This window comes from Cenococcum geophilum (genome assembly GCF_001692895.1).
Source record: "Cenococcum geophilum 1.58 unplaced genomic scaffold K441scaffold_39, whole genome shotgun sequence".
Classification (NCBI taxonomy): Eukaryota; Fungi; Ascomycota; class Dothideomycetes; order Gloniales; family Gloniaceae; genus Cenococcum; species Cenococcum geophilum.
In genome coordinates, this window is record NW_027137597.1 from 182,755 (window position 1) to 254,843 (window position 72,089).

At 35.4% G+C, this 72,089-nt stretch overlaps 4 protein-coding genes across 4 annotated transcripts; 2 read left to right on the forward strand and 2 right to left on the reverse strand.

Moving 5' to 3' along the window:
- Positions 1-10,206: 10,206 nt before the first annotated feature.
- On the forward strand, positions 10,207-10,431 carry K441DRAFT_574747 (uncharacterized protein; the record flags this gene model as incomplete). Its single annotated transcript, XM_067644113.1, has 1 exon — positions 10,207-10,431. A coding segment is annotated over one exon (225 nt), but the record flags the coding sequence as incomplete, so codon positions are not given.
- A 9,364-nt stretch (positions 10,432-19,795) lies between these two features.
- K441DRAFT_574846 (uncharacterized protein) lies at positions 19,796-20,976 on the forward strand (the record flags this gene model as incomplete). Its single annotated transcript, XM_067644122.1, has 2 exons — positions 19,796-19,892; positions 20,879-20,976. Coding segments are annotated over 2 exons (195 nt in total), but the record flags the coding sequence as incomplete, so codon positions are not given.
- A 23,806-nt stretch (positions 20,977-44,782) lies between these two features.
- On the reverse strand, positions 44,783-45,089 carry K441DRAFT_575083 (uncharacterized protein; the record flags this gene model as incomplete). Its single annotated transcript, XM_067644140.1, has 2 exons — positions 44,783-44,965; positions 45,015-45,089. Coding segments are annotated over 2 exons (258 nt in total), but the record flags the coding sequence as incomplete, so codon positions are not given.
- A 5,998-nt stretch (positions 45,090-51,087) lies between these two features.
- Positions 51,088-51,345, reverse strand: K441DRAFT_467524 (uncharacterized protein; the record flags this gene model as incomplete). The annotated part of the gene is made up of 1 exon (XM_067641830.1): positions 51,088-51,345. A coding segment is annotated over one exon (258 nt), but the record flags the coding sequence as incomplete, so codon positions are not given.
- Between the last annotated feature and the right edge of the window lie 20,744 nt (positions 51,346-72,089).

Sequence of the window (72,089 nt, forward strand, 5' to 3'; positions counted from 1 at the left end):
TAAGAGCGCGAGCTATATAGCGTCTGCGCGCTTCCTTAAAGTTGTCTTTAGTAGCGAATTCCGTCTACTAGAAGTGGTATTTAAGCTTGTCGAGCAGTATCTTTATATTATACTGGTTTAAGTAATACGGTTACCGCGTAGCTATATCGCCATTAACTATTAGCTGCGCTAATAGAGACTTAGAGTAGCCTATAATATAAAGGCCCTTGTTTTTAGGAAAGAAGTTAAACCGTATATAGGGGTTCTGGAGGTTAATATTGTGCGACTTTATAAAAGACCTAGTATAGAGGAGTAGGTTAATAGGCATGTTTTCTAAGGGGCCCTTTCCCGCCGCCTATCCCCTCTTTAGTATGGCTAGTAGAGACTATAGCCCTAGTAGATAACAGCCGACCTAGACTATACCGAGCTTTTAAAGCTGCTCCTTAGTGTTGGTATCTGGCTCCGTAAGGGTTTTGCTTACTTCGCTATTAGTGTTATATTTAGTGCGTTCTATTTCGCGTTAAAGGCAAACTATCTTACTATTATATATCTGCTTGGGCTTAATAAGTATATAGTAAAGGGCGGCTTAAGTGCTATCTGCCTAGTTATTCTAGCGCTGAGACGTAAGGGCGTTATAGATGTTGCTAAATACTAGCCTAGTGAGGGCATTCGCGGGTATAAGGGACGTAAAGGTGTGGTCTGACATTTAATAATAAATAGGGTGCTTATGGCAGACTCTGATGAGGGATATAAGCTTTAAAATGCCGTAGGAAATATATACCTTTTTAAATGCGACTGCTAATTATAGAACCCCTTTCTGGCAGTTCCGTAACGTAGAGATAGCTAGACTATAACTACTTAATCTTGCTTCCTTTAGTAGGTATAAGATATAGAACGTCCATATACAGTATCTTTGGCGTATTACGGTTGTCTTACTACTAAAGTAAGGTGAGCTAATGCTAGGGATATACCCTGCCCTAGGTACTATAAAAGGTAAGGTTTAAGCTTAATGATTTAGGATCTACCTAGCAGAGAAGGATTCTTAAATCCTTAAGGCCTTCGCTAGCTGGCTTTTCAGCCTATTGTTATAGCTAGAATGTATAAGGCTAAAGCCGGACGTTACTAATTCGTTAATAATGTAGGTCCCTACCTTACTTTACTTTACTTTATATACTCGCACTTTACTTTACTTCTTCTATCCCCTATAGTACGGCATATGCCCCCCTCCCCCCTATACTACTACTTTCCTTCTCCTACACTTTACTCTACTTTACTTTACTTTACTTTACCTAACCGACCTAATTATACCTTTAGTATCGCGCCTGTCTAGTATATATATCGCCCTACTTAGTAGAGTAAAAGTTTACTACAGGTAGCTATATAAGTAGTTGCCTTTCCGTTAGGACTTTTTAAAAGGTGCTTGTTTTACTAGTAAAACTATATCTAAAACTTTTAATCTTTACGGGGTTGTAGTCGCTTTAGGGTTTACCTCTATATATAAAATATTACTAACTAACTAGGCCATAGACCTGCAGCGGCGGCTATTAAAACTCTGTTAATAAGATTCGCTTTTACGTCCTAGTATAGATAGAAAGACGCCAGTTGTAAATAATATTGTATAGAATAATATGGCGCTTTAGCAGCTAATCTAAGATAAGGTAAGTCTTATCTTAAACCCCTATTCCTTATATACCCCTTCCCCTTATAAGAGCACTAATAATTAGTACGCTAGTTCCCGTTTACCGACCCTATAATGCTTAGAGACTAGGAGGTTAGGATAGGTCAGTTTTCCTCTCTTTAAAAGGGCCTGCTGTAGGGGTGGAAGCTCTGCGGCGTAGTGGTTAGGGTATATAGCGAGAATGGCGTGGTGTGGGTAGGCGGCGAGATGTATAGCAATGTTAAAATGGAAAACGTAGAGATGGGGCGGTATTTTAAGGATGAGCATTTCCTCCTTGTTGTAGATGCTGGCAATTAGTGTATAATACTAGGCAGGCCGACGTATTGTTTTATATTAATATAATAAAATACACTACTAGCTTTATTCCGCTGGCTGAATATAGGTAGCCTCCCTCTATATACCGTGCTCTATAACCGCCTTTATAATACCTAGGCCGAACTCTATCTTTATACCCTATTCCGCCGGTCCAAACTTAATAGAGGGTAAAGAGCACTCGTTAAATAGGTAGTTAATCTGCACTAGTGCGTCCGTGTATTTATCCTTTAAAAAATCCAGTAGGTTGTATAGGGGTATTATTAGAAACACTTCTCCCTACGGTATCGCCCTATAGGGTAGATCGTCGTGGCGTTCTGTTTCCTAGTCTAGGCTTTTTAGCCAGTTTAGCGGTGCAGGAAGCCGAGCGGCGTAGTACTTAATCGCCTGAGCTAGGCCCTCTAACTTGGCTATAGTGCGCCACCAATTAGAGATAGTATTGGCGTAGGTATTGGTAGTTATAGTACGTACCCGTTTGCCGCGTAGGTTCTAGCGTAGTTTGCTAAGCGTATCTAGGGTGGTGCCGATAGCATATAGGAAGAAGACTTTAAGGGAAATGGATAAGAGCTTAATAAGGATCGTCCTGGCTTTTTTACGGTAATTATTGCTAATAATTGTATCTAGGTCCTCCCTAACGATAGCTACTACCTTTAATAGCCTATTTTCCTTAAGATCTTCTAGGGGGAAGAATCCGCTTAAAACCCTTTAAATCCTATTATTAAGCACGGCGATAAGGCTGGTGTGGTTTATAAGCGTAGGGGTAGGAGCTATAGAGCTATCTATAGAAAGGCTTAAATGGCAGGGTGAAGAAAAGTAAGTAAAGTGAAGTAAGGTAGATAAAGTAAGGTGAAGTAGGTAGGTATGTAAAGTGAAGTAAAGTAGAGCGAAGTGGAGTAATAATATAACGCTATATAGCTATATATTGGTCCATACCCCCTATTAGGAGGGCTAGTATAGCTAAACTAGCTATAAATTCCAAAGGAACCACTCCGTCTAAAAGAGATTAGAATTTTAAGTTTTTTATTATACAATTACTTGCGAATCGGACTCCAATTTTTGTGCATACTATAGTAGATTTTCGCACTTTGGGCTGATAACTGATATAGGGTCTTAGAAGAGATTATATAGAAGTATAGTATGAAGTTTTATAAGGCTTGCTAAGAACTACGAGGACTGTGCGGCGCTAACTATTTATAATAGGGCGGGTAGTGTAAGTATTAGAAACGCCGACAAGCTATTGTCTTTAGTCGTAATAAAGGGTAAGTTTATTTAAGACTTGGGGGCTAGAACCTAGAGCCTAGTAGCCTTAAGGGGCCTAGAACTAGGTAGAACCCTATAGAAATAGGACTGAAAACTAGGTCCTAATTAGCTTAGGCTTACTTAATTTTACACTACTATAGCTTATGTTCGCTTAGTTATAGCTCACTTTAAAATCCTATATACTTAGGTTTAAAAGTGGAAATGTACTTTAGAGGCAAATCTAAAGAACCCTGCATTTACACGTGCCTAAGGGCGTAGAGGTAAGTATTAGAGATAAGTACCTAGTCACTTATTATATTCCCCTATAAGCAATAGTATTATATTAAAATAGCGAGGATATTAAATAGGGTGCTGCTTTCTTTTTTAAATGTGAGATATAAGTACCTGACGAACATCGCTATTAAGGACGACCTCGTTCTATAAATATCCTAATGGCTTTTTATTTAGAGGACATTGCGAGCTAAGAATTAATTAATGCTCTGGATATACTTGGTATATAAATGTTTATACTAATCCTAACAGCCCGTATAGAAAGGGCTAAGTAGTTTAGGTTATATAATAGGGGTATAGTGTAGGGGATTATGCGTTCCGTGGCTTAAATTAAGGCTCTATTTTTAGTCTTATAGAAGCCTTAGGCTTTTAGGATTAATTCTCCAAGGAGCCTCTAAGTCTAAGTAGCTAAGCCCTAGTAATGGTCTTCTAGTAGTTCTAGATTTAGGATTAAGCTCTTAGGAACCTAAGGCTCCTAGGAGAATTAGTTTTTTAGGAGCCTTAGGTTTCTAGGAAATATATTCTTAAAAGTTCTATAGCACCCTATAACGGAATAATTATTTTTCCTAGGATTATATCCCTCCTAGGATCGGCCCTCCTAAATTAAGAGCTCTCCTAAGATTAAATCTCTTAGATATTAAGCCCTCTTAGAAGCTCTACCTAGATAACTAGGAGCTAAGTGCTAGTAATGGCAGCCTATAAAAATTATGCGGCTAAAGAAATATGCTACCTATAGAAAGTATACGGCCGCAGCGCCTAGGAGCAACTTATGGCCTAAGAGTATTACCCTAAGAGTAATTTATTTCTAGTGGCCTTTCCTATTATATAGCCCTGTTATTTTTAGCGAAATATTTAATAGTATTTAAGCTCTTGGCCGGGGCATTTAGAGGGGAAATATCCTCTTAGGATGCTTACTAATTAAACCTATAGTGGAATAGCCTGCTTGGCGCTATGCCCTATTATTTATAGCGGATAAGATAGTATCCTAGTATACGTTTGGATTTAAGGTCGCTTATATATATCTATATACCCCCTAATAATGTAAGTATTCTATGTGTTTATGTTATACTAAAGCTACGTAACGCAAATTTATTGAAATATACACCCTTCTGTTAATTTTGGTTATTAGCGTAGCTACGTCTATACGGCCTTTTTATAGGGGAAGTTTTGGTATTTTTGCTGTTTAAGGGAAAGTAAGGCCGTATAGATATGGCTGCGCTAATAACCGGAATTAACAAGAGGGTGTATATATATTACTAGCCAATGGACAGTATAGTTAAGCAATATACCGCCACTAACTATTAATAAGAATAAATGTAAAGAAAGAGAAAGGGTAGCTAGATTTTAAACGTCTATTTACCTATATGCCAAAAGGGCGTGCGTTCTGTAGAGCTAAGTATAGGACTATAAATTATTAAACTAACCTCCTCCCATAAAATTATAATGAAATTCTATATTTGCAGTACTATAATAACTGGCAAATACTATGTATAGGATATTTTTAATCCATAATTCTGCAATTAAGTCGAGTGGAGTTTAATTATTTAAATGGGGTTAACTGGTAAATAGGGCTGTTAATTGGGCTTAGTTAATTGGGTTGACTAGTTAATGGGTTTAACTAATAGGCTAACTAGTTATTGGGTTTGACTGGCAAATAGATAAACTAGTTATTAGGTTTAACTAGTTAATGGGTTTAACTGGTAAATAGGCTAACTAGTTATTGGGGTTACTGGTAAATAGGCTTACTTACCACTAGTTAATAAGTTTAACTGGTAAATAGGCTAACTAGTTATTAGGGTTAACTGGTAAACGGGCTAACTACTAGTTATTAGGTTTAACCGGTAAATGGGCTAACTAGTTAGTGGGTTTAACTGGTAAATAGGCTAACTATACAGTAGGCCGTAAAATTCCGATTAACTTCCTTAGTAAACTTATTATCCTCGTTTATCTTACCCTTTTTAATTTCTGCAAGTTTTTGTGTTAGCTTATAATTCCAAGATTTATATTTTATTTTGCTCTTATATAGGTTAGGCCTATTCTAGTAGACGCAAATCTAGAACAGTTATACGCTTAGCAGTTAATATTAGCTATATAGTAACAATAGTCTATATAAACACTTTACTGAGTATATTCTTACCTAAGAGCTATATTTCCTGGCTGCTGCTAGTCTTTTTACTAGTATAGTAGTAACCTCCGTTAACGTCTACGATAACTTAAATATTAAAGGTAGGACGGTTTCTAGAAAGGGTTTATAAAGTGCTATTAGGGGTAAAGCACTGCTGGTAGGAACTTGGCGATACTAGTATTGATAGCGCTAATAGTATTCGGCGTAGTTATACTGTTTAGTAATATAGCAGATCCTAGGCTTAGTGGCTTTTGTGGTTGTATAGAAGATAAGTAAAGACAGTTTATAGCGCCGGGCGAGTAGATATACGTAGTATAGTATTATAAGGTCCGTTATAGATAGTTTATAGGGAATAAAATTAATAAGATAACGCTTGCCAAGAAAATATAGTGGGAAAGGTGTAATAGGCCGAGGTATCTCTAAAGTGAGATTAAAGACATTATTAAGGTAGAGCTAGAGGAGGACGAGATTGCGTTAGAAGGCGACTGTGACGAATGCGTAATAGAATCTGGAGAGGTTTTTATCTTAGCTATATAGTAGATACTAGTGTATCTAGTTAATTTCTATATACGTGTCTTATCTTTAGATATTAAACGAACTTAGATCTCCGGGAAGTAGGATAATTATTATTATAGTTATATCCCTGCTTATCCTCCGGGTTATATATACGCTAGTTAGTGCGCTAGTTTTACGCGCTTAAAGGTATAGGCGCTCCTATAGGCGGGTCTTCCGCAGGGATTAGTACTAGCCCTATAGATTTAGCGTAGCGTCTTGTCTTAGCTAAGAGATGTATTACGTAGATGCTTGGCGTTTTCTTAATGACTTTACTAGTGGGATAAGAAAGCTGTACGGAAATTTTATTACTTAATTGGGATTTTTTATGCTATTTGCTTAAAAGGAAAAGTAAAGGTTAAAGATAGGAGCGAGGAGGTTTAGGGGATTGAGAAGACCCTAAAAATGGAGGACCTAATTTTAGGCTCTCGAAATATCTAAAATTAGGACCCTCTTAGAAGCTAAAAATAGCCCTTTATTTACACCTAGAACTAAATACTCGATTTTTAAAGCCCTTGCGTTACCACTCCCTTATGGTTTTATTCCCCTAGGGCTTTATTCCCCTAGGGGATTATTCCCCTAAGGCTTTATCTCCCTTTAGCTTGCTTAGATCTGCCCTTATATATAGGGTAAACTAAAAGCAATATGTAAATTGTCGGGGGTCTGCTAATGAAAATTTTGACCCGAGTTTATACTTAATAGGCCCTTATTTAGAGGCTTTTAATATAGAGGCTTTTGGGTTAAAGACTTTTAATATAGCTTTTATAGTTCGTAATTAAGATTATATTGGTTATAAATATAGTATATACTTAGACTGCAGAGCTTTAATATAGAGCCCTCTGCTTGAAATATAATAGAGTGGTTAATTATAATTAGAGTTTGAAAATTTAGGACTTAAAAGTAATAGACTACTTATAAACTTGGGTTAATAAGCTTTATAGTTCCCATACTATAGAATTAACTTTTTAACTAAAAAGGTTAGCAATATCCGCTAATTGATTCTACGGTCTAAGCTTACTAAGGTAAGCTATTAAATCCACGTGATGGTTACCCAGAGCTAGATTTTCTGGCCGATTTCCCGTTTAGAACGGAAGACAATAAGTCTTAGCAGCTATAGAAGTCCTTCCTCCAGAAGTCTAGCGCTAAACTATAGATTATATCTTGTAAGTAATGCCCTTATATCTTATACGTAAAGTATCCTTATACTTACTTCTTAATAGAGCTTAACTATAAAAGAAAGTGCTAAAGCAGCTCTAAATGCTATAAAGGTTTTATTTACAAGCGTTTTAAATTGCTAATTATGTTCTATATAAAACCTCTGCTATCTTAATTATATTAGATTATAGATTTTATATTATGCTTGCCTTTAGAGGCGCTTTATAAACTTCTTCTTAAGGCTGTGTTAACAAAAGTACCGCGTTTAAATCTATGGTAATGAGATATATTAGGCGTAGTGGAAAGAAGGCAAACTAGGTAAAATTTGGACTAGTTATAACTTTCTGCAGACTATTATTCTCTATATATAACCGTTTGTTAAACTAGTTATTTTCTAAATATAATTGCTCTAGACGTAGCTATTCCAGATATGGCTGTTAGACGTAGCGTTCTTACTTTCTAGATGTGACTGTTCTCTAGACGTAGCTGTTAGCTATTCTCTAGACATAGCTACCCTCTACGTGGCTGTTCTCTAGACGTGGCTGTTCTCTAGACGTGGCTGTTCTTTAGACGTGGCTGTTCTCTAAATATGGTTGTTCTTTAAACGTAGCTGTTCTCTAGATGTGGTTCTCCTATTTGGCGCTGCTAAGAGGACTGGTTATTTTAGGCTAATTAGGCATCCGATAATTCTTTAAACGTGGCTATTTTCCAGACATAACTAGGATCCCCTAATTACGGTTAGCTAAAAATAGAGGGTCCTAGAATTAGGTTTTAAGGATAATATTTAAAGCCTAGTGAAAACTTATATAAGTTATAATAAATAACCTATTCTCCCGTAGCGAATATTATTAAATAGGCCATATAGATATGTAAAAGGTATAATTCCTTTAGTAGGACTTCGAGACCGCGGGGATATAGTGGAGCTGCGAGTAGAAGAGGTTAAGTGCTGCGAAGTATTATCTTGTAAGGATAATAGAACTATCGGATTAAAAGGCCGTGGAGCATTCTTAGTATTATTACCGTGAATATTAGTGTCTTATCTTTTACGTCTCTTTAAAGGCGAGGGCGTGCGCGCTAGAAGGTAATTTATCGCGTTTAGATAGCGTTTGGCAAGAGGATATCTCTTATACTTCTTTCCTCTCTGTTCCTAATTAGTAGAATTTAGTAATTTTATAAGCTATAGGAGAACTAACTGGCGGGGTATTACAGCATATGGTATATGCGAGTGATAGTTATAGGTTGTTATTGATCTTGTTGCGAGTAAGTTACGCAGTTAGCAGCGCGTGGCCGCGATTATATAATCTTATACTATATTACGTACTATAACAGTAGTAATTGCGATATTTATTATTACTGTGATTATATAAACGGTCGGAAGACTTCTAGTATAGTGTAATATTGGCTTCTTATTAGAGGCTGTTCTTGCTTAAAGCCAATATAAGTTAGGGGCAAAGTTCTGGTTCTTTGCCCTAAAGTTGTTTGGTGGGGTGCATAAACGCTAAATTCGCTATATATAGCTGGGGCTTAATCCGCTACACCGCTCGGCGCTATAAGGGGGCTACCTAAGCGGGCCACTAGCGCTCCCTACTAGTGTTGGCATGGTTTTAGCTATATCGCGTATAGCTTATAAGTAGTAATCCTTAAATTATAAAGGTAAAGAAGCTACTAGAATATATAGGCAATATACTATAGATAGAGGCCCTATAAAATACTAAATAAGCACCTGTTTTAATGTGGCTATATGGCGATATAAGCACTAGTAGAAGACGCTTATAGGGAGCGCTAGTGGCCCGCTTATATTACCCCCTTATATCTAATATATTAGTTACGCTCTCCATATATATATATTCCGCTATCTCGATAAGGGTATAGCCGGAGCGGGTCGGCTACCCTCCCTACTAGCGCCGGCAAGGTATAAGCGCCTTAGTAACTAAATTTATATCATTCTTTATATTAATTTCGTTACAAGCACGTAATACAATACCTGCGTAGAAGGCGCAGTCGTACGCGGATGCTTAGCGTTAATCTGTAGCGCAAGTAATGAGGCGAGGTGAGCGTAGCGATACGCTGTTTAGCCTTGCTATGCTCAATATATCTACGCGATGTCGCCCTCTTCTTTTAGTAGAGTGGCTTATCAACCAAGTCTTCTATCGTGCCTTTATTTATTGCCGCCGCGCCTCTATACCTCCCCACCATATCTTTATACCTTTCTTCTATATGGACCCGCTTAGTATTACGGCCGGTATCGTTACTATTCTCTAGCTCTCTAATAAGGTTCTTAGATACCTTAACGATATAAAGGGTGCCCCAAAAGACCGGGCAAAATGCGCCGTTAAGGCTTCAAGCCTTAATAGCCTTCTTATTAGCTTAAGGTTCTGACTTAAGAAGGGAAGCTCCAATAAGTTATAGTATACCGCGGTTCGAGCTCTCGGAGTCGAGAATAGGCCGCTTAATTAGTTTAAGCAAGCGCTTAAGGAGCTGTAGGCTAAGATAACTGGCGGAGGCAGACTAAAAAGGGCAGGCGACGCGCTTATGTAGAATTTTAGTAAAGAGGAAGTTACTAGTATATTGGCCAGGATAGAACGCCTAAAGACGCTAGTAGAGATTGCGTTATAGATAAACCACTTATAAGTCTCTATAATGGCGTTATAAGATAATATTGCTTATATGTCTAAGCAAACTATCTTAAGCAATTAAAGACAATACGGGCTTTATTTGGAACCGCGTTCCTAATATAGAATCTGGACTTAATATAATACGGTAAGACTAAGACCATATACGGCATAATAAGGTTATAGGATAGATATTACTAACGGATTTTCCGGCTCAGTAATCTAATTTTATAGGCCGCAGACAGAAAGGAATAGGTTAGTAGTTTCTCGATACCCCTAAGTTTACGAGGTGGCTTTATAGACCAAATAAGACGCTATTCTGTCCCGGGATCCCTAGAGCCAATAAGATAATAATAGCAGTAATCACAATCGATTACCTTTTAAAAGTAATGCTAACCGGTGCCGTTGGAGTTGCTTATATATATTATAACTATAAGGCACAGGCAGACCAGAATGCCGCTAGTCTATTAGCGGCTATCCTTAAGTAGCTAGTATAGGCCCGACCGTCTATCGCGAAGCCCGTGGAACTTTTGTATAAGTAGTATACCAACTAGGGGATTAAGCCATTACTTAAAGAGATCTTTTGTAACGGAACCTTGTAGCAAGAACTACAATGGGCTTGTTATTAGGCTAGGTGTGTAGGAAATGCAAGTATAAAAGTCAACAACGTAATAATAACTAGTGGAGTGGTTGCCTAACAGATTAACTCTAATTGTATTCTAAGAATCACTATAAGGAAGGAACTATCTAGGTAGGGACTAAGGGTCCTTAAATACATAACCATACTCCTAAGAAAGTTATTGCTCTGTCTACTCTGTCTACTCTATTCGCTTTGCAATAGATCTTATAGATTATACAGATTATATAGATCACATTACATAACTCTGCTTACCATTTCTCGTTATATGGTTTTATGGGTTTTATCCTGGACCGTGCTTATATTAACTAACTAGCTTCTTCCATCTCTTCTCTAAGTAGTTATAACGTTATACTTAAAGCGTCCGTAACACTATCTCCCTCCTCTTTATCTTTGTTCTTAAAGATACCTAATATCTCCAGGTTGTTTACTAGAGGTATAATATCCGTCTAATTAATTTGGTTAATATCGTTGCTTATAATACCTAAAGCACCTTTTTCTTCTTCTATAGCCCGTCGGTCTTATACTATTGCTATAATATTGTCTCTTGGTAAGATAATACCATCTCCGTGTTCTTGTTGTGTAAAAGAGGGGCTAGTTTGCGTTGCGTTAGTAAGTCCTTTATCCCGGCAATCTTCCTTTTATTTGGAGTGTACTAAAGCGAATATTTAGTTATCCTATAACGTTTGCTCTATCTCTAATGTTAAATATACGCGACCTATTACTCTTAACAGTCATCTAGTTCCCTAATTGATTTGTCTTAGGGTCTCATATTTAATCCGAGGCAGAAAAACTTAAGGGTAATCTTGCCGCAGCGCTGGCGGAAGCCTATCGTTAATTCGAAGAATCTGCTCGTGCCCTTAAGGCTTAGCAGTCTGCCTTTGCAAAAGTTTAGCGTCTTTAACGCGTCCGTAAGAAGGTTTATTTTAAGGAGTAGAAACTTATAGAATAAGGTCTATAGGAACTAGGTAATAAAAGAACGGATTCTCTTCTAATAGAGAAGGAAACAGATCCGAGTAGTTCAGCAACTGCTCTTCTTGGGTCCCCCTTAGGTGACTCGTTCTTTAGCGATTCTTCTTTATTAATGCTACTTGACCTAATCTCTCCCGATACTCCTATACCTTTTTTATAGCGTTTCTTAAATTCTCTAGTAGCTTCTAGGTAGTCTTAGTATAGCCTATCCACTTAACTTTATATTATATCTCGTTATCGATGTCCTTATAATTAATAATCTTTAAAACTTACTATTTGTCTTTTTCTTGTCCTTTATATATGTCTGCTTTATAAACTAGTGGCTTAACATTCCCACGTACTAGCTCTAGCATTGCGATATACTATATAGGGTAGATCTTTATTTTGGCTAGTAGATTTAACTTAAATATAACCGGTGAAATCCTCTATATAATTTTAAAAGGTCTTAGTCTAACGTGGTCCAATTTCTTGCTTAGTCGTTAACTCTTAAAATTTTTGTGTAGTAGCCATACTTTATCCCCCTCCTTAAGATCTAGTCCCTTAGATCTCTTAGCATTATAGTACTTTTTTATTTTCTGCTGTACTACCTTAGCTGTCTCTATAAGGTCTGCATAAAGATTTATTAAATCCTTTATTCTTTCTTTAGCTATACTACTCATTTTCTTTACTTATTGTAGTAATAACGATATTCTTAGCTTATATCTATAATTTGCCTTAAATAGTAATATACCTATTCCTTTTTGGGGTGTTATATTGTATATAAACTACGTAACTGGTAATAGCGATACCCAATTATTTTGTGCATAATTAATATAATGCCTTAGATACTGTTCTAATGTCTAATTTAATCTCTCTGTTTAACCGTCTGTCTATAAATAATATACGGTAAAAGTTACTACTCGAACTCCTTATTCCGCTAAAAACACTTCCTAGAATACTGCTACAAATCTTAAATCTCTATCCGATATAATCTTACTTAGTACTCCATATTTTATAAACACTTCCTTAACGTAGATTCTAGCAACATCTTCCGCTGAGATTTCTTCTGTGCATGCTATAAAGTATTCCTACTTTATAAGCTTATCTATTATTACTAAAATCGCGTTATAATCTTATCCGGTAATAGAATCTCTTAATTTTAGTAACTTAATAATAAAGTCCTATAATATAACCTCCCATAGTCTCTCTAGTATTTTAATAGGTTATAGCCCTCTATATAGCTTATACCTCGTTAGTTTATTCCTTTAGTAATTTAGATACTCTTTAGTAACCTTTCTAGCTATCCTTTAGATTCCGTTAATAATATACTCCTCCTAGAGTCTTAATACTAAGCCCGTAGCTCTATTGTGTCCTTAGGTTAGTCCCTTATAAAAGTCCTTTATAAACTACTCTACTATACTTCTTAGAATATACTTCGCTTTTCGATTTTTGTATATATCCGTCTATAAATCTTTTAGCTATGCTTTTAGAATTCTTTACGCCTAAAAGCTTTCTAGTATCTCGTAGACTTTCTCTAGTTTATTATCTTTTTAAGTTGCTATAATTTTCGGATAATTATACCTAATTAATCTGTCTATATCCTTTCGCAATAAAGCCCCTAATAGCTTTTCCTCATTTTATAGTTTAGCTTTACGGCTTAGAGTATCTACCTGCGTATTATCTGTACCCTTAGTATGCTAAATCTTAAAATAGTATTCCGTAAGCATCTCTGCCTATCTAACCTGTCTTTAGTTAAGTTCCTTTATTATTAGAAATCCTATTAGGTTCTTATAATCCATTTTAATTATAAATAGTTTTTCTATGCCTTATAAGAATACTCTCTATTTCTTTAATGCTGTAACTATACCTAACAACTCCTTATTATAGATATTATAGTTTAACTCCGGTAGTATTATCTTCCGACTATAGTATACCACTAGGTGCTATTTATCTTAATATCTTTACATAAAGCACGCCCCTAGTGTATAGTTTAATGCATCTGTCTCTATAACCGTCTCTAGTCCTAGTTAATAGATCTTAAGAACTGGCTCCTAGGTAAATAACTCTTTAACTTTCTTAAAGAGTTCTCTTTACTCCTCTCCCTATGCCCATGGTTCTTCTTTCTTTATTAACCGCATAAATGGCTTAATATTCTTTAACTACTACGCTATAAACCTTCTATAGTAATTGCAAAACCCTAGGAACAATCTTAACTATATAACGTTCTCTAGTTCCTACCAATTTACTATAGCCTTAATCTTCTTTAGATCTATACTAAGTTAGCCTAGTTTAATAATAAATCTAACAAAATCGGTTTTCCTGGTAAAGAACTCGCATTTCTTAATTACTACTAGTATCTGTTCTTCTTGTAGTCTCTTTAAGACCTATTTAACGTGTTCCTTATATTCTTCCTTAGTTATTAAGTAGATAATAATATTGTTAAGATATACCATAACAAATTTATCTAAGTATTCTCCTAATATACTATTAATACGCTTCTAGAATGTTACTAGTGCGTTTATAAGCCCGAATTACATAACTAATGGCTTATATAGTCCTTCTTTTAACCTAAAGGCTGCCTTCTATTTGTTGCCTTCCTTAATCCTAATCTAATGGTACGCCCATCTTAGATCTATCTTCGTAAAGATTTACGCATTACCTATCCTGTCTTAGATTTCACTAATTAAGGGTAAAGAATACCTATCCTTTTTAGTAATACTATTTAGCTATCTATAGTTAATACATAGCCTTAGTTTACCGTTTTTCTTTAGTATAAATAGTACTGGATAACCTGCTAATAACTGCGATGGTCTAATATATTCCTTTTATAAATTTTCCTAGACAAACTCTTTTAACGCTCTACCTTCTTCTTTGGTAAGCTTGTAGATTGGAAAGAACTTTAGACTTATTTCTGGTTCTAACTCTATCTTATAGTCCTATACTATATATTCTAACAGCTTTTTACTTTCCGGTGACTATAGTTTTTTGCTATACTTATGGTATCTCTTTGGTATATAACTTAGTCCTTTTTCTATTTCTTCGTAGGTTGCTCCTACTTAGTACTATACCAACTTAGCTTATTATTACATCTTACGGCGTTAAGTATCTCTAATATTAACCTAACCTATAATCTAATCGATCTTTGGATTATATTCCTATAACTAAGGCATACCTAATACTGCCTTGTCCCGTCCCAACGGTAGGATATTAAAAGATATCTTAATTTGTCTTTCTTTAATAGTTATCTAAATAGGTCCTGTTTTAAGATTAATAATCCCTCCTCTATAGGTTATTAGATCTCCTAAAATCGTAACTAATAGGTAAGATTACTTCCTTTATCTATAAGGTAGTCCCATTCTCTTAACTACTGCTAGTAAAATATAGTTTTGTGTTACTCTACTATCTATTAGCGCTTTAAATTGCTAATCTTACTAATTAACTTTTAAATTTAGGTGTTGTCCTTAAATTCCTTTAAGGGTCTAAGGCTCTACTACTGGCTCCCCCTAGTCCCGTGGGCCTCTACTTTTTCTAACTATTAGCTGCTTAATCCTAGTATACTTAGCTTACTTTTTAGCCAATGCCTAGTTTGCTTTTTATCTTTAATATACTATAGACATATGTTTTCTAGGCATTTTTACTACTGTCGTCCATCTAAGCATTCTTCTATAAGGAATCTTCCTGGTTAAAGTACTAAACTTCCTTCCTCTTAGACCTCTACTAGATGCCATCTGTGCATATATTTAGCATTCCTATACTATTACTCGTCTATTATCCAGTATATCCTTATAGGGTATTTCCAATTCTTTTCTTTTAGATTCTTATATATTTTATATATATCGTCCACGCACGCAATCTATGATAACGTATAGTGTGCTAGGTGCTTTAGGTCAACTCTTAGCTTATCTTTATCCCTAAGTTTAAACCTTTATCGTACTAATCTAAACGTTATAACTTTATTCACAGGTACTAAGATGCGCCTCTTACTTCTCTAGTCCTCTAAACATTCCTCTAAATCCTTTAATATTATAATTAAGGCTCCTTTAATATGCGTTATGGCCTTCTCTATAATCGGGTAGTCCTAGATAGCTTTTTCATCCAACTATATATAGAAATCTTCCCACTTATTATTGTGCCTTTGCCTATACCACTTTTGGTATAGCTGCTGGAGTATATACGGTCTGTCCGTAAGGAAGTATCTTCTTATTACTACATTATAACAGCCTTTTATGTATCGTTCTTCGAACCTAGTTAAAATCCCTAAATCCTCTTTATTTTCTAGTTCGGTAAGCTACTTAGCTCTTAGTATACCTACTCTCAGCCTATTAGTAATTCTTTATACTAGTGCTCTATCCTTTATACGTCCTAATATGCTAAATCTCTTATCTAGTTTCTATTCTTGCTATATAATGATTCTTTATCTAAACTTTTCTATAGTTTTTTTTAGTCTACGCTTTGCGCTCTAATCCTTAAAGTCGTCCTGCTTCTTAATCTTAGTATTAACTTTTTAATCTTTAAGCTGAACACTGTGTTCCCCTAGTAAGTCTTCTAGGTCTATATATCTATCTCCTAGTCTAGCTACTGTTTATATTACAAATTCTCTAATCTATAAAGAAGCTCCTTACCTCTTATCTATAGGTGCCCTCATTTATACTCTAAAATCTTAGTCCCTTAGATTCTTTAATCCTAAGCTTGCTTCTAACTTAAGCTTAGCTCCCGCCTTAGTCTAACTAGGCGTCCATAGTGTCCTCATCTCATCTTAAGAGTCTTAGGTCTCACTTATCTCGTCTTAAAAGTCTTATGTCTGTGGAAAACTCTATCCTAAGCTCATTCGTATATTTCTAAACTAAGCTACTGCCCTACTTCATCGGTTTTCGTCTGTTATAGGTCCTTAGGTGTGCCTTATCTCGTCTTAAGAATCTTAGTCGTCTCTTATCTCGTTTTAAGAATCTTAAGCCTTTAGCCTTTTACCTTTATCGAGTGCTAAAGTAGTTCGCTATCCTACTTCTCTTGCGTCTCATAAAGCAATAGATATCATATCTAGTAGGGTTTCAATCCCTACTAATATTCCCTATTCTATAGTAGAATCATCCTCTACCTCCGGTATAATATCTTTAAGGTTTACTTGCTCCTAGTAAGCGGTCCTTGTTACCTTATTATTATAAAATATTTCGCCTGGGTTAAATTTATCGTCCTTAATATCCGATCTGCGAACTAGTTCGTTAATTCCTCTACATCCTATAGGTGTTGGCTCTTATAGCTAATAGCTTACGCCATACTTGGCGTCTTTATAAATTTAGCATATATTATTATAACAAAACGCAAAACTTCTAATTAAACATTCTTTTGTTCCTCGTAGCATATTGTTATCCCTCTATACGTGTATATTATCTACTAGTCTTATACCTTTTACTATGTAGTAACTCTGCCCACTTCTATAGTTTCTAACGTAATAACCCTATTTTCCGCAATTTATGCAAGCTCCTTCTTTAAACTATTTCTCTTGCTATGGAGTCCGCCTAAATGTCTTCTGCTATAGAGATCCCTAATTCGGCCTTTGCTCCTTAGACCTTTAATTACTTAATCCTTATCCTCTAGGTTTCTATAGTTTGCTCCCTCTCTTATAGGCTTCTTTAGTACCGCTTAGGTCCATTAGCTCTGCGCCATACCATAGTTTCTAACTTAGCTTTTATTGTTACGTACTCTACGCCTTATACGACTATAGAACTCTATCCTAGCCTTTCTTAGCCTATTCCCTTTAGTAGATCCAATTATTAATCTTAATCGCCTAATCTATTAGTTCCCTTAGGGTGTCCGCATCTTCTATCAGAATAATTACGTCCTAGACTTTAGCCTTAAGTCCCTGTTTGTACTATGCCATAAGCGCCCTATTATTCTACTCTACTTATATTGCTAGTGTCTAGAACTATATTATATACTTAATTGCTAAGGTTCGTTACATAAGGTTCTAGAGTTTTCTTTTTACTATAGTTGTTCCTTCCGGGTCTCTAAATATCTGTATAAGTCGTTCCGCGAATCCTTCCTAACTTGAGAACATAAATCGCACGTCTAGGTTAGTAGTCGTCATTCCGTTTGCCTGTATCTCTATAAGGTAAGGTTTAAACTACTCAAGTGCTTTTCCTAATAAGAATAGTCCTATATAGGCTATTCTATCCACGGGTGTAGGTAACTTTGCTCCTTCTTATAAGACCTTAAAGTGCATCTATATAAGGAATCCTTTAAGCTTTAACCTTTCTCCTATAAATCTCTTAATTAATAGTAGCTTGATCTTTGCTGCTTCTATCCCATTAAGTCTTTCTTCTAATACTATATTATTAGCTGTTAGCTAGTTAACTATTTCCTATAGCTGTCCGACCGTCATAGGTTGTTATAAGTTAGTATCTACTATACTGGTGTTACCTCCTGTCCTTAAAGTAGTTGCTGCCGTCGATGGCGTTATAGTAGCTGCTTTTGGTGGCATGTTATTTAACTTCTTATATTGATACCGTAACTAGGTAGTGATTATGTAACGGAACCTTATAGCAAGAACTACGATGGGCTCGTTATTGGGCTAGGTGTGTAGGAAATATAAGTATAAAAGTCAATAACGTAATAATAACTAGTGGAGTGGTTGCCTAATAGATTAACTCTAATTGTATTCTAAGAATTACTATAAGGAAGGAACTATCTAGGTAGGGACTAAGGGTCCTTAAATACATAACCGTACTCCTAAGAAAGTTGTTGCTCTATTTACTCTGTCTGCTCTATTCGCTCTATAATAGATCTTATAGATTATATAGATTATACAGATTACATTACGTGACTCTACTTACTATTCCTCGTCACATGGTTCTACGGGTTCCATCCTAGACCGTGCTTGTATTAACCAACTAGCTTCTTCCGTCTTTTCTCCAAGTAGTCGTAACGTCATACTTAAAGCGTCCGTAACATCTTTGGGGCTCTTTAATCTGTTCTTACTACTTATTTAAGTATATATCTTATAGTCAATGCTCTAGACAAGTGTCTAGATAAAGATGGCAGCCGTTACTAGTTTTTTGCCAAGCTCTGAGATTTATAAGGTAGAACAGACCTATGTCTAATAGCCACTTTAAGATATATTCTGGGGGTTAAAACTAAGTTTAAGGGGATGCTAACATTAGAAGTACGCGCAAATAATAAGGACGTAAAATGATTTATAGTAGGTCAGACTTACTAACTTCCGAAATGTATTTAACAGGACGTTAAGCTAAAGGGCTTAGTGTAGAATAAGATTGTTAAAGTAGTGGATGGTATATTAGTATATCGCGCGGCTTATAGAAGCACTTATAGCTTACAATACTACTAGGTTCCTTCTCGCTCGTCTCTATATAGACTTATTACTAGATAAGGATACTATTAAGGTAGTAAAGTTAACTTTGAAGTGGTTTTTTAGAGGCTCTAAAGATTCTAAAGTACTTAAGCAAGTCTATAATAAAGCATATAACAAAGTAATTAAGAGAATAGAAAGCTAACTTCCTAGAAAGCGGGAACAAGTAAGGAATATCTTGTCCTAGATTATATACACATAGAGATAACTCATTACTATAGAGCTATACTATGCTTTAGCGGTGGAGCTAAGCGAAGAAGAGCTGGATCTGGACAATATTCCCAATGTCGAAGATATAGTCTCCGTGTGCGCTAGCCTTATCACTATAGATAAGGAGAGCAATATTATCCGTCTGGTATACTATACTACCTAAGAGTATTTTAAGCGGATTAGAGAAGAGTGGAATCCTTACGTGTAGCTAGATATAGCCTTAACGTGTCTTACTTATCTCTCCTTTAGTACCTTTAAATATAGTAGCTGTCCTACTAATAAAGACTTTAAGGGCAGGCTAGAGCAAAATATATTCTTAGACTATGCTGCTTAGTACTAGGGACAGCATACACTAATAGTTTAAGATTAGGTGTCTGAACTAGCTTATTCTTTTCTTTAGCGCAGCAGCTTAATTTGCTATACTATATAGGTTATATCAATTTCAACTTATAAATACGGCAAGTATTATTAAAAATATCCTAGAGAAACAATAGGATTGCACTTAACGGCGCAATTTAAATTGCTTTTTTTATTAGAGAAGCTGCTCTCTAAGCCAGGGAGAAATATTATAATCTTAGCAGATTTAAGAGACAGCTACAGCTAAACGCCGCTATTGCTCGCGGCAGAGTCTGGATACGATGCGGTAGTAAAGCTACTTCTTAATAAGGGCGCCGATGTTAACGCGTAAGGTAGAGAGTACGGTAATGTACTTTACGTGGCTTTAGATAGAGGCTATAAGCAAGTTGTAAAGCTGCTACTTAATAAGGGCGCCGATGTTAACGCGCAAGGTAGAAAGTACGGTAACGCACTCTACGTGGCTTTAGATAGAGGCTATAAGTAGGTTATAAAGCTACTGCTTAATAAGGGCGCCGATGTTAACGCGTAAGGTAGAGAGGGCAATGTACTTTAGGCGGCTTTAGCTAGAGGCTATATATAGGTCGTAAAGCTACTGCTTAATAAGGGCGCCAATGTTAACGCGTAAGGTAGATACTACGGCAACGTACTTTAGGCGGCTTTAGCTAGAGGTAATAAGTAGGTCGTAAAGCTGCTACTTAATAAGGGCGCCAATATTAACGCGTAAGGTAAAGAGTACGGTAACGCACTCTAGGCGGCTTTAGATGGAGGCTATAAGTAGGTCGTAAAGCTGCTGCTTAATAAGGGCGCCGATATTAACGCGTAAGGTGGATACTATAGTAATATACTCTAGGCGGCTTTAGCTAAAGGCTATAAGTAGGTTGTAAAGCTACTACTTAATAAGGGCGCCGATATCAATACGCAAGGTAAATACTACGGCAACGTACTCTAGGCGGCTTTAGCTAAAGGCTATAAGTAAGTTATAAAGCTGCTGCTTAATAAGGGCGCTGATATTAACGCGTAAGGTAAGGGGTACGGTAACGCACTCTACGTGGCTTTAGATGGAGGCTATAAGTAGGTTATAAAGCTACTGCTTAATAAGGGCGCCAATGTTAACGTATAAGGTAAAGAGCACGGTAATGTACTTTAGGTGGCTTTATATAGAGGCTATAAGTAGGTTATAAAGCTGTTACTTAATAAGGGCGCCGATGTTAACGCGTAAGGTAGATACTATAGTAATGTACTTTAGGCTTCTTTAGCTAGAGGCTATATATAGGTTATAAAGCTGCTGCTTAATAAGGGCGCCGTATTAACGCGTAAGGTAGATACTACGGTAATGTACTCTACGTAGCTTTAGCTAGAGGCCATAAGTAAGTTATAAAGCTACTACTTAATAAGGGCGCCGATGTTAACGCATAAGGTGGATACTATAATAATGTACTCCACGCGGCTTTAGCTAGAGGCTATATGCAGGTCGTAAAGCTACTACTTAATAAGGGCGCCGATGTTAACGCGTAAGGTAAAAAGTATAGCAACGCACTCCTAGTGGCTTTAGCTGGAGGCCACAAGTAGGTCGTAAAGCTGCTCGTCAATAAGGGCGCCGATGTTAACGCGTAAGGTAGAAAGTACGGCAACGTACTCTAGGCGGCTTTAGCTAGAGGCGATAAGTAGGTTATAAAGCTGCTTATTAATAAGGGTGCCGATATTAACGCGTAAGGTAAAGAGTATAGTAACGTACTTTAGGCGGCTTTATATAGAGACTACGTATAGGTTATAAAGCTACTACTTAGTAAGGGCGCTAACGTTAACTATCTTAGTGGTTAGTATAGGTCCTTTTTAAACCTCCTTACCTTTAAGGGGTATATATATCTACTGTATTTAGCCTATAAGCAATACTATATAATCCGAAACCTTGCGGATTCCCATAGTAGAACTGCTCTTTAGTTTGCCGTAAGAAGTGGACATATTAATACCTTTAAATATCTCCTTAGCTTAGGCCTTAATCCTAAACTTAAGGACGTAAAGGGAGATAGTCTACTCTATTATGCTTCTTTAGGAAGCTTATTACAGATTCTAAACATAGTGCTTAGTAAGGGTCTTATGTCCCTACTATAAAGTAGATACTAGACCCCCCTTTACTAGGCTTATAGGATAGGAAACCCCAATATTGTTAAGCGACTAATTAAGGAAGGTTTACGCAGTAAATGTATTACTCTCCCTTAACTAGAAGGGCGATAGAGCCCTATTTCCATTGCTATCTTCTATAGAAACGGGAAGATGCTAGAAGAATTGTCCGTATTTTATAGATCTCTACTAGGTATAGGGGCTGATTTAAGCGCTATAGATGTCGTATAACTTAACGGTAGACGTTATAATGGTTATTGGTATAATAGATACTTTTATATAAGTAGGTAGCTTAAAGTGGTCAAATAATTCTTATATTAAATAGGACATCTACGGGCTACGCTTCCACTATCGCGACTGTTTAGACTAGGATTATTATTTTATATATAAGCCTTTTCTCGACCACTTATATAAGAACTACTTGTGGGAATATATCTAGTCTATATAGGAGCGTATTAATATATTTGGGACACTAAATGGCTAAAAACTAGGAAGATGGAATCTGTGGAGAAGCAGCCTTCTATATTAACTAGTTTATATTAATATATAGCTACCAAAGTTAATAGGAGGAGCCTGCGCTTCTAGTAATTAGCATTCCCTGGCATTTATATAGTGTTTTAAAAACCGCATTTATTGAGCTATCTCGCTGTTATAAGATCGTTGCCAGCTACCGCAATATATAGTATACTCTTAGCATGTTAATATAGGTTTCATATTTAAGGCCTTCCATAATAAGGAATCTAGAGGTTAAAATGAAGCTGCAGTTCACATTAACAAAAAGCGTATTAATAGGCTTTAGAGAATAGGAATTAAATTTAGTATTATTATTAATGTAAGTAGCAGCACTAGAAATAAACCATATTACGTAATAGCATTAATGTTAAGTTCTTTATTAAGGTGCTTATACCTTACTAGCGCTAGTAGGGAGGGTGGCCGACCCGCTCCGGCTACACCTTTATAAGGTGGTAAATCTATAAGAGTAAGTTAGTTAATGGGAGGCTTATAGTAGCTAAGGTTGAGTTAGATCGCAAGGCTGTGGGGCTAAAACGGCCCTCTTACTAAGTCTTTGTATAGCTATATACCCGATAGCTATAAGCCCGGCTTACTAGATAACATAAGTAAATTATATAGGCGATGATTGTGTTAAACGTGCGGGGTTATTTCGTACTAGCTAGGATTAGAAACCGCTTTAATTAGAAGTACTAACCGGGGTAGCAATTATATATAAATTTGCGCGCTATAGTAGATATAAGGCTAATAATAACTTTCTAGTATTGTAGTAAGTCTTTAAGACTTAGATAAGACTATTTATAAGTATTATAGAGTACTAAGGGCTTAATAGTAGTGCTCTAGAGAAGGAATATTGTTATACTCTAAATTAAAGCTCTCTGTATATTAGGCGCGAAGGCGATAATATAAACGTAATTTTTTAGTAGGAGAGGTTCTAAATGTATAAAAGTAGCTGTAGCACACAACTTATATAGAATTATAGTGAATATTAGCGTGTGCGTAGGATTATAGTCGCTTAAAGTTAAAGTACCCCTTATATTTTGCGGTATAGTGGGTTTTATATAACTTAGGGACGGACGTAGTTTGGAGAGTCTACTAGTATAGGTAGGCAAGGATAAGGGGCTGGTATAGTAAATATACTAGTAAACGAGGTGTACTAGTATATAAGGCCTATTACTATATACTAGTCCGCTAATTAGACCATTCTACTTTTTCCTACCTATGTATTAATATATCTTATATACTAGTCTATCTTCCTTATACACCCCCGTACTAGTCTAACGATACTATAAGTACCCGCTTTAACGTTACGATAATAATGAAGTTTATTCCGCCCGGAGGCACTAAGCCTAAAGGGCACTAGTACTATATTATATAATTACACTTCCTTTAGTCTTGCTATATTCTCGTATAAGCCCGTATATATACCTTATTTAGTATTCCCTAGTATTACTTATACCTTATTCTACGAGATCTTATAGGTGGTTAATAGCAGGTAGTCTTAGGGGGGGGTGTTCCTCTAAGTATTTAGTGTCCTATCTTTGGCGATTAAAGCGAGATCTGCTAGTAGTACGAGGGTGCGTAGTATAGGTTGGTTAAAGCGTAAAGGGAGGGAAGGGGGGGAGTTTCTAACTATGGTGGACGGGTTATTAATCCAATTCTGCCTTAAGTCGTCTAGTAGCTATTATATATTTTACTGTCGCTTAGACCGCGTCTACGTTTAGTGTCTACTATCTAGGGTTAGTTAGCGCCTTTCCCCTAAGATAGAAGGATAAGCTGCCTCTTCTTATGTCTGTTTACTATAGCATTTACTCTTAGTATACTGTCCATTTTATACACCTAAAGAGGAAGTATTTAACTGTTTCTCTTACCTAACCGTAATTATATTAATCTAATTTTACCGCCCTAATACGGTGCAGATACCTATTAAGTTATATTATTTCTATCCGTAACTAGGCCAATACGTTTACCTCTCCTTGCTTAAGGAAGTTATATAGCCTACAGGTATGTTTACCTGGTAGTGCTATATCTATTTTTCTTAAGTACCTTCCTACTCCTTCCGGCAGTGTTTTCCTACCCTACTATTTTATTCTTATGGTGTTTATTATTATAGCCTTAACCTAGTGTTATTGTCCTTACAGTAGGCGTCCTTATATAGTGGCTTATTATGCTACTATTTTTGCCTTCTTGCCTAGTTTAAATTTCCCTTATAGGACCTATATAATAAGAAAGCGGTTACTTCTTTACCTTAGCATGCGGGCTATATTATAGATCTGTGTAATACTTATTTAGCCAGACTGTTGCTTAGGTTAGCTAAGCGCTAGTAGTGCTGCCTAATTACTAGTGAATATAGTAATCTATCTCCCCTATAGATCTAGTAGTAAGTATTTTATCACCATTAATATTGCTGCTAGTTTAGCCGTATATAGGTTCTATTCTACTCTTAGTTTTAATATAATTAAGTATATAACTACTTCCCTATTACTAAGGGTGTTATAGATAATACCTCCTATTCCTACTATGCCTTTTCTTCTAGACGAGCTCGTTGCGATCTATATCCCTTAGGTAGAGTTAGCTATTTTAGTTACCTTATCTTTATCTGGGTTAATGCTTATAGGCAGTCGGTCCTCCTATAGTGGTACTACATAGGGTTATATAACCTCTATCTTATTTATTAGTATATGTTAGTATATATAGGCTATCTTCTATAATGGGGACGTAAACCTCTAAAGCACCTTAGTGCGGAGCCTTAATAGTAGGTTTATCTTATGTAGTGTATAAAGGTTAACCTATAGCTTCGTGGCCCTCTCTAAGTGCCGCTTGCGTACTAACCGTATACTTGCTTCGGCCTCCCTATAGGCGTGTATCCAGATGTTTAAGGCATAGTCTACTACTGGCGCTACCGTTGCCCTAAACAGTTGTCTTATAGTTAAAGGGGATACCATCCAGAGTCTCTTTAGTGCTATTACTGCGATAAGGCCCTTAGTGGCTGCTTTTATAATATATTACTTATACTAAAGCTCCGTATCTATAACTACCCCTAGAATCTTAGCTATATGCCCTAGTATAACTATTTTTCCCTTAATTATAAACGGGGTAGTATTGGTCCGCTCCGCGTTTCTTATAAAGTGCACTAATATAGTCTTTTTACCTTTAAACGTTGCGCCGCTTTGTTTCTCCCAGTTTATTACTCTATTAATAATAGCCTAAATACCTTCGCGGTTTACTGCTGCTAATAGTTTTATAACCTATATATTATAGTTATCTATAAACGCTATTAAGCCTTTATTTATATTAAGCCGGTGCTAAACTAGGTTAGCGTTAAAAAAGAGGAACAGTATTAGTAAGAGCGGCGATCCTTATAGTAGTTCTGCTTGTAGTAACTGTTACTAGTTAAAGGTATAGCCGTTAACTAAGATAGTCGCCGTCTAATTAGAGTAGAATGTATTAATCTACTATACTAGTACTGGCGGTATACCTCTTACTATAAGCCTCTGTAATAGCCTCTCTTTATATACTCTATTATATATACCCTTTACGTTAAAGCTAATAAGGCTAAGTACCTTTTTAGACCTCTATGCGTTGTAGATATATTCTTATAGTAATAGCAGCGCCTATTTAGTGGAGCGCTTCTTCCTCGCCCTAAAGTAATTTATAGGTAGTAGACCGAAGGTCTCTACCGTATATGATATTCTCTTAGCGATTATGGACTCTAGTACCTTGCCTAGCGTAGACAGCAGGGAGATAGGCCTCTATACCCTTGCCTTTGTATAGTCTCCTTTATTCGGCTTCTTAAGCGGTATAATCTTAGCATTTCTCTATTAGTTAGGAAGGTTGCCTTTGTTTAGTAAGGTCTAAAAGAAGAGCAGGACCCTATTTTTTATTACCAGCCATATCTGCCTCTATACTATCGCTAGTAGTCTATTGTCCCCCAGCACTTTCTATAGCTTTATTATAAATATCTTCTATTCCACCTCTTCCATTATAAGACGCGGTATTAGTATTAGCGTTCGTTAAGGCCGTGGGCCCTCGTCCTCTATTCCTATTAGCAGTAGGGGAAAGAACGTGGTTAATAGCTCTACTGCTTACTTATCTTTACCTTCTATAGTAAATCTATCTACTCTTACTAATAGTGGTATCTTATTAAACGCTAAGTTGCCGCTTAGGTTAAGGTATTTTGCTGCTTACTAAATGTTTATATTATTAGCTAGGAAGTTGTTTTAATATATCCTTTTCTATTTCCGTATTGCATTGTAGTATTTCTTTAAGGCCTCCTTTGCTTATTACTCTAGTTCTAGTAATATCTAGCCCATTTAGCGTTAGTTCTTTGCCCAGTTCCTTTAGTAAGTATATACCTGGCGGAGCTTTATAAGGTCTATTATCCACTACCTTTTTATATATAGTGATGGTCTAGCTTTTGGAGTTAATATATAAACTACCTCTAGTACTACATCTATAAGCCGGTCTGTTTGCTGCTGTACTCTACCGCCTACTAGGATAACACGGAGGGCGGTAGCAACCCTATTCCTAATTTTGTTCTATAATATATTTTTAAAGAGCATTCTCTGTTCTATAGCGCGTTTAGGGACTATAATATTAAATGCCGTCTTAATTACCCTATGATTAGATCCGTGTTCTGTCCCATATACTATATACTTTACTATTATAGATGCTAGTTCGTCTAATGCTAGGATTAGGTTAATTATTATCTCGCAATTACTATTTTACTATATTTTTGTACCCCTAGGCAGTAGGCTATATAGGGAGTAATCTACTATAAGATTAATAATTGGGTTGGCTTCTCCCTGTCTCGCCTATAATACGTCATTTCCTCCCTATAGCTAATTGTGCCAATTAAAGTCTTCTGCGAGTATTATATCGGTTTATATACCTATTTTATTCTATATTTTCCTAGATTAGTTAGTATAGTTTGCCGGTTATATCCTATAGTGCCTCTATATTCTTTCCCTTAATGTATACTAATACTACCAGTACTAATCGGTTGGGAAGGTATAGTACTGCCGCGGTAAGGTCTACTGATTATACTAGCACCTATACGGCCTTAATATCTTTTTAAACCTATAGCATACTTCATACTACCTACCTCTCTTTACGCTAGACTATGGGTATTACCTTAGTCTAATTTAAGTGTCCTATAGGGACTGTTATAACTATATTATCCGTTTTCCATATATATAGCTCTAATATCGCTAACACTCTAAAGTCTTTTAGTTGTTTATTGTTTATTAGGCTCTGCTATACTATACTCTACTTTTAGATATTTAGTTAAAGTATCTAAAGTGTCTTATGTATAGCGGGTAGGATAAAGCACTTAATAGTTTTTACTAAATAATTTATATGGTCCTCCGCATAGTATACACTTTAGAATTTGTCCTTAGTAGTTATTATAATAATGTCCTTCTTAAGCGCATCTAGTATATACTTGTGGTTTTATATATACGAATGCTTTATATCCTAGTGTCTAATACTAATAGTATTGCGTTAGACCGCTTTTAGGTTTATAGGTTCTAATATAGGCTGATTCCCCTATAATATAAAAGTATTAGTCCTGCAGCAACTATACTGCTTTACTACTTTTAGTAACGTATATAACCATTAATCTATATACCTTTCCTATATCTTTTTTACTGAGCTATCCTATTTGGGCTATATATATATTATTCTCTTTTCCTAGCACCTCTACTATTTTATCTTAAATCTTTCCTTTCTGGTTAAGAACTGCTGTTTAATTAGCGTTGTTAATTTTTACTAGGTAGAGCTGGTCTTATAGTACCTAAACACTAGGTACTAAGGTTTTTTAGGCCGCTTCTTTTATATATTAGAGCTTAGCTTTATTCCTATAAGTTATCCTAATATATATGGGGTTCCTAGGGTCTTTAATCACTACTACATAGCGCTAGCTTTTGTGGCCTTCCGTTAAGTATATATTACTTTTAATTACTTACCTAATTACCCCTAGTTATACTTCATTCTTATTTTTTTCTTTAACTCTAGATATATTAACTATGTAGTATAGCGTGTCGGTAATAGTTGATGGCATAGTATTCCTTAAAGGGAAGGATATTAGGTTGCTTAGTTAACTATTTAGCGGCGTATAGGTAACCTCCGCGTATAACGGATCCGCGCTTAGTAGTGCTTAAATATTAGATAATTAGGTCTGGATTACCTCTATCTTTTCCATAACCTTTACTCTAAGCGCGTTAATCTACTCTGTGAATATTTCGGTAAGAGCTTTAATTTAGTTCGCTTATGTCTCTTTCTGCTCCTTTATTGCCCCTAGTAGTAATATAACCAGGTTAGTTAGCACCTTAATATGCTTATTTAATATTACATTTATCTTCTTAGTTATTAATTAATTTGCTATGGTAGCTATTATTACTAATTACTCTGTTCTCTTTTTAGCTATTATAAGGTTTCTTATTAATAGTATTTGATCCTTAGAGCGTAAGTTTTTCCCTATACGCTTTAATCGTGGTGCACTAGGGGCTACTGCTGCTACGTGAACCGTATCTTCTGTATCGCTTTTGTAGCTGTTAACTTTAAGGGCCTTGGTTGTCTTGGCGCGTCCCTGACGCAGTTGACGCGTTAAGCCTCCTTCCACCTCTGCCGTCTCCATCTTCCCGTTCTTAACTTGGCTAACGTGACAGTGTCCGTATAGGGTAGGCGTAAGAATAGTATAATAATATAGAAAAGAATCACCCCAGCTTCCCAAATGCGAGGTAGTGTTTTCGGTATGCGTGCGACGGTCATGCGACGGTCATCTCTTCTGTGCTGGTATGGGGCAGAACTGTCTTTAACGTTACGCGTAGCTCGCACCGTCTAGTCACTTATTTAATCATTTTCCGGAACTTAGATAACCCGCCTAAACCACCCCGGTCACACGATTACCTTAGTCGCACGATTACCTTGGTCGCACGATCGCCTAGCTCGCACGATCGCCTAGCTCGCACGATCGCCTAGCTCGCACGATCGTCTAGCTCGTAGGATCGCCCAGCTCTCACGATCGCCTAGCTCGTAGGATCGCGAGCATACAGCTCGGCCAGTGTTGCCGAAAGCTCCGGGAGTGTGGAAATACGCCACGTTACAAAATCTTACACTGGATGAACTTTAACACCGTGCGCGCACACTTAATGAGGTTTTAATACAAAAATTATTTAAATTATCGCCATTTATATACTTAATTATATATATTATAACTATATCCTATCTTAGGATATTTAAGATTGTATCATCTCTAGATTAGAAATAACTAACAATATATAACTACTTTAAATTGTGTAAAGATATATCTAGGATATAACCTAGGATATATAGTAATATATCTAGAATATAATCTAGGCACCCCCACCGCACTTACCTATCTTAGATAGTTTTTTTATACTACTACTAATAAAAGCAACTTAGTTCTTAATTAAAGATTTTAAATATTATATTAGAGATACTTCCTCTTTTATAAAGGGGTAATAAGTATAAGAAGAATATATATTATATATATTATTAAAGATAGTAACTAGGATATATCTGGCTATATTAAGAGTATTATAAAAATATATAATCCTAAATACCATCTATATATAATCTAACTAATGCCTTTTCTTTAACGCTAGTAATAAGTAGAATTCTTTAATATAACTAGGCTTTAATATTAATTATTTAAACTAGATCTCTAGTAAGTAAATAGGGACTTATATTTAGTTAAAAGATACTAGAATATTCTATATCCTCTAAGTATGAATTAAATATATTATAGATTTATCTAATCTAGAGATATATAATAAGAATATTACTAAGTATATAAAAATATAAAAGACTATATCCTAGAATATCCTAGATATATCTTATATATAACTTAGTTCTAATATTAATAGATATAATTATTTAATATATTAAAGGATAAAATAAGTATAATATATACTCTTTTTAGCCTCTAAAGTGCTTTAGAAAATAGATACTCCTATATAGGCGTATTTTATTATATAATATTTATACTCTTAGCTATAAAATTTACTATAGGAAATTATAGAGGAAGACGAGAAAAAGGTTATATAAATATTATATTTTATTATTATATTATTATACTATTATATTAGATATATTGGGTATATTATCTTCTAAACTAGTATATACCTATAGTTTTAATTATAAAGTTTATAAGGCGTATAATTAAAATCTCTCACTTATAATCTATAGCCTCTATTTTACCTCTAGTAATTATATTCTAATCTTACTAAATTCCTATAAAGGCTAATTATATTTTAGTCTCCTCTATTATAATATTAAATTATAGTTAGGTTTACTATATTCTAGTTCTATTTTACCTATTTAGGTAAGATATCTAGATATATCCTTAATATATCTAGCTTATAAGCCAATTATATTTAGTATATAAGAGTAGCTTATAGTCTTTACTTTATATAACTATTACTTAATAAGCTTAATTCTTATAATAGTTAATATTATAATAATTCCTTAATTAAATATTTATAAATAAGAAGCCTAGGTTCTATATATAAAAAGCTAAAGTAAAAGTAAATTAAACTATAAAATTAAAAGATAGAGTTAGGAGCTTAGAAAATTATAATAAAAACTTAGTTTAATATAAGTTTTTAATACTTATAAGTATAAGGAGTACAGGTTATATTAAGGTAATTACCTAAATATAAAGATATTATAATATCTAAGAGAAAAGCCGATTTTAAATACTCCTATTTTACTCTTATATTTCTTATACTCTTATACTTAATACTTTAGTAGTAAAGGATAAAACTAAGGATAGAACTAGGGATAAAACCTAGGATAGAAACTAGGATAAAACTAGGATAGAACTAGGATAGAACTAAGATAGAACTATACTATATTTAAAATCTAACCTATCCTAGATACTTAGTATAGCTCTTTAATATATTAAAAGGCTTATTACCCTTAAGGTTTCCTATAATATCTAATTAGCGGTTCTATTTAGTAAAATAAGTTCTATTCTAATTAGATTATTAATATATTATTAATATATTCTAAATAGGAAGAGTAATAGTTTATATTAATTATAAATTCTAGCCTTTTTAACGCTTTACTAATAGGGTATATAATATTTAAAGTTCTACCTCTATCTTAGATAGCTTTATAAAGGGTCTACTAAGCTACTATAGTAGTTAGATCTATGGATAATAATAAGATAATATACTAGCTAAATTACTAAATTATAGTTCTTTTTAACCTCTAGGCTTTATACTATAAATTATATAGCCTATATTTCTCTTTATTTTTTGGTTAAAAGCTAGTTAATATAGAATTATTTAGGTTTTTTACTGAAAATAATTTTAATATACTTAATTAATCCTCTATAACTATTAGTAAATTTTATTCCCTAAGTATAAATATTATATTTAGTATTTAGATCTTATTATAGTTAGATCTAGGATAAAATAGAGATATATAGCACTTATCAACTAGAATCTTGCCTAATAGGTATAATCCTATTTAGAGAAAATATCTTCTCTAGCAGAATATAGATAAAAGTGGATGTTTACTATAGTACTATATTAAAGTTAGATCTAGATTATAAGCCAGATATATACTAGATATTACCTTAATATAAGAAGAATAGTACCTATATTAAGGCGCTTACTAGCCTAATATACTATACCTTAGTATATAGAGCTAGGGCGCTAGAAATGCGCCTTATTATAGTATTTAGCTATAAAGTAGTATTAGGAGTACTAGAACCCTTACTCCTACTATTATCTAAGTTTAAAGAGCTTAGATTATCCTAGGAAATAAGTTCTTTAAGATATAACCTAAAAGTTACTCTAAAGTACTACGTATAGCTATTATACTAATATTTAGACCTTAAATAGGGCTATAAAGAACCTTATTAATAATATATTAAGGTTATATTATAGATATAATATAGTTTTATCTAAAATATAATTTATATCTTATACTTATATACCTATTTTAGAGAAAGTTCTTATTCTATATCCTAATTAGATCCTTATTATATAATTATATATTTAGGCTATTAGGCGGTATCTATTATATATTAGGGGGGCTAATTTGGCGCGGTTACGACCCGGGTTAATACGAGGTTAGGGCTACCCCTGCTAATAACATACGCGAACCCCACATGAGGTCGCGCAGTAACTGCCCCCGAGTACTTTCGCACACGATTTTGGGCGAAAAGGTATATAATTTAAGTTTAATCGGTACTTCTGGGCGGTCGCGTAATGTTGCTCTGAATTTAAAAGTGCAGTTGTATATTAAGGCGTCTTGGTTACTGCAGTGCAGTCATATATTAAGACGTCTCGGTTACTAGTACAGTCCTATATCGAGACATTATAGTTACTGTAGTACAGTTATATATAGAGGCGTCTTGGTTAGTTACCGTAGTGCAGTTATATATTAAGGCGTCTTGGTTACTGCAGTAAAATAACTATTTAGATATTCTTATAAAGCCAATCTAAAGAATGTTAACCTCGTAGCTATTCTAGCTGGTTAATAGCCTGTCTCTTATCTCTTGCCGTACCGTCTTCTACGCGCCGTCTTATATCCTTAATTATCCTACGGCGACGGCTGTAGAATATAGCCTTGCCGTTAACCCGCTAACGCGCCCCCTAGCAGCGATTAAGAGCTTTAATTAACGGCCTACCTACTAGCCCTAAAGTCTACTTAGCCCAGAGCTGGAATACCAAATTACCGCCCCAAAGTATCTTATATTTCCTTAGCGGCGCCTATAGGTTAAGAATAAATAGAAGAGGTTAAGCGTTAGCTTGCAGTAGCTGTGGCGGGGGTATAGTAGACGTTATGGTAGACGTTATAGTAGACGGCTGAGTAGGCTCTGCGGCGGTAGATAGTTAAGGACCCCTTAGTATCTCTCTAGGGGTTAGATATACAGGAGAGGGTTTATCTAAAGACGGAATCTAGCCGTTAACGCGTTTAGGAACGGACGCAGATATAGGTATAGGTACGGGCACGGGTACGGGGCCGTCTAAAGACGGATATACTAACTCTATAGGCCCTATCTAGATGCCCGTCTTTCCTTACTAAATCTATATAGGTGCGAATAATGCTAATAACCTTTTTATCTTGCTAAGGCGTTCTAAGATTGTCTGCATATGTAATTAAACCCCCTTTATCTCTAAGATTGCGGCCTTATATCTTAGCTTAGCTACGGCCTTATAGGCGGGCTAGTATTTCCGTATTATTATCTCGTCTGGTATAACTACGCTGGCTAGCGAGCTTTCTACCCACGTGGCGAACCTCTGGTACTCCTTATAGCTAAAGAGGGAGTCCTTTTATAGGGGGTAGAGCGGGAACTGCTTACGTAGGATTACTAAGTCCTATAATAGGATTACCCTAAACGCGCGGAGGAGGCGTAGAAATCCTAAGCCCGTAAGGTTAAGCCGTATAACCTTATTATCTGCCCTCTCTAGGTAGAAGGTCTCTATACGTTTTAGCTAGACGTTAGTCTTAGGCCATATCTTTAAGCAGAGGGCTTCCTTTAGCACCTCTTGCGCGCGGGGGAGAAAGTAGCCCTTTTCTTTCTTTAGGAAGCTGGCGATTAACCGCATAAACGTATAAGGTAGATAGCTAAGGTAGGCTCCTATTATCGCGTCTATATTCTAGCGTCCGGCCCGTCTAATTTAGGTCTCCTTAACGCCGCTAAGCTTAGCGTGTTAGACGCTCTACTTATAGGCGCTATAGGTCTTCTCCTTTAAGTAAATCTTTACCCCCTAGAACATCTTCTTATTTTATTTAAACTATATATAATAGCTTAATGGCTATTACGGTACTTTAATGCTACTAGGAAAAACGTATAAGTTATAGTAGTCCTCTAGCTACCGAAAGGATGGGAAGCTCTTGGCGCCATTTTTACCCTAGCGGTTAAAGAAGTAAAAGGCTATTGTAGAGAGAGGGTAGAGGATAGGGTTAGTATTGCGCATATAGCCTATATACTTAACCTTACCGTATTAATTCTGCTTCCCCTATATTATTAATATAATTATATACAGCGCTAACTTATTTAGTTTAGGCCCTTTATTCTCTAGTTTAATAAGGATAAGATTAGTAAGCTAAATATCCCGTCTACTTTTACCCTAAGTAACGGTAGTATGGCCTAAGTGGGTTAGAAAACGGCAGCTATATAGACTAAATAGGGTATATATAAACCTAATAAATACTCGGCTGTAGTTTGAAGGTAAGACTTAACTAAGCCCAGCATCTTAAAGCCCATCTCTTAGTACTAAGTAATTGCCTTTTTAAGCCCTTTAATGTTATAGCCGCTAGTAATTATAAATAGGCCTTAATTAATAAAGTTAATGCGTTGAATCCGGTCCTTGTTGCGATGGATACTGTCTAGTACTACTAAGAGCTTTACCCCCTGTAGCAGCTGCGAGGTCTTGCCTTCTAACTACTACGCGTAGAGTTTAGTAATAGTGGAGACGTAGCTATTTATAACTGAGTATTGGACTGTCTCGTTAAATAGGGCGTTTAGGGCCTCCTCGTCCCATATCTCTTCCTCCTTTATAGCTTCCCCTACGGCTGCCTTTCCCCCTAGCGGCCCTCCTGCGGTTATCTTCTGCCTCTTCTTCGCTTGCTTGCCATCTTTCTATATCTCTTTCCGTTTTAACTTCCGTTTTTAATAGCTAGCGGCCCGCGATTCTTAATTAATAACTTACTGCTCTAAAAATAAGTAAAGCTTATCTTCCGTTACCTAGGCGCCGTCTGTATTACCTTTTAGTCTTACGCACCAGTCTTTCTACTTTTTCTACTTTAGCTCGTACGCCCTTATAGTATTCTTTAAGCGCTAGGCCTTATAAATATCCTATAGCCGTGCTGTCTGGGCCTTAAATTTATTCTAGAGGCTATAGGGGGAGAGGGCTAGGGGGGCTTCCGTTGACCGTAAAGTGGACCGTAGGGTAAGATAATTCTTAAGAAACTCTATATCCGTAAGAGGGAAGGGGGTAGACGTGTAAGCATGGGTAAATAAGGCTACTAAACGCGTAAATATTAATAGAGAAGGAGAAGAAGAGGGCTCTATATTATAGAATTAGAATTACAGTAGGCCTTTTTATATAAAATTAAAAGCCCCGCGCGAGCTAGGAGCTAGCGCAGGCACGAGAACAGTAGAGGTTAGAAAATGGGATTGTTAAGGCAACGGTGAGGTTGATGGCGCGTAATGAGGACCTCTATACTAACTTAGTACTAACCTAGGCCTTAAAGACGCGTCCGAAAAGTAGGGGCCACCACCTAAGGGGGGGGGTGATATTTAAACGATATGTTGCGGACCTTAGGGGGTCGTACGTAACCTAAGGTTACGCTAAGCTTAACCCCGACCTCCGATACCTATTTCTATATTAAATTATAGATATAACCTAAATATATACTTACGCTGCTTATAATAGAGCTATCCGTTAGGTAACGAAGTCGCCTTACCTATATATATTGTTCTGTATAGCTATACTTAGCATTAAGCTAGTTACTTACTTACCTTTTATAGTAGTCTAGGTAATATAGAGCCTATTACCTTATACTATTGTTATTATTTTATAGGGGCTAAGAGGGATTTAGTAGGAACTAATATAGTCTAATTAAATTTAAATAATAATATAGATAGAATATTAATAAATACCTTTTCTACTCTAATTTGCCTCTACTTCTCTAGAATTTATACCTATATTAGATCCTTAATATAACCTTAATATAACCTTAATATAACCTAAATATAACCTAAATATAACCTACTATAACTTACTTTATCTATAAGCTATTCTTCTATTATAGAAACATAATAAATTATTAAAACCACCTTTAAAAACGTTAAAATTAAAAAACAATTAAATTATAGCGTCTTAATATAGCGTAGTAAAAGTTAGATTGTGTACCTAGTGAAGTTGGGCCGGAGCCAAAATATCTACACTAGCCGAGGTTTTAGGGCCTTGGCCAGTACTCCCGGAGCTTTCGGCAACACAGGCCGAGCTCCAGACTCTAGGATCGCCCAGCTCGCACAATTGCCCAGCTCTCACAATCACCCAGCTCGCACGATCGCCCAGCTCGCACGATCGCCTAGCTCGCACGATAGCCTAACTTGTACAATCCCCTAGCTTATAGGATCGCCTAGCTCTTACAATCACCCAGCTCACACAATTGCCTAGCTCGCAGGATTAAAGCCGCGAAGTTGTTAAACCTATTAATATCCTATTTATACACTAAGTATTAATTAGGGGGCGCTAGGTTAGACCGCCCTACTTATATAATTACCTAGCTCGTAAGATCCCCTAGCTTCTACGAGCGCCTAGCTCCTATAACCTCCTAGCTTATAGAACCAAAGCTATAGCCGTTAAATCCGTTAAGATCCTAGCTATATATTTAGAGGGCGCTATGCCTAATTTTCTAGCTTATATAATTATCTAGTTTATAGGATTTCTAAGCTTATATAATTACCTAGCCCGTAGTATTAAAGTCGTATAATCCGTGTAGAATGCTTATTTATACTAATACGCAATTAATATTATAGCTCTAGTCGTGTAAGCTAGGTGACTATAGTTTAGCCTAGTACCTATTTACGCCTAGTACGCAATTAGTAAGAAGTAAATATTAGGAAAATACTAGAACTATAAAAAAAGGAAATATATAAGTCCTAGATCTAGAAATATTAAAGAAGTTCCTATATAAAGACTCCTATAAACTTTATAATAACTTAAAGCCCCCTTATATATACTTAGAGAAGTTCCTATATAAACAGCCCTATAAGCGAAGCTATAAGTTTAAGCCCCCTTATATAACCTAACTACCCTTCCCTACTACACTAGAATAGATAAATAACCGCTGTATATAATAAGTAGAGAAATAATTTAAATAAAAAGAAAGTACTATAAAATAGTATATTTATATCCTTAAGGTATAAATCTATAAGTACCTTAGTCTTAAACACGACTAATACTTACTAAGGTGGCATGTGTCCTAGGTCTATAAGAAAATTAAAAAATCCTAGGTCGTCAGCATAGATTTACCTTTTATTATCGCTTTTAAGGTAGTAAATAAGTTTATCTAAGGGAAGGCATAGATCGTTATAAATACTTTATAGCTTGCTATAAGTAAAGCGGTAAGAGACTCTGGTGGGAATAGTAAAATATTATTTTATTTCGCGATAGGCTAAACAAAAAGAGGCGAAAGTTTTAACCCTTTTACCAGCTTTTATTAGAACTTTTCTTTATATTTTTATCCTTTATTTATAGATTTAAGACTATAAAGTTAAGGCCACTATATTTAACCGTCGCCTATATAGCCTCGTCGCTTAACACCTCTTTATTGCTGTTTGCCCCTATTTTTTAATCTTTAGTGCTAAAACCATTTTCTCTACCGTATAATATCTCTACGTCCTATTCTTAATTCTTATTACTAAAGTTACTTTCGCAACTAGTCCACGCCTCTGCGTCGCTGTTATTATCTCTAAAGTCGGGTTCTCTATCTATAAATACCCACTTAGTAGCTAGCAATTTAGGGACAATATACTTATAGGTACTTAAGGGTTGCGGGATGCTACTTAAGGGGTTATGGTTAATATTGTTGGGATATAAAATATATCTATAGACCTCTAAGTACTAGCTGCTTAGCGCCTTAAGTAAAGAATCTCCCTTAACGCAAGGCAGATTAATAGGAATTAATTGCCGCCTATATAAGGTGGAGCGCTTATAAAGGGCTTAGCTAAAATACTAATTAAACTACCCCGTAGGCACTAATAGCTCCTTTACTATAGATAGGGGGTTAATATATAAGATTAACTGGCTAGAATAAGTCTACTACTTAGGCAGTATCTTGCCCCGGGAAGGATAGGCGTTAGAGGTAGATTATATAATGCTATTTCTAAGAGAGGCGTTATTAGGGGTCATTATTAACTTCCGGTTTTAGTTTATAACTTTATATAAACGCCTCTAAACCCTATTAAGGTATACAGCGTCCGTTAAGGATTGTTAGCTATTTAAATTTAGTAATAGCTTAGCCAATAGCTACTCCTAATAATGCCTCACTTATAGATTACTTTAGGCGCCTATAGTCTCGGGCGCAGACAATACGTAAGCTAAGAGTAATTATAGCTACTAAATATTATACCATAGACACCATATAGGGTGGAAAAGGGCGGCTAGTATACTCCGCCTTTCTTTTCTGCCTTCTATCCTAACTTTACCCTAAAAGAGAAATGGAATATAAGCGTTGTGGTCCTGGTTTTTATATGCTATTAATTTAACTTACCTTTAAATTTGACTTCTTGACTATATATCTCTTACCATCCCTATAAAAATACTAGACATTATATATATTACCTTAACTAAGCTTAGATACGTTGCTAATATAACCTATAGGTCCTTAATTGGTACTTATAAAAACATTATAATATACTATCGCCCTGAAGATAATATACCTATTTATTAACTTACTAGAAACCTTAAATTATCCTAAAATCGTATTAATAATAAAGACATAGTATCTGCTAGTAGGGAGAAAAAACAATTGCAGCTTTTTAACCCTATGTAGAAATAGATACCTTATACGCCTACTTAAATACCTAATAAGGTCAACTTTTATAAAATTGACGATAATACGGAGGGTAATATATAAGAGGATACGGAAATGTATACCAATTACTTTAAGAGCCTAAAAGGCCGCAGTAAAACTAAAATAGTCTTACCTAAGCTAATAAAGAGCTATGGCGAGGCTAAAACAAACTTATCTTAACTAAAAGAGGGCCATATTAAAGGTTTACTAGTACCTCTAGGTATGTTTATAAAACACCTATATATTTTTTAGTAATACTAATAGTTAAGTAGAAAATAGTTTAGCCAATTATATAAACTTCCTTAAAGATATATTTCCCCTAACTAAAGTATTAATAATTTCCGATGCTATAATTTTAGACGGACAACTAAAGTATCTCTTATTATGGTTGCTAACTTACTATATAATAAAGGACTTAAAGCGTCTCCGAAACCCTAGATATAGATATATTATATTTATATTTAGTCCTATTACTATAGTATACTAGTATCCTACCTAGGTTTTACCCGCGGGTATACCGTATAAGAGACTTATATTATTCTATACTAAGAATCTATATTACCTTTGTTATTATACTAGAATATATAAACTGCTTAAAGATATTATAATAGAGATAGCTTAGAGAAGTAAGCAAAGAGACTAACTAGGAGAGACGCTAGACAATTAATTAGAAGATCTATTAAGGAGAGGGATATGCAAGAGAAGGTTGGATTATACCGTAGATAGAGCCTCTAAGAAGCTAAAGAAATAAGAAATTTCTTATAAGAAAAGACTTTCGCAATTATATTTTTATTTTCTAGCGTTAAGAATTAAGGCATTAATTAGGATTTCTTTAGCTTAGTATTATTTTTCTATCTAGTTGCTTCTATATTAAAAGTATCTCATTATCGTTTATATATATATTAGATTAAAGTTAAAAACTTGCATGCCTTAAGGAATAAAGTAATAAAAGGCCCTTCTTAACCGCCAACCGCCTGCCTCCCCCCCCTGGAAAAAACCTTACTAATAAAAAACGTGATCGGGCTACGTGTTTTCGCGATTTTACCGCCTTTCCCCCGCTTTAAATCTCCTCCTAGTCTTATATGAATTCGCGGTTTAATACCTTTTTTACTACCTTCCGCTATCTAACTTCTCTGCCACTGCCTTTCGCCTTCTTCTCTACCGCGTTTTCTATAAAGCAACCTCTCTACCACCGCCTCTAGACCTTGTGGCTGCCGTCCTGGACCTTCCCGCCGCCTCTAGACCTCCTTGCTACCTCTAGACCTTACCGCTGCTCTCTAGAGCCTTTAACCACCTCTAGACTATCCCGCTACCTCTAGAACTCCCTACTACCTCTAAACCTCCCTATTGTCTCTATATCGAACTCGCCGTAATAGCACCCGCCTTTATAGCACCCACCTTTATAGTACCCGCCTTAGCACTAATACCTACTACTTATTCCACTTCCTCTTTTAGTATGTTTTTATCTTCTGTATCCTAATTTAAATTCAACTATTACCAATTCCAGCCTTTATCCCTGTACTATAACTTATCTTACCCTCTATACCTTTAATTTAGCCTACTAACCTAAACCCTATTTCTGTAGTGACTACACTAAATATATATATGACACCACCCTCTAAACGGTTAAATAAGTACGATAGCGCGACCTCTCTAAAGAAGCCTTATATAGTGCAGCCTATATAAGAGGCGAGTTACGATTTAAACCACTCCTCGACTATAATATTGGGCGAACCCCTTTAATCTTCTGCTACGCCTCTAAGCGACTTAGCTTCTTTACTATCTTTAAATAACATAACTAGACTATATCGCAACCAAAATCCCCCTAAGAAATATTCTAAAACTGACTAGGTATATCTCCTTACTATAATAGGCGTTAATAGCGGGTAGGAGGTGGAGCTAAATAGTAGGCTAAAGCTAAATAGTAGGTAGGAAATAGAGGTAGAAGTTAATAGCGAGTAGAACGTAAATGGTAGGTATACCTACCTGCTTGCTATATCGGCCCTCCTAATATAGCTCTTAACGCGTTCTCCCGTAATAGTGAATATCTCTAAATTAGAGATAATTAAAATGAAACCTATTAGAGAGGGACTAAATAGTTTTCGCGATTTATTTAACTCAACTTGTAAGGATCTAGGTGCCTTTAACTCTTTAGATATATTATATTAGATAAGTAATAAAGGTAACCGTTAATTTACCTAGTATAAGCTCTATCTAACACTCGCAGAACTAAAGGATATTTTGCTTAATCTAATACTCGCTCTATAAAGCCTTTCCGCTTTTCATTTATTGCTATCTAACGGCGGCAGTAAAAGCCTTCTTGTTAATTTATTGAGACTTAATTTAACAGTTAGTTCTAACAAATTTAATATTAAGCGGTTTCTACCTCTTTTAAATGCGATCCTCCGGATTAAACCTGACGAGGTTATTTAGAAAAAGGTGTACGCCACTATAATAGAGTCTACGCCTCCCCCCTAACCGCTACCACTTTATATTTAATAAACCCCATATCTGCGTAATATAAGCAGCTTTACCAACTTATCTAAATATAGGAAATACGTGGATTATGTTCTAAAGGAGGAGCTAGGCCCTCTTTACGTGGGGATTCCTGGCTTATATAAAGTATTCTTTAGGGAAGTAGAAGGTCTTAAGGTGGTAAGCGCCGCCGTTTTTAAGAAATATAAGGAAGGGGACAATCCACTATATACTAAGAAGGGCGGTTAGCGTAACTGGCCTAAAGATACGAAAGAATATAGAGTCCTAAAGTGGTTCGATAAGCTAATTATATTATTTCTAGACTTCGTAAAGGAGTATAGGTTTGTTTTAAAGGAACGATAAAGACTAGTAGAGTATACTTAGCAGCCCTTATAAGGATCTACGGCCGACTAAAAGCTAAATATTAGCTTCGTAGACGATTTAATAGCCAGTAAAAGCTCCTAATGCTATTAGTCGTATATACTTATACTAGAAGAGCTAAAGAGTAATCTAAATACTAACATAGCCTTAAAGGCACGGTTCGATTTAGGGAAATATATAAGAGAAGTCTTCGCCGCTTAGGACACTCGTCGCTTTATCCTAGGCTTTACCCTCTATAGATCTATTATATGTCTATAGAAGTATAACCGGGTAGGAGGCATTGCATTATCACTATTTGATATTAATAAAGACGGACTATAATTTACCTCGGCAATGCTGGGATTTCTCTAAATAAATAAGGAGTAGCTTAGGTTCGACCCTACTATTCTAATATTAGACGGCAAGCGATATATTAAGGTTGTGTATAATAATCAGACTAAGCGTCTTATCCTTAATAAACCTATAAAGCGGGCACACTATATTGCTGGTCGAGCGACTACTTACTAGAAAGCATACCGTAAGGGGGACACCTCTAAGATACCCCTTGTTATTAAAGACTCGTAGTAATACTTACAGCGCGAGGAAGAAGGTAAACTGCTACGTAAGGTAACGGAGAAAGAAGTAGTTAATGTAGCCAGGTACTATTACTACGAGACAGTTTATATAGGCGGTAAGGAAGATAATATTTACAATAATATCCGTAAGGGGCTAAATATTATAAAAGCGATAAACTATAAGCTAAGAGACTTAATAATGCCTCTAAGACCGGCTGGAATGAAAATTAGTATAAGGGAAGGCCGAAGTTCTAGCAGAAAGAGGTTGTCTAGCTACGCCCCATTACCGCCTAGTAAGCGCACGTATTTAAGCTCTCCGCCTAAAGGTAGAAGGCGCCTTACAACCCTAAATCGAGTGCATTAACGTGTTATTACTAGGGACTATAGAAAGCCTCTTTATAAGGTAAGCTCTTAGGCTACAATACTTACTACACTAGAGGGTGGCATTAAAGGATATAAGTCTTTATATATGCGGGCCAGCATTATCTAATATAATATTTTAATAGGCAACCTTATAATAAACAAGGAAGATAATAATCCTTCTTAGCCGGCATTTTTAATCGACTTTAATCTTGCAATTAAAAAGCAGTGGGAAGGGCCTTTAGGAGCGCGGGGTAAGACTAGCATAAGAGCGTTTATAGCGATTAGAGTGCTCCTAGGCAAGATATACTTAGCTTGGCATAATTTTAAGTCGTTCTTTTAGGTGCTATTCTAGATATATATTTACTATAATAGACCTAATAAGAAAGGTAATGTTGTTAACAGGTTTAATAAGTGGAATTCTATAGATACGGAAGAGCTAGCTAAAATAAAAAAAGGGGCAGTAGCTAATAAAGAGGATTTTCTTAAGACTGTAGGTAATTACTTTTTACTATACTATTAGCCACTAATCTCTTAGGTTAATAGATTGCGGAAGGTAGTATTTTTAGGCAGTAGAAGGCAAAAGGGAAAGGATAAAAAACTTCCTTTTTAAATAAAGGAGGTGCTTTAGGAAGCAAGGAAGGATCTAAAGGTACTAGCAAAGTAAATAAAATAATATTTTATTACTCTTCCACTATATAAGTAAAGTTTTGCGGAGATTTAGGCGGCTAAGGCTAGGTAGCAGCCTTAGTTAAAACGTATATAAAATAGTATAGGGCGAGTTACCTAGGCTAAATAAACCTAGGAAAGTGGATAACCTAATCTTCCGCCAGATTATTAGGTCCTTATACCCTACCATCCTATATAGGCTTTATATTTCCATAAAATGTATAATTTACTCCCTAACCTATTAAAAGCTACCTTATATCGCCTAAATAGAGGCTATAAAAGAATTAATCCCTTCCTTTAACTAATCCCCTACTTAAATAAGTCCCTTATTTAAATAAATCCCCTACGGAAGCTAATACCTATGCATTTCGCCGCCCTATAGAAACCAATTCCCTACTCCTAATAATCCCCTATAAGATGCAATCCCCTACTCTAATAAATCCCCTATAGAATCCACTCCCCTATAAAATCCACTCCCCTATGCTAATAAATCCCCTACGCTAATAAATCCCCTACGCTAACGAATCCCCTACGGGTACTAATGCCTATATATTCTACCGCCCTATAGGAACCAATCCCCTACGGCTTGTATTCCTATACGGCTTTAGCTTCCCTATAGGAGCTACTAGCTATGTTTTCCTCTCCTATACGGGAACTGATGCCCTATAGCTTCCGTTCTCCTATTCTTAGATCTACCAGTAATTCGCCTGCGTAGTTTTTAATTTTATCTATATAGTATAAACAGTTAATAAATATAATAATCTACTATATTTTAATCCTATATTAAAATTTAATTACCTAGATTTTATATCCTATTTTCTATAATATCCCATATGGAATACTTTAATAAAAAATCTTATAGAAACTGGAATTTGTATTCCATTTTAAAAATATATTTATAAAAGATAATGTTTTATACAGGATTTTTACTAAAATTCTCTTTTTATATCTAGATTTTAAATACCTCTTTTAATATCCTCCTATACGGGAAAAGTGGCTATAAAAATAATACTTTTATTATTTTCTATCCCGTACGGAACTTTATTTAAAACCATTTAAAATTACTAGCTTTTCTTTTCTCATTTTCTACGCCATCCTATATAGATAGTATATTTAGGAAAATAATAAAGTTCTAGTTTCTCTATTTTATTTTTAATGGAAACCCACTTATATAACCAACTCTATCTAGTGATATTAGATTCTACGTTTTGGGATTAAGGCTATATATCGACCTAAGACGGGTTGTCTTAGTTGCCTAATACTTACCTAATACCTGTTTCTATACCCCCCCGCTATAACGTACCACCTTATATATATAGTCTCTATTTCTTTATAAATTAATCTATATCCGAGTTTCCCTTACCTAAACTTTTAGTTTAACACTATGCATCTATATTATATTAAAGCTATATAACGCAAAGTTATTGGGATATATATGTATATATATTACTAACCAATAAACAGTATAGTTAAGTAACGTACTGCCTCTAACTATTAACAAGTATAAATAGGAAAAAAGAAGAAAAGAAAAAGATAGCTAAATCCTAAACGTATATCTGCCTATACGCTAAAAAGGCGTGCGTTCTATAGACCCCTAATACCCTAGCAAATTTAAGAGAGCTAAGCGTAGGACTATATATTGTCAAACTTACCTCCTCCTATAAAATTACGCTGAAATTCTACGTTCGCACTAATACACAAATAAGGGCATTGCGATGGATATTATTAGTAGCACGCTGTTCTACAAATACGTCCGCCTTATTAAGGAGTAGAGTGGCTTTCCAATAGGTTACTATCTTAAAGATAAGAGAAAGCTTCTTTTTAAGTGCATCCGTGGTCGTGCCTAATTCTCTAGCAAAGATCTACTCGGTTAGAAAGAACTGCAATTATAAGGGAATAGAGATGTATAACGTAAAGTAGTCTTATAAGGTATTCTAACATCGCCTCTACTATTAAGGTCTTACTAACACCGGGCGGCCCGCTAATTTAGTTATCTTAGTAAGGTAATAGTGTAACTATTATTTTATAATAGAGGTATAGTAATATACTATAGGAGGGTAACGAGTCCACGTTCTTTACCTAATATAAAATTATTTAAGGTAGAGTAAGAGTTCTAAGATAAGTAGGTTTTACTAAAAGCTTAAATAACCTCCTTCTGCTAAGTAGGAATCCTAAGGTTATTAAAGAAAGAAGGGTTCTACGTAATGTTACTAATATTAGTAACTACGAACTTAACTATAATGCGTTAGCAAATGCCGCTTATATATAAGTAAAGATAACGTACGCTAGAGCTTATTACCTAGACTAAAACCTAATATAGTTAGGCTGTTAATTAGGAAATCTTAATCCTTTATTTTAGTTGGATCTATATTTATCCTCTTAATTTAGTCTTTCCTTTTAATTAAGCCCCCTATAAAATTAAAGATGTTTAATAAGTCTAGTATTCCTAACAACTTATTAATTTATAGTTTAGCGTAATTAGGGTTAATTTGCCGAAAATATACCGTATTAACTATAATTCGGCTCTTAATAGAGACTTTAATCTTATTACCGTCTTTATCCTTATAGAAGGCAGTCCCTTAGTACTAGCGGTAGTAGACGCCTCTTAAGTTATTAAAAATTCGACTATATCTAATCAGCCGTGCTCTAATCTCGCTCGATTTCCGGTAGTACTTTAGAGGAAATGCCTAACGGAGGTCTATCCGTTTCGTTCCATGAAACTTCTTAACGGTAAGCCTAAGGGCGGCTTCCCTAAACACTTTCCCATTAAAATTAAAGTAGTAATAGTTTAGATGGAAGTACTTAATTCCACTTAATCTTATTTATTCCTTACTATAATTAAACTTAATATATTTCGGTTCGCCGGTACCAGAATAAGTAGTATAGACCTCTAAGTTTGGCTTAAAGAGAGCCTAAAGTAGATTATACGTAATTTCACGGTTCTTAAGAAGGGGTTTAAGGCGTTTAGTTATAGACGTGTAGGTAGTTTTAATAAAGCTAATTAAGAGGTCTAAATGTTTTAAATACACTTCGTTCTTAAAGTTGATATTTATACTACTTTAATATAATTCTAGTTCCGGGAGAAAATTATATAGAAGGTTCTGTTTAACCTATATACGGTATAAGCTAGTAAGTTTTAATAGCGGAGATTTTCCGCACTAAAGGCTTATCCTCTCTTAGGTAGATTCCGCGGATATCTTTAAGGACCTTCCTTAGAACATCTCGTAACCCCTTAAACTTAACATTAACGTAAAATATAGAGTCTTTGGTTTTCTTATTTATAATTTATCTTTAGTAATTAAAGACACTTATAAAGAGTGTTATACCTACTAATTTAAATATAATTAATAAACACGTATTAGTCTAGTTTATTAACCTCTCCTATTAGGTCTACTAGCTTAATAATCTTATACTAATAAGCTTTCTTATCCCAACTGTAAAGAAATAGTGTTAGTAGGACTATATATACACGACTATAAAGACATACACTTTGTTTACCGTCTTATACTCCAACCTAGAGGCTCGCAATATCGCTTCAGTTTTAGGGTTTTTTAGGGCTAGTAACTTGACAACTAGGCCTCCTAAGGTAGAGGTAGAGGTAGACAACGTATTTATTGCTATAGCTACCTTTAACAGCTCTAGAAATTGCAGAGTATACTAGAGAGTAAGGGGCTACTAAGCTAGTAATAGAGTAGGGCTGCCTGGAGAAGTGTTTAGGGTCTTTAATATAGTCTATATATTGCCTAAAAGGTAAAGCTAATTTAAAGTATAAGATTAGAGAGATAGCTAGAGGAGGTTAATAGTACTAGTCTCTAGAGGAAAATTGGAGTAAGGAGCTAAGTATAGATAGTATTATTTCTTTAAAAGATCTGCTTTCTTTTATACCCTTTAATAGGACCTAAGCTGCTGCTATACCGCGAATATTTACTAGAACCCGCTTTATGCTATATAAATACTTCCCCCTATTTATCCTAGGAGATGCTATATTAATATTACTTCTAATATAGTATAGAACTTAATTAAGTGAAGGTGTGTAATCCCGCCGTAACTGCAGAAATAGAGCTATAACTCGCATTTGGTATCTTAGTTCCGGCACTAAAGCGATATAAAAGGAGATGCGATAGATACGCAGTTATATATATAGTAGAGGCTTATAACTATCTAATATTATTTAAACTAGAAATAATACGGAAAAGAATATAATTAGGGCCCCGTTACCTATCTAGGCTATATAAATTCTATAGACCTAATATATAGAAGCTAGGTGAATATCTTAATTAAAGTAAAGGGTATATATGGAATGGGAATAACTATAGGCGTGCTACCGCAATTAGTTTAAACTCGCTAGGCTCCACCATATTTAGTCCCGTCCCGCCTATCCCGCCCTACCCTATTCTTTAAATCTCCTTCCTATCCTTTCTATCCTTCCTATCCCCTCTTGTCCTTCTTATCCCCGTCCCATCTATCTATCTTTAATTTTACTATATCCTTAAAATCTATAGAATAGAATAACTGGCTAATTAAAAATCTTAGAAAAGAATTAACGATATTTAATAATAAGATGAGTTTATTACTCTTAAACCAGGATTCTATATTTAAATTATATTGCAATTTACTAAAAGAAAATACGGAAAGTTTAATAAAGCGATTATTGTTACGTTATAGTATAAGGCTATAAGCACGCGAACTTTTAGTAGACGTTTTCCGATCCTTAGGTCCTAAAGTATTCCTCTTATTTACCTTAGTAGTATCTATCTTAAAGCTAAGTAAAATAGCGCCTTAGACCCGCTTACCTAAAATTTAAAGTTAGTAGGAGACTGCCCTATACCTATTAGGACTAGCTGTGGTTGTAAAGGAACTTTATAAGGCCAATTTAATTAGCACTTTAATTTCGTTATCTTAGAAAAGTTGGTTTTTATAGGTGACTATCGCCACTAGTAGAGAAACTCTTTTATTCTAAATAACTTTATTACTAATTCTTAATAGAGTAAGGCCGATCGCAAAGCACGTATTCTTCTTTATCTAAGACGCATTTACTAGCCTCTAGTTTATAACCTTATAGAACGGATCTAAACGTAAGGAGTACTTTATCTTAAAAACATCCTCTTTTAAATATTAATCTTTCCACGGGTATAAAAGGCCTTTTATTTTAAACGAATTATTAATGATTTTTATTAGAGGAACACTTAATACTAATTAAAGACGCTTAGTTAACGGAGAAGTATTCTAAAGCTTTACTTTCCTAAGACATAAATTAAACGCTCGGTATGCTAGTCTTAGACACTTATTAACTAGCTGCTTATTTATCTTAGAGGGAGATTTATTACGTAAAGAAAGCGCCCTCTTGTTTAACTATTAAAAAAAAAGGGTTAAACACCTTTCTCTAAAATTTAATGCACTAATGCTTATCTAAGATAGATACCTCTCCTAAGAGTCCTTCTAGCGCCACTATGCTAGCGCATCGTCAAGTTACAGATAAACCGTTATTAAAGCGTCCCTGGTTAGAATTAGAGTAGATTCTAGGTCTATAAACGACCCTTAATAAGATATTGCTTATGGTTAACATTAATAGGATATCTAGTATTGCCAGGACAGGGCCAGTACTATTCTTTCTTATTTATAAGGCGCTATATAGTTAAGAACCTCCCTAAGCTATTTTATATTAGGATAAAGATAAGCAATTTATAGAGAAAGGAAAAGGAGACAGGAGGACTAGCGGTCACGAATTGCCTATCTATGTACATGCCAGAAAAGCCCAAGGAGGACGCTTTCTTGTTAGTTAGGATTGGCTATAAGGATAAATAGAATATCTTTAATTTATTCGGTTTAGGGGACCTAAATACTCTAGAGTTTTAGGGAAATGCTATAGAGGAAGCTAGAGATTGCCTCTTATCTACAAATAAATAATATATCGCTTTAGATTACTACTTATCACTACCTCTTTTTAAACTTAATTCGCGCCCTTATTATATAATATTGATATCTAGTAAAAACCTCTCTCGTTACTTATCTATCTTTTATACCTAATTTATCAACTACCTTCTTTTCGCTATCTAGAATATTATATAATCTACCTTTAAATATTATAGTCATCTCCTCCGTTATCTTAAATTTATAACCTCCAATCTCCTCCTATTCCCTACTAAGCGCCTTATTCCTGGCCTTAGCGGACATAATCTATATAGCTAGAAGTATAACCGCGTAAGTTAGTAGGACTGGTGGCTATAAAGGAGAGGTATTCTATAGGCGTAAAATATTAAGTAAATATTATCTTTTATGGGGCGTTCTTAATTACAGATAGCCGTCTAAGGAGGAATGGCGTCTAATTTGGGAATTTGTTTTAGAATAAAAGGCCGTAAAGCATATACGCATTAAAGCATAACTATTATAGAAGATGTAAGTAATTAGGCATATACTGCGCGGGGTAAAATAGCTAAGCTAATATTTACCTTAATGGCAAGAATAGAATTACTAAATAACTGTAAGAGGCAGAATATAAGAAATATAAAAAGAGGTGGATTGTAGGCTTAAACGGAGAGCGGCTTTACGGAACTGCGCTGTAAATAATTAGCGAAGTAGGGTTAAAGGAAATTTATAAGGGAAAATAGAGGTATTGCTGTAGCTAATAGGTTTATAGTTACTTAGAGGTTAGTACCTAACGGGAAAGCTTATATAAAAGAATTGCTAAGCAGGCTAAGCTATAGCCAATTTACCCTACCCTACTATTAAAGCTTTTTAGCGCAGAATATTATATATATAATTAGGCCACCAGCCAAACAGTAGAACGGGTAAGGCGTCCGCTATAATGCGTATTTTAGCTATATATTAGAGTCACTAGATATATATAGCCCCTCCGCTAACTAAAATATCTTATAAGGATTGGATTCTTATGGCTTATTTTTATTTATAAGGCAAATTAACTAAAAACTAAGTTTCTGTAGCCAGTTTATGCACCTTTACATTATATATATAAGTTAATTAATTATTAACGCCCGACTTAATATTATTCGGACTACCGCTCGGTTTTAGCTGTGTTATATAATTTTAATTAGCTAGCCAAGTCGTGAATGTAGTTTTAGCCTTACATTCTTTATCGTTTATAGCATTATAAGTAGTAATAAGTGGCTCTTGCTTACCGCCCTTAAAAAAGTAATACTTTTACGGACCTTTTTATACAGCCCTTATATAATAGGAAATGCCCTATAAATAGATTAAGCTTTTATCTAGGTAGACCTACTGCCTAGAATAGCCCCATGATAATTATATTAAAATGCTATAAAGGTATATAAAAGGACATATTTCCCCATCGCTTATTTTCTTACACACTTTATTTTTCCCCACTAAGATAAGAGCCTCTCGCTAATTTTAGCTGCTTGTCGTTAACTATATAATATATCACTACTTTAACTAATCGTTTTACTACAGTAAATATAGCACTCGGCCTCGTTATATTTAGTTAAAACGTAGCTAGGATAAATATATAAAAGCCTAAGCTAATAGGCACTACTATACCGATGCGTTACCGGCCAAAGGTCTAAATAGTAAAGTGCTAGTAATGGGGTTATTAAAGACTATAGGCAACTGTCCTTAGTGTCCACCTTAAAAGGTACGGGTAAATGATAAAAACTTAGATATCTACTAAAAACACAAAAACTTAGCTAACTAGCCCCGTTATCTACGATTTCTTGCCTAGAATGCGATAGGAAGTAAAAACATAAAAGTAAGGGCTATAGGAAATGCGGTATTATAAAGGATTATAGATAACTTAACCTATACGGCATGTCCAGACTCTATAGCAACTAGAAAATTATTAATGCTAAACATCCTACTAAATAAAAAACATACCTTCAGCCTTTACATCCTCTAGTAATTTATCTGCACTTACGTGCCCTTAAGCCTAGCACTTAGTAATAATATCCCTAAACGCGGCTAGGGAAGCTAGGCTTAAAAATTCCCCTTAGGTATATATGTTACATATCACTTTATCCAAAAGCTCTTTATATAGTTTAGATCCTATTATTACTTTATAAAAGGTAGAGCTAAGAGTAAATACCTTACTCCTTATTAAGACACCTTCGTTATTAAAATGCTTATAACTGGTCTTATAACAGATAAGAGGGGCTTTATTGTTAATTAGAGATCTAGTAAAGTCGCTAAGCTTCGCGTTAAGCTCTTTATTAAGGAAGACGTTATTATAGAAGATATCCCTATATATTATATTTCTAGAATAAATAAAAGCGATTAAGGCCGTAATCTATTAAACCTAGCGGAGTTGTTGTAGAAGCGGAATAGGTTTATCTTATCTTATAAAGTACTATTTTATAAAACCGTTACAGGTATACTATAGGATAAGAGCGTCCTCTAGGCTCCCATAATATTAAAAGACCCCATTATAATTGTGTCTAAGGCGTTAGTAGACACGCTTTTCTTTCTCAATAAATTATAGCTTGGAAGGCCGGATAAACTTTATAATAGCATTAAGATAAGCGACTAGTCCCGTAATACTATGGCCTACTATATTTTAACCGTTTAAACTATACGGGTAATAAATAGTATACTCTATTAGAGGTATCTATAATAGCTATAGTACCTATACCCAGTATTAGAAAATAAGAGGGGTGTATATACTACGGGATTATATTTATTACTCTGTTAATAAAGCCGTTAAGGAAGCGCAAGGAACCTAGTAGGTGGGCTAGATTATTCCTAGCTCGGCGGATTTTGCTAAAGGGGATTAGCGATATTAAACTAAGGAGCCTATGGTTTATCGACGTAAAGGAAACTAAAGGCATAAAAAAGGGTTAAAGAGGAGTCTTAGGAGCGTGGCTCGGATCTAAGCTTGGTGCGTTACCTTATATGTTAACGCTAGGCCCAACAGGGAAGCAGTTAGGACTATTAATAAAACCTGCTAAGGACCTAAGATAAACGTTAATGTTTATCCCTATATAGTAAAACGCCCTATGTACCGAGACACATATAGGGTACTTTAACTTTCAGCAATTCAATTTCTGTACACACTTTAATATCTAGCACTACTCTATATACGTTATATGCTATTTCTATTTATAAATATCCTAGACCCCTCCTATCTAAAAAATCACGTTTATATCGTTGCCGATACGCTTAAGTTATAAAAGCCTTTTTCTTGCGTATAATTGTCTTCCCTTGCTCTAGTACCACCTATAACTTCTTAACACCTATAACCCTTATAAAAGGGTGTTACCTAATCCTAAGAGCCTTATAACGACAGAGGTAGTCATTCTTAGCGTTATATCTATTACAGCGCTCAATTTCATACTAGATCGCCCCCCTAGTTAGTACCTCGGCTTAGCGCTAAATAGCCTCGCATATCCCACGTAATTATCGCAGTGTAATTTACTCCCTATAGCTAGTAAATCTATAGCTATATAAAGCCTTTCCTTTCCTACTAAACGATATAAGGTTAGCTTTAGTGCTTTTATATATAGAGGGCTTTGCCTCTAAAACTGGTGGCTTCTATATTAGCAATTTCTTAGCACCGAAGAGTCTTTAATCTATAGTGGATTATATTTATTATATAATCTTCGTCAGCTTCTTACGTTCTAGTTTTATTATACACTAAATCTCTTAACCTTAACCCCCACTTTCTACCTACTCCTTCTCATGCACGGTATATCTGCGTCTACTATACTATTACGTCATCACTTAAGATTAAGATAAACGCAAGTAGACCTACACAGCGCTCCGACTTCCTACTACTACGTACCTTCTACAAAGATATTTTAATATGCCTATTAAGAGTATTAAAAGGCATTCTAGGTATCTATTCTCAGATTTTGATATCTATAAGCTGTTTACACGACTAAGCTAGGATAGTATATTTGTATTAGCCCTCTAATAGTTTCAGAATGTCCTCATTATTTCTCTTTAATTTTACTACTATTGCTTCTAACTTTTTCACTAAGTCTTTAGACACTACTCTATTCGTCTTTATAAGGGCTAGAAATTCTAAGATATTCCGTTCTTCTAGACCATGAAAGAGTGTTGCTAGGATTAATATCTTAAAAAGATACGGCTTCTTGCGACTCTTGACGATAGTAAGGAGGAGGAAGATACTCAAAATTATGATAATTGATATTAGCATGATTATCCAGCCCTAATGGACATAAACGAAGATCTTATTTGTATAGACTTGACCCATTATATTTGTGGCGTTAGGATTTAGAGGAGCTTGGATAATTAAGGATATAATGTTAGCTAAATGGTGGAAACGACTTGTCTAGTTACCGAAACTTGCCGTTTTAGGGATTTTTTAGTAATATAAGGTATAATGGATTATCCAGTTATCGAACATATCTTCTACTATAATGTTAAGTAGATTTCGGTTTGATTGCCCTACTCTAAAATCTATCAAGCTAAAGCCTTAGGACTGTTTTAAATGCCATATATCGTCGTTATCATTGCTAAGAGCGCTTCTATTCTGTAGCTTAAGCTATATATCTATAGTAATTTGTAATATTATTTCATCGCGGTTAATAATGACGTCTTTGTATTTTTTAACACAGAAGTTAAGATGGCATTTGCTTACAGTACCATTTATCTAGGCGATATGGTTGGTATTATTATAGAGGAATAATTTAGTGGTTGAATTAAAACAAGTCTGCCCCACTATCTTGGTCGACTATAAGTCCGTAAGGTGCTAAGGTGCGTTACATGATTGTAAATATCTATCCCTGTAATTTATCGCCAACGTTCCGCTATTAGAAGTACTCTCCTACTTATCCTCTCCGGATTCAGTATAGCAAAGCGCCGAAGTGCTATCACGTATGTTTAGGACAATTGTAAATTGTGGAAAATCTGGGAAGTCTTTTATGCAGTTGGCATATACTTCTGAGTACTCTGGATTTTCGCGAAGATATTCTCTTATATTCTGGGCATTGGTGAAGTTAGTAAAGTTATTTAAGCCATATTCTCTGTAACTAACCCTATAGTTACAGGTGTTAAAATATCCCTTAGAGATAGACTCTTCCGTATAGGTGGTATAGACTACTAGCGAGACAAAGTTGGAAACCGTGCATTTCTTCGTTGGGTAGTAGGCGTTGGAAAATCCGCTTATAGGCTGGTCTGCTAATGCTTAAAGAAAGGCTAATAATAGCTAAAACTGGGCTAATTTAAAGGCGTTAGTACCCAATTGTTGCGACTAAAAGCTAGTATAATTAAGAACTATAATATAAAATTTAACTTACTATAGTTAGTTAAAGGCGATTTGTTATCCTAAAAGTAGATATTAGACTAAGCATTGGTTTTCGTAACAGACCTAGTAATATTGTTAAGGGGTGCTAAATGTGTAGAGAATCTAATAGCTTGTTAAGCAAAAGGCTTAAAGGCGAGCAGGATGACTGTAATTAATGCTCTAAGAGATACAAGCAGTATAGTTGCTTTAGTCTTCTATAAGAATATTAACGATCCCCACAGTCCTTAGGTCGCTCTATTAAAGACTTCCATCTAATCTAAAGGCCTTAGGCGTTCAAAATACGTCCATTTAAGTTAGCCGATATACTCTATAATTAGGTAAAGAAGCGAATACTTTACTAATGTAGAGAACACAGCGATTAGTGAATTAGGTTGGATTGGAAGATGCTATTTACTTATTAGTTTGCCATCTATTGTAATAAGAATAGCAAAAATAAATACTGTATAGATGACACCGAGCAAGATCGATCCAATCTCGTCCCACTACCTAAGTTAAATTATCTGCCCCAGGCAAGATTTATATTGGCTAGTAGCTAATATTTATACATCTTTAGGTGGGTCATATGTTCCGACATAAGCCTCTGTCTTCTTAAGTTGGTTATCTTCTAAGATAAAATAACCTAAGTTTAATCGAGAAATGGACAAGATAGAGTTGGGTAATTGCTTATCTAAAGGGGACGATTTGTTCGCATTGCGATCTAAGGATTAAACTTTTATTAAGTTTATAGGGTATCCTTTAAGGTAAAAACTCTCTAATAAGAGCTGGGCATAGTCAAACGTCCGATAAGAGGGGTGCTGTTTATTGGCCATCTGCGCAACTATAAGATACCTAAGGTTTAGTAATTAAAGTATAAGGCAACGCTAACTGCGATTTAAAAGCAATTATATTACTATCCCGGCATATTACACTATATGTCCTTAGGCATAATGCGCACTTTGCTTAAACTATACTTGTATTAAGGATCGCATAATTAGTAAGATTTTACGGGTGAGAGCTGTTAATTATTTACTAGTGCTTAGCTATATCCTCTTTACGGGTTAGCGCACGTAGCTATGGCTTAGTGATACCTTATTAAAACTAGGATCCGGAACTAACCGCATATTTTTAATACTATGTAATATTAAAACCCTACCCCCTTGGGTTCTTGAATGTTATATATATATATATTACTCGTCTGTATTACCTCTACTGTACCATCTTAATACCCTAATATTATTTAGACAAAGGCGTAGGTTTATATTTAAACTCTTCTTTTTTATAAAGGATACTAATTAAATAGCAGGTTCTTATAACGGTAAATCGCAATATTAGCATTTATAGGAAATTTATTCCTTAAGGTCTACGCTAAAGTTAATAGTAAAGACTTTCCTATAAATGCCCGGAAAGTCTAATAATTAATCCAACTCTAGAGAAGAGATTAAAGTAATTGCTAACGGCTAGACTTATGTCTATAAATTTGCTTATATTTCTATTTATTTCTACTCTATATAACCTTAATATTGATACGGGCTATATAGCGTGCTTGACTGCTTACATTTAGCTTTAGGATGCCTGCGTCAGCCTCGCTAGGCTATGCTGCGGCTGAGCCTAGTATTACTGCATTGCCAATCCTTTACTGAGTGCCTCTTCTAGAAACACTATTATATTCGTGTAGCCTCTGCGTTGTCTTAACGTACTTATATTCGCTTTAGATCTGCTAAGTTGCTAACTTAGCGCTTTCCCTTAGCTGCGGCGTTAAAGACGCAGGCCCCCTTTTCCTTGTTCCGCGTTAATGAGTACGTTCGCGCGTAATGCGGCTCCTGAAATGCGATAGAACGGACACGTTTAGCTTTACTAAAGATTCGCTAGAGACGATGAGGTTCCACCATATGCAATCCTCTCGCATACATGGCAAGATGGTAAGGAGGTGATGTACGATAAAATGCTTAAGGGCTGTAATAAAACAAGGCATGCTTTGATAAGGTACGGTTTTGCGCTTAGTAGGCGCGGCGTAATGGCCTTGAGTACTTTTGCGTTAATACCTGCTATATTAACAAAGTAGATTAGGCCAATATAGGTACTTGTTTAGGGGAGTAGGCATAATAATTGATAGTATAGGAACAGTCTGTATTGTAGGTGTAGGATAGATAAATTGCTGCCGAGCTGGTAGGATTTAGCTGAAGGGTATATCCTATATAAGCTATAATGTTCCTCTTGCGAATTCTTAGGTCCCCTATAGCTAGGGTCCTAATAATAGGCAGTTTGCTATAACGAATCTTTAAGAATAAGTTTTCTTGCTATAGGTGACGTTTTGCTATATATATAATGTTAAAAGTGTGAAAATAGCCAACATGTGATATTATTAGAAAGTTTGAGAAGAACGCCACACCTTAAGTCTATTGGGTATAGTGTAAGAATATAGTATAGCACTAGGTAAGCGCACTAACCCCTTCTATTAATATATATGACCCACGTCTCTACTTAGAGACACTTAGAGACACTTAGAGTGTATATTCTTATGGGCGAAATGTCTTTAAATCTGAGAGTAGGGTTCTTTGTTAATATAGGTCTAAGTATAAGGAGTTAGAATTTGAAAAAAATGTTTATAGTGGCAGTAGAGCAGGGGTGCAAAGCTTAAGTAGGTTTAGATGCTGTATATAGAATGATTGACGATATAACTAGTGTTGTGTATTTTTCTTTCTGCAGGCTAAGTATCTAAGGATAGATATTAAAAGAACATTACTATCCTAAAAGTAACTTTATATATTGCTAAGGGAGAGAGTTAGGATATTAAAACTGGGGATGCGTCTTGGCACGGAGGGTGTCTCGCTACGCAGGGAGCGACTGTAGTTGGTAATTGGTTGCCATAGAAGACCGTTAGAACTTTTTTCCGGCATAGAACACTAGACCTAATTTAGCGCTATTATGGGTATCTAAAGCTAGCGTAGCTATAGACAGACTCGTAAGGGAAACGCCTTATAAAATTGCGTGATATATAGAAGCTACTATAGAAGGAAATAGAACTTTAAGCTAAAAAGAACAGCACTATTATTACTGCCGATTCTTCCGCCTAGCGGGCTGCCCCCTTTTCTTCTGTGCAACAGGCTAAGCCTTTAATTTTAAACAGTAATGACCCTATAGTAATCCAAGGCTTCTTTTTAAAAAGCTGTCTTTAATCTGTTCCTATAAGAGATTTTATTTCTTCTTTAGATTAGTAAGTAGCGCGTCTTCCTCTTCTATAAATTTTACTCTAGACTTTAGCTTTTAGGGCTTTAATTCTAGCTCTTAAGGTTACTAGACTAGGTTAACTGGTAAGTAGAATTATTAAGGAAGTATATCTACTGCGTATAACCTATCTTTTTAGCGCTTACAAATAGCTTAAATTAATAATTCTTTTAAATTATTTAAGGTAGTTCCCGGTATCGCTTTATTAGGGCCAAAGCCAGAGATAGAGTTTAACAGCGGTTTTTGGGTACGTAGGCGATTACGTATTATGGATCTAACCCGCTTACGGTAATCGCTGCTGAGCGTAGTACTCTAGGTAGACGTGTATAGGGATAAAATTAAAGGAGAACGGTAAGACCGCTAAAGACGATGCTTTGGCAATCCTTATTATCCTACACACCCGCGGGCCTCGTTACTCTCGTCACTATCACTACTATCGCCATCGCTACTGTCGCCGTCCCTAGTGTCATCATTATCCGTATCACCGCTGTTATTGCTTCTATCGTTATAGTTCTCAGCCTTACCTTTATCTATATTACTCTTACTATAATCGCATTCTTTAGCCAAGCTATTAATAAGATCGTTAAAATTTTAATTACGACTGTTGTTAACCTTGTCTTGCGGTAGTCCAACATTATAAGAAGACGAAGATCGCTAAAGGGAAGGGCTGGCGGACTACGCAGCGGAGGCCACTCGCTCCTTAATACGTTTATCGCCATTATTAAGGCCAAGGGTAAAAGGGCTAGGAGGTAAAGTCTTCTAAAAAGCTAGTAAACTTCGTTACTTCCTAGGTTATAGGTTCTTATTGCTCTCGCTAATAGAAGTATTAAAAATATAATTAGTATTATCTAGTTACTTAAGCTAATTAAACCTCCGCTTTTTTAACTTCTTAGCTCTTAAAGATTCTTAACTAGTAATTACTAATATCTTAAGCTTTTACCTAAACTGCGGAGTAGTTCTAATGCGATGCCCCTTAGCTAAATTATCCGTTTAATTACCGTCTAGCGTTAAGGGTATAGTACGATTATATATAGGTACGCGTACCTCCTCTTATAGCGCTTCTAACGAAGGCAGCTCCTTATCTTCTTTATTATTCTTATTACTACTATTATTCCGGTTATCTACTAATTGTTAAATAAGGCCATTATAAATTAAAGGGAGGCATATACCTAATTTATGGGATATTAGTTAGTTATCGGCTTTACTAGCTTCGTTAACTTCGCTAGCTTTATTATTAGCGTTACTAGCTTTATTACCCTTAGCTTCTAAGTCTAAATCGGCTATATTATCTTTAATAACTATTAGATTTACTACTAGTTATTAAAACTATATATTTAGAACTACTAGGGAAAGAGGGAGAGTAGTAGGATAATTATTAAGATAATTACCTTAACTACTTCCCCTAGAGACTTAACTGTCATTTCCATCCCTATAGAAATCTTCCTTATTATCCTCTTTATCCTTATTATTCTTATAATACTTGTTATAAGCTTTCTTATAATTATATATAGGGTCTATAGGCGCTTTATTAAATGGAATCTCTAAATTAAGGCCCTAGGTAGAATAATATACTATTAAGTGCCTAAGCTTCTAATGCTTCTTAACTCTCTAGGAGGAAAAGAGGTACTCCCCTATTTCTCTTTTTAGGTTTACTACTCGCGCTTTTCTTAGGGGCAGTAATTCTATAGTACTAAGATGAAGCTATTAATCTTCTAGGGGGACTAGTGTAGAAATTGTTCTTATTAAGCGAAATTTTATAAGGAATACGAAATGAAGATTAAGGTAGTGCTAACATTATTGTTATTAAAGTTGCTATTGCTTTATAGCTTTTAAAAGCTTTAAGGGGGGATTAATAGTCTTTTTAAGTTAGTCCTCCCTTTACCGCTAGCACTTGTCTATTGCCCCTTGCCCCTTACCCCTTATTTAAGTTTCTTATTAAATTAAAGCATTTAATACGTGCGCCTCTAGTATAGACTGGGGTTAATTGCCGTTTGTAGAGTAAGGTTTGTAAGGGCTTAAATTCCAGTGCCTAATTAATACCCTTAGCAAATTATGGTTAAACCATATCCGCCCGTCCGAGCTAACGTGTTTAGCTCTAATACAGCCGTTGCATCTAGCCCCTTATTAGGAGGTTGGTGGCTTAAATTCTCTACCCTTGTTAGTAAAGGGCAGTGCTAACGTGTCTATTTACTTCCCGATAATGCCGATCCAGCTAATCTTCTACGCCGCTCGTATTAATAAGATGTGAAGCCCCGCTTATGCGTGCGTGTTGCGAGCTATCTATAATGGAAGGAGGTAGTATTCTTGTTAGTAGTAGGTGGGGCTCTCCAATGCTAACAGCCTAGTAATGGATACGCCTGCCGCTTATATAGTAATTGTATACAGATATATAAATACGCTAGGTAAAGGACTGCATAGGGTGCTACACGAGGTGCTGTATAATGCTCGCCCTCCTAATATAGCCGGCTAGTGTTAGAGATTCCTTTATAGTCGTACTGTGGTGCTACTGATCCATTATACGCCCAAAAGCTATAACCTCTTAATTTTAATCCAGGTGGTTCCCATTATAGCCCCATAGCTTAAAAGGCCAAATTGTTAATCCTTTACCGCTCTGCTGCTAAGCAGCTAGGTAGAGCTAATAGCCCCTTAGCCCTAAACTAGTAGATTAAACGGCGTCTTTGAAATATCCGTAGTAATGCAACTATATTACTAGGTAGGTATATATAGCTACCTAGGCAACGCTTTATAAAATATCCGTTTAAATAATACCTAACACAGCCCCATATGGGGTGGTTATTTAAATTGGCGACGTCTAGCTGCTTTTCCACTAGGTAGCTTAGTAGGCATACTAGTTATAATATAGGTGGCTTTAGCTATTAGCGAATGCTAAAGTGGGCCGTCTAACTAATAGTATATCCCAGGTAAGAAAATAGCGCGTAGGTTAGCTAAAATAAGTATAACGTAAGCTCGCTTAAGCCCTTAAGGGGGGCGATACGGCACGCCTGTCCCTCCCTACCTTAAAAGGAGATATGCGGCAGAGTTAAATAAGACAATAGTGCTGACGCGGCTAATAACTGTGGAATTCCCCTAACCCCCTTCCTATGGGATGGTTGCGGACTAGCGTTATCTGGAAGGTGAAAAGAGAGAGGGGTGTATATAAGAAAGAGAATAGAATTATAAGGATATAGACGCGCTTAGCGGACAGAGGCGGCGCCAAAAGAGCTTAATAAAAATTAAAGCCATTAACTCTAGAGGCGGGAATTAGGAGAGAAGGCTAAGACTATTTATATATTACCATAGAATGGAGACTCGCCTATTAGAAAGGCCGTAGTTAACTATATTAATTATTAGTCTAAAATATAGGGGAATAAAATAATAAGTAGGCTAGACTTGTATACGCATTAGCGCTAAAGGAACGGCAGAAATGCCTTAATGCGACCGTGCTAGGGACTAGTAGTAAGAAGAGGAGGAGGCGTAGTGTTAGGAGAAAGGAAAGATGGAGGATAAGAGGAAAAGTAGCGAGAGAAATGGCCTTTTATGGTTGAGGTTAAGGGGCAGTCTTGGCTTAGCCTAGGTTAATAAGCGAGGGCGCCTTACCTATAAAGGAAGCCTCTATTTCCTGATGCAGTTTCCCGCGTAACAAAATAACTATTCTAATAATATTTTTGCACCCTATATATTCCGCTAAGCCCTATTACTAATAAGCTGTTTAATATATATATAGTAGTATATAGGGAGCTTTAGCTTTATAACCGGATTAATATTACTACTATTATAGGTAGTATAAAAGGGTAAAGCCTAATACTAAAAGATAATATTTAATTAAGTATTATAAATAAAAGAATGGAATGACTTAAATTATACTAGAGAAGTCGTTAATTAATAAAGGGTAGAGGAGAAGTTATATTAAGGTAAGGTAAGGTTAAAACCTAAGCTCCTTTTAAAATATATATAACCTTAAGTTTTATATATATAATAAGAAAACGAACTAAAATAACTAAGGGGCATTTAACACTACTATATTACCTCCCCTACCTAAAACGTTATCCCCTAACGTTTCATTATATCTTCTAAAGTGGGTAATAAATACCCTAAAAAAGAAGATACCCTAACGCCTAATACTCCTCTAACTTATTAAAAGCTACCTATACTCCTTCCTTAATTATTACCTCCGCTTCTTTTGTATTATCCTTATCTACTATACCTTTTACTTTAAGTTTTGCACTTTTATTATCCTATATATTAATATCTCTAGCTTAGAGGTTTAAAGATACTCTTTTTTTAATAGTATGCATTTCTGCTTATATTTTCTTTTATAAGGGAGATTATAGAATACTAAAGTTAATTACCTGCTCTCCTAAAGCAGCACCCCTTTCCGAAATTAGTAAAGGCGTTAAGTAGTATAATACTACTAGTTTATTAGTGTCTTCCAAGGTACTAATAACTGTTAATAATTATTTAGGGGCAGCATCCTAGAGGCTATCTCCCTTAGGCTTACTTAGATCCTTTAGTTTACGGTTAATCTTTATAGGCACTACTTTGTTATTAAAGATATTAGGACTAAGGTTTAGAGCAGTAGTCCTAGTGCCTTAAGGCGTAATAGCCCTATCCTTACCTTTAGTATAGCCTTTAGAACTATACTCAGTTAATAGAGGAGTACTAGAAGTTATACCCTCGTTTTCTAGATCTAAACTTAGGTTTTTAAGGTAGGATTTAGAATTACCCGCTGTTCTGCCCTTACTTAAGAATTATTCTATAAAAGTCTTCTAACTAAAGCATTTAAAAGGGCACTCTTTGCCTATAGTTATATATAGGCTGGGAATTTATATAGAGGAATACTAGTAATAGGTTTGCTAGTAGGAGTTAAAACTAGGGGAAGACTAGTTAGATTTATCTATATAACCTCCTACTAGCTCTTAAGCCTAGGGATTTCTAATTTCCTAATATTTAGCAGGATTATAATTAAGTCTAAAGTAATAATTAAGCAGCTTAATGTTGCTTAAGATGCTCCTTATATAATAGTAGCTTTTATAAACCGTACTTCCTTAGTTTTTAACGTAATAGGCATCTAGTTAAGCTTAAACCTTTTAGTATTAGCCCTAGTCTAGGCCGTCTCTATATTCTTAATACGCCCCTTACTATTAAGTTCTCCGCGCTTTTAAAGTAAATCTACCTATTCTAGTATATACTAATATATTCTAGGTAGGAGTTCTATATAAAACTAACTCCCCTCCTTAACTAAGAAAATATAAAAATGAAGCTAGCTATCTTTAGAATTTGGCCCTCCTTTATATACCTAGAGAAGATTAATTTCTAAGTTCTGTTTTTTAGGAAGATGGCCATTAAGAAACCGGAGTGTATAGCTTAGATATATAATAAAATAAGTAGCATTATTAGTGCGTAAAGCTATAGTATGTCTATAGTGCTCCAGATCTATATAAACCACCTATTATAATAAGAAATAATATATAGTCTAGAGGATATTATCTTTCTCTTCCCTAGCAGTCTTTTATAAATGGTGTGCGTATATATTAAACTCTTTCTTAAAAATGCCTAGAATTCTAATATCTTTCTACTATTTAAATAAATCGGCGTAGTGGATTCCGAGTAGGTCCTATTTAAGTTCCCCTTTTAAGCTTAATATAAGCTTTCTTAATCCTACGCGGTCTACTAGATAATTACTAGGCTATATAGCAGAATAAGCGTAAATTCTAAGGTTATTATTTATATGCTTTAGGCGACTATTCTTTTTAAACTAGAAATAGGAGCTTTTAGCTGTTTAGAGAATATTAATAGTATTATAGTTCTTAGAGACTAAGTGGATTTGTAAATATAAATTAGTAAAAGAAACGCTGGCATTTAATCCTAATAACCCTGCTATTTTTTAAAGATATATCCGGTATAACGCGCGGACTTCTATTCCATTTTCTTGCTAGGCTATAATAAATTAGTATAAAATAGAAAAGATACCGTCTTTTAGCTCTTTCTTAGAGTTAAGGGCCTTAATTAATTTAGCTGGCGTTTTAGAATAATACGAGTATTTCATTTTCCACTTCGGCCGTGCTTTTATAATAATTACCTCTCCTTTAGTAATTATTATTACTTTTTTCTTTTGCCTGTTAGCCCTACTAGAAGCTAGAGGCTTTATAGGTCCTATCTTTAGCTTCTTTCTTAGGGATTTCTTAAAAGCTTTTTTAGCCCTATATTTCTATAGGGAGCTAGCGACAAGGTCATCCTCTAAAGACGTAGATTTATTAGATTTGGAGTCTTCTCCTTATGCTTTAGGTATCTTACCTCTAAATAGAAACGAGCTACGCAGCATTCTTATATTCAAGCCTTTAACCTCCTTAAAAGGTAATAGTAGAGGTACTAGAGCAACTGGCTCTAGTGCAGATTCCTCTTTAGTTTTAATAGTTAAGGCTAGCACTAAAAGTTTATAGCCTTGGCTTAGATAATAAACGAGCTTCCATTTCTTAATTAACTCCTTATTAACTATTGTTTGTATCAATTTAATAATATAAGTAAGCCATATCCAGGGGCACGAAATACGTATAGTATCGTATGCTCTTTTAGATGGTGGTAACTGTCGATTCTATTGAGGTAGACTACGTAGTCTATATACTAACGTGTCCCCCCCCCTAATTAGTTATAAGCAAGTGGTTAGTGCACTAAACGCGTAGGCACGCGTTTGGTATACTAGGTGCTATAATTATATACTAGCGGCACTTAAAGATAGACCCACTTATATATAGCCTCCGTAATTGCCTTATTAGAACTGTAAAAACATAAAAGAAATATATAGGAAATCCCTCCTAAGGTGCCTTCTAGGCTGCCTTCTAAACGGTGCTTTAAGCTAGCCGTAAGTCCTACTTATGGCCCGTAAAATAAACCGTACGGCCTTTCTACGGGTTATAAATAAACCGTACGGCCTTCTAAAGGGCCGTAAATAAACTATAAGTACTCCGTTAGTCTCGTTCCACCTATTCTATAACCTTTAGATTAAGCTTATTTATGTTAATTAGGGTTTTAAGAGCTTAACACGGCTTTGCCTTAGTTATAGCGTCCACTAGGTTATCTCCACTGCTAATTTATTTAACCTCTGTAATTTTACGTCGTTTATAGGCCTAATATAGGCATATTAGGTCGACTATAAGCCTCTTCTCTTATATTGTACCTAGTTTAACTATACAGTTATAAAGGGACTTTAAGTCGGTGTATAGAACTAGGGGTAATTACTCCAATTATAGGATCTTCTGGATTGTTAACTTAATTACGGCTCCTATATTAAAGCCATAGGCTAGTATATATAGTTTAGAAGCCAGTATACTATAGGTTACTTATTTACATTTAATTAAAGACTAATATAGTATATTTGCGTCTTAATTACGGTCCGTAAGTATAATTATAAAGCCGATTTATAATAATAGGTCCCTATTATTAGCAAAGGAGGCGTCTATAAATACTAGTACGCTAAGGGAATTTAGGTCTAGTGGTACAAAAGTAAGTCCTCTTATTATATTATCAATTTGCCACTAAATACGCTTATTTAGCTGCTTAATATTTTTCTTTTATAGATCTATTACCTGGGCCGTAAAGGATAAATTATAGGTAGATTTGGGTTGACAGACTGTGGTAATATAGGCGCCTCTTATACGCTATATAATATATTAGTCCTTTATATTTACGGTCTTATAGGTCTTTTTATAGGAACTAGTAAGGTCCGTAGGCTTTACTATAATAAGCCTTAGGTTTTAAGCTTGGCGTTCCTAAGTTAGCTAGATTAGGTTGCCCTTTTATATAATTAAGCCTCTATTAAACTTAATTGGAGTTTACTTAGTTAACTACTCTTACGGCTTTACTAAAAACCTTACCTCTTATAGTTTAGTCTCTTTAGCGTCTACAAAAGTCCGGTCCGCTAAAAAAAGGGTATTATCCATTTGGAGTCCGATAATACTAAGGCCGTTTAATAGGGTGTATAGGAGGCAAGGGTTATAGGTTAACTGTTTTATTTCAAGTTTACTAACGTAATGCTAGTAATATATTTTAAACCAGTGGTTTCTAGCTTCTAGCACTCTATAAAGGGGTTTTATAACCTATAAAATTATTCTTAATTATAAGTTAAGCTTATAGGGTGGTCGTATAAAGATATCTCTACTTAGGTAGGTGTTAGACTACATATAGGCTTGCGAGATATCCCATAAGTAAAGGGCTATAGGTTTAATTTGCTATAGTCTAGGCATAAGTGCAAGTATAATCCGTTAACTAACCCGTTAAATTATAGGCAATTGCGTAAGAACTAAGTCCTTTCCCTAGTTATTATAAGCTTATATAATAAGCCTTAATTTTTTAAAGGCTTTATTAGTACTAGGGTGCTTAATTTTATTAATAAAGCGCGAGTTAAATATACGGACGCCTTGCGGAATGTCTCTCTCCATTATAACCGCAAAGACGCCCTTTTTAAGTAGTCCGTTGATCTTTTTATGTTATAAGTCCATAAAGGGGGTTTCCTATACTAGAACTAATATATCTGTAGGTGGAAGTTACCTTATAGATATACCTGCGGAGGTTAGGTAATTCTTTATTATAGGGTTCTTAGTTATAGGGTGCTTTTAGGGGCGTCCTTAATTGTGCTTTATAGTAGGTTTAATAGGTTTCTGGGGGACTTCTAAAGTAGGTAGGGGTACTTTTAATTCATTTAGTTTAGCGGGTGCTTCTAGTTTATCTAGTTTAACAGCACAGGTATTTTTAGACCAAAAGTAGGGTTTTATGGACGTGCTTCTAAAGTTAGTTAGTCTGCTAGGAAGTTATACACAGCACGTTTCGTCTTCTACAGCTAGTAGATAATAAGGTCCAGTCCAGTTGCCGCTCTTATACTATATAAGGACTTTAGAATTAAGCGGGAGGTTATAAACTAAGGTTATATTAGGTCCGTTGCAGTAGTATAGAGCGCTATTAATAGTTTGTTTAGCCTGTAACTTAACTATTTCGGCTATTGCCTTCTATATTACAGCTACTTAATCTATAATGGACGGGGTAGGAGGGTCTAGTTTACCTATCCTTAGGTAGGCTCCATAAACCAAGAGGGTGGGTACTAGTCTATTAGGGCTAGCGGTGTTATTAACGGCTTTTATAGCTATCTGTAAAGCTAGTTCCTTTTAGATATTCTTATACTTGTCCGTAATAATCTAGTAAGCTCTCTATAAAGCTAGGTAAGCTTACTTAATAAGCCTAATAGACTAGTACGCCTTAACTAGAACGGCTTTTATTAAAATAGCTATAGCCGTAGCGTACTGTTAGAATTCCTTACTAATAAAGTTTTTACTAGCGTTATAGGTAATATACTTAGGGGGTTTAACGTATATATTAATTTAGTAGGTCTGTAAAATATCCTAAGTATATTTTATAGATATATTTTATAACTAACGGGCGGCTTAATAGCGGGTTACCTTATTAATTATGTATAATACTAGGCTGCCGTTAATATATATAATGTCTACATATACTAAGTGGTTAAAATTAAGGTCTTTATAAAGAGTAAACTTAAATCAGCCTAGGGAACGCCTATATTTCTAATAGAAGGAGCAGTATTTAGTTAGGTGGTTAATTGCCTTCCTATTAACGTTATTATATCCTAAGCGTTCCAGGACTCTATACAGCTTTTCGGCTAACGGGTGGCCGAAACAGAAGTACAGGTGGTAGATTTTAGTACTGGTAAGGTAGCATAGGTTATAGTTAAAAGATTCTTAAATGTAGGTCCGTAAAATCTCTCCCTATATAAGGAATAGGTGTCCAAATTATTATATAATTGGTAGGGTAATATCCTTGCTTTCTGGGGCAGTTATAGGGCTAATTAAGGTGTCCGTAATATTGTTATAGTAAACCTATAACCTATCTATATCTATAAGGTAAAGTAGAAAAGGGGTATCCGCTTTTATTGTATGGAAGTTAACTAGGCTAATTAAAGTCTTAACTGTAACTAATTTAATTAATACGGTTAAGCTAATACCAAATTAGACGTTTACAGCCCTAGTTTGCATAGTATTAATATCCGTATTATTATTTATAGTGGTTTTATATATAAGGTATTATCCGTAACCTATAATAGACCTTTTAAAGGCACCTATATTAATTATAACGCTATAGAATTCTTTGGGGGTATAGCGTTTTATAGTAATATATGCAAATAGGTCCTATTTGCGGTCTATAACGTCCGTAACAGGTCTAATAGGTGTACTTATAGGCTAGTTTTTAGGTGTAATTAAGTATATAAAGGAGCGGTCGGCTAATACGGTCGTAATATTAAAGGCTTAGCCGTCTATAAAAGGTCTAAAAGTAGTTAGGAATGTCTTTAAGGTCTTTAATTCCTAAGTATTTAAGTTAAAGTTAATTATAAGGGCTTCCATTAACTTATTAAGAGGCTCCTCTACTTTCTTTCCTTTGTAGTTTAAGATAAACTAGTTAATCTAATTGTTAAATATCTTTTTAGACTTATTACGTTCTTTTTAGGTATGCCTTATAGACTAATATTCTTCCTTACCGCATATAAAGCACTTCTAGCTAGTTTATCTATGGGGGTATACTTTTGTACGGGAGTTACTGCGGGGGTTATAGGTGGGACTTGGTTAGTACGGGTACTGCTAGTAGTAGCGGCGGTCCGTAAAGTAGGTATCTAAGTTAGTTTATAGGTTTTATAGGTCTGTAATAAAGGCTTAAGTACTACCTAGTGGGTTTAAAACTTTATACGTTATAATAAAGGACCGTAAATTGTTAATGAGGCCAGTTAAGGTATCTGTAGGCTTATAATAGGCATATTTATAGGGTTCTACTTTCTAGTAAGCTGTAATAAGCTTATTATATAGGAAGTCGTCCGTTTGAAGCTTAATATTAAGGCCGTGCTATAGATGCTGGAGGTCTTTAATAAGAATTTACAGGTACTCTATAATTAATTTTTTGGTGTTTTTATTAATTATAGTCCGTAACTTAATCGCATTCTATTAGGTAAGGATATTACACTTATATTCTAGCCCTTTAAAGTAGTTACGTATAGCCTTATATAGCTTATTAAAAGAAACACTAAGGGGGTTACTCTTAAGGTTAGTGTAATAGTGGTTAAGGGCTAGGCCGCGCAGTATAGTAGAGTAAGCTTGGCTAAATTTCTATTTAGGAATATTAGCCTTCTAATAAAGGTCCGTAAAGATAGTTAGTTTAAAGTTAAAGTTATCGTTTTTACCGCTATACTTAGATTCGTCGGTATAGAGCTTAGCTAGGTTGGCTAGCTCCTTACCATAGGTCTTTACTTAGGTAGTTTATAGATTTATAACTTAAGCGACTAAAGGGTTTTAGTCCGTATTTTAATTTACGGGGGTATTACGGTCCGTAACTTAAGTACTAGGTATACTTTAGCCCGTAAAATTAATTCTAAGATCTCTTTAGTTTATAGGACGAATTTAGTTAAATAGGTTATCTATAAGACTGGAGATCCTATTAAGTTTAAAGGAGGTAAAGAGTCCGCTAGTTTTAATATAGTCTAGAATCTACTTTTTAGTCTATTTTATTTGGTTCTTCTTATATAGTATGTTATACAGAGACCGTGTAATAGTAACTCGCCTGTTCTTTTTAACCTATATACCTTAGTTACATAAGAGGGTTTATAGGTTGCGGGTAGCTATAAGATTATAAGTTTTAAAAATAGCTTCTGTAAAGTCTGCAAAGTCTTCCTTATATTACTCCTATAGGTTATTATTTAGAAGCTTATAGTGTCCGTATTTAAGGATCTTAAAATTAATATAGTTGTTAACGCCGTTTATAGACGTAAGGTCGACTCCTTAACTCCACTTCTTTTAACCTTCGCTAATTTGCTTGCTTATATCTGCCATATTATATAGCGTAGTATATCTATATAAGCTGTAACAGGTAGTAATAGTTTGTAGCGGGTGGAAGAGGTCTTATAACGGTTTGTAAAATTAATTAACGGGTCTATAATAGTTCGAGAGGTCTTATAATGGTCCGTAAAGGCAATTAATAGGTCCGTAATAGTTTATAGGAGGGTAGGGGGTTCTATAAAGGTTTATATTCGCGTTTATAAACTTCTAGTAAACCGTACTAAGACTTAAATAAGTATATAGGGTTGGTAATAGTCCGTAATCCCCAACTTCCGACCTTTTAGTAGGTCGTACTAGGATATAAACGGGTAGTCACTGTTGTATATCGCTCGGGGGGAGGTATTAAGTAATTGCTAATCTGTGCGCGCTTACTAATTAGTATTTATATTAATTTAATAATACAAGTGAGCCATATCCAGGGGCATGAAATACGTATAGTATTGTATGCTCTTTTAGATAGTGGTGACTGTCGATTCTATTGAGGTAGACTACGTAGTCTATATACATCAGGAAAATTTTTTTTGGGCACGTTGTCGCAAGCGAAAATCGGGGTCTGCAAAACCTGCGTAAGTCGCGATTTTGGCGATTTGCGGCGATTTGTGGCGATTTGCTACAAACTCACAGCTACTAATAAGTAGCTTATGCAAATTGCTATAAACACGCAGCTACTTATAAGTAGCCTGTGCAAATTGCTACAAATACGTAGCTACTTATAAGTAGCCTATGCAAATTGCTACAAATACGCAGCTACTTACTGTGGTTTGCAAAAGTATTGCGAAAATCAAATTAAGCGAGCCACGCATACACAACATCGACTTTTGGTCAGTTCACTATACAAATCGTATGCCTGCCACGCCTATACGTATTATTTTTACTTCCAAAATAGTGAGGTTTTATATTTATATTATATCATCCATCTAGGTCAATTTTTGAGTGTTGTAGGCGCCATGGTAGCCCGCAGGAGCCTCCGGAAATAAGCCGCCAGTTAATCTACACAAGGTTCTTAACTAATCAAGCGGAATACTATTACTTAACCCAAGACACCTGTTTATATAGGCCTGCGTACAGTTCTAGCGCGCTGCCTGCCTCCGCAGCCTAGTTGCAACGAGGACGTTGAGGAGGAGGAGGAGGAGGTAGGGGAGGAAGAGGTAGAGTTAGAGTCGCAGGAGTTAGATAAGGACTTAGATAAGGAAGACGATAAGGATAAGGATGCAGAGCTAGTTAATCTAACTATTAAGCGGGAGCCTCGTAAGCCTCTGGAGGAAGAGAAAGGCTTTTAAACAGCTAGTGGGCGTATAGTTTATCCAACTAGAGGTGCTGTAGAAGCTCCTGCAGCTGCCAGAGTCGCCTAGCGTACTTAGAAGCCTACTAGGCGTTTAAGCTAGAATAGTTTAAATCTAAAGTTAACATCTAGGAAGAAGCCTACTAAAGCTACTAATCCTTTAAGGCCTCCGCCGAGACGTAAAAATACACCCAATCAAGTTATTAGCGTAGATTTAAGCTCGCCACCTCCCTTAGAGCCCGATATAGTATGGATATACTATATAGCAATTTGGAAAGCCCGCGTAGCAAAGGCAGACCTTACTTCAACTTCCGCGCAGCGTATTGTTAGTAGAGAGCTTCTTACTAAAATTAACTGCTAGATTAATAAAGTTAAAGCTAATTATCTAAACAGATCCTTTGAGGATAAGTACTCTATTAGGGCGGCCGCTTCCTACGATTGTATAATGGCTCGTGATATTGTCCCGTAAGATATCTACACCAAAGTACACGTCTACGAGCTTGATAAAATTATAAGGACCTAGTATATAAATAAGAAGAAAGGACTACGCATAGAAGTAGTAGTTATATTAACTAAGACGCCTCTACCTACTCCGGAATACGCCTTTCCTTATACTTCTAGTATTGCCTTACTAGGCAGTACGCAGATAAGCGCGCATCTATTAAATATTTTTAACCTAGGTGCATCTAATATACCTAAGAAGAAGGGTAATATAAGTGCAACTGTTGCCTAGTGTCTTGCCCTACCTAAAAGTATCTTAGTAGAAGTTCTTTTAGGTAATCTAGCTCCTTTAGTGGCCTTCCGGTGGCCTTATAGCATAAAAATATATATTAATAGTGGGGGGACCTACTAGGTAAATAGAAACCTAGAGCTTCCTCGTTTTTACTACCTGGTTAATTACCTTATAATAAGGGCTTAGGGCAATTAAATTAAGGATAGTAAAGCTACCGAGGAGGAACCTTCTGCTGCTATTACTGTCCGTCTTTTAGTTAAGAATAGAGCTGTAGGGTGTATAGAGAGAGGGGGCGGGTGGCGGGCGCATGGGCTAGGAGGATATTTTCAATCAGGAGTTAATAATTATGGCTATTATTCTACCTAAGGCTAATATACCCCCCCCCCCTATAGGACCCCCCCCCTAACTACTATACTAACACCGGAGGACAATAGAACTTATTTTAACCACCTTAGCAACTACTTCAGCCACCTCCGGTAGCTCCGGCTTCAGTAGCTACCCCCCTACGCCGCCGCTAGCGCTACTAACTAGTCCTATTACTAGCGACTCCAATTCTAAGGAAAGGCTTTACGAATTCTTTAACTAGGTAAGAAAACGGCCTAACTAAATAATACTAAAGCTTTAAACTAAGCTTAAATTTATTCTTAATATA